This window comes from Salvia hispanica, chromosome 1, assembly GCF_029641045.1.
Source record: "Salvia hispanica isolate PSC_SH4W2 chromosome 1, Shi_PSC_v1, whole genome shotgun sequence".
Lineage (NCBI taxonomy): Eukaryota > Viridiplantae > Streptophyta > Magnoliopsida > Lamiales > Lamiaceae > Salvia > Salvia hispanica.
In genome coordinates, this window is record NC_142692.1 from 11199646 (window position 1) to 11270171 (window position 70526).

At 34.1% G+C, this 70526-nt stretch overlaps 8 protein-coding genes and 1 non-coding gene across 16 annotated transcripts; 5 read left to right on the top strand and 4 right to left on the bottom strand.

Annotated features, from left to right (window-relative positions):
- Positions 1-353: 353 nt before the first annotated feature.
- Positions 354-5991, top strand: LOC125221269 (putative LRR receptor-like serine/threonine-protein kinase At2g16250). 2 transcript variants are annotated; one of them, XM_089057822.1, is made up of 4 exons: positions 356-2892; positions 4006-4134; positions 4591-4619; positions 4982-5991. In XM_089057822.1, exons 1-4 carry the CDS (start codon positions 941-943, stop codon positions 5581-5583), a joined length of 2712 nt encoding a protein of 903 aa, XP_088913948.1. In that variant the 5' UTR covers positions 356-940; the 3' UTR covers positions 5584-5991. The 2 variants fall into 2 exon arrangements, with proteins under 2 accessions (XP_088913949.1, XP_088913948.1); XM_089057823.1 differs by lacking the exons at positions 4591-4619; positions 4982-5991 and having other exon boundaries at positions 354-2892; positions 4006-4138.
- Positions 5992-6366: 375 nt separating this feature from the next.
- Positions 6367-8974, bottom strand: LOC148933236 (AP-3 complex subunit sigma-like). The gene is made up of 7 exons (XM_089057826.1): positions 8824-8974; positions 8710-8752; positions 8500-8561; positions 8290-8386; positions 7391-7461; positions 7166-7257; positions 6367-6739 (listed from the first exon to the last, which is right to left on the bottom strand). The coding sequence occupies exons 1-7, from the start codon at positions 8890-8892 to the stop codon at positions 6685-6687; spliced, it is 489 nt and encodes a 162-aa protein (XP_088913952.1). The 5' UTR covers positions 8893-8974; the 3' UTR covers positions 6367-6684.
- Positions 8975-15763: 6789 nt separating this feature from the next.
- On the top strand, positions 15764-19091 carry LOC125221268 (putative receptor-like serine/threonine-protein kinase At4g34500). Its single transcript, XM_089057825.1, has 7 exons — positions 15764-16397; positions 17469-17573; positions 17666-17788; positions 18070-18240; positions 18321-18450; positions 18525-18734; positions 18834-19091. Exons 1-7 carry the CDS (start codon positions 15916-15918, stop codon positions 18909-18911), a joined length of 1299 nt encoding a protein of 432 aa, XP_088913951.1. The 5' UTR covers positions 15764-15915; the 3' UTR covers positions 18912-19091.
- An 865-nt stretch (positions 19092-19956) lies between these two features.
- On the top strand, positions 19957-20028 carry TRNAE-UUC (transfer RNA glutamic acid (anticodon UUC)). Its single transcript has one exon. It is a non-coding gene; the product is annotated as a tRNA-Glu (tRNA).
- Positions 20029-20345: 317 nt separating this feature from the next.
- LOC125198737 (coatomer subunit gamma-2-like) lies at positions 20346-27978 on the bottom strand. The gene is made up of 18 exons (XM_089057824.1): positions 27720-27978; positions 26739-26836; positions 26596-26646; positions 26238-26351; positions 25939-26139; positions 25762-25863; positions 25015-25122; positions 24688-24921; positions 23574-23824; positions 23290-23461; positions 23016-23171; positions 22883-22933; positions 22165-22302; positions 21825-22028; positions 21603-21734; positions 21346-21519; positions 20945-21184; positions 20346-20780 (listed from the first exon to the last, which is right to left on the bottom strand). Exons 1-18 carry the CDS (start codon positions 27763-27765, stop codon positions 20586-20588), a joined length of 2667 nt encoding a protein of 888 aa, XP_088913950.1. The 5' UTR covers positions 27766-27978; the 3' UTR covers positions 20346-20585.
- Positions 27979-29706: 1728 nt separating this feature from the next.
- On the bottom strand, positions 29707-32225 carry LOC148933238 (proline-rich receptor-like protein kinase PERK4). Its single transcript, XM_089063173.1, has 8 exons — positions 31735-32225; positions 31154-31654; positions 30923-31009; positions 30786-30856; positions 30634-30710; positions 30417-30564; positions 30183-30347; positions 29707-30105 (listed from the first exon to the last, which is right to left on the bottom strand). The coding sequence occupies exons 1-8, from the start codon at positions 32021-32023 to the stop codon at positions 29875-29877; spliced, it is 1569 nt and encodes a 522-aa protein (XP_088919299.1). The 5' UTR covers positions 32024-32225; the 3' UTR covers positions 29707-29874.
- A 4970-nt stretch (positions 32226-37195) lies between these two features.
- On the top strand, positions 37196-40971 carry LOC148933239 (ras-related protein Rab7-like). Its single transcript, XM_089062902.1, has 7 exons — positions 37196-37429; positions 37957-37983; positions 38105-38204; positions 38643-38789; positions 39292-39372; positions 40224-40369; positions 40652-40971. Exons 1-7 carry the CDS (start codon positions 37377-37379, stop codon positions 40716-40718), a joined length of 621 nt encoding a protein of 206 aa, XP_088919028.1. The 5' UTR covers positions 37196-37376; the 3' UTR covers positions 40719-40971.
- Positions 40972-41658: 687 nt separating this feature from the next.
- On the top strand, positions 41659-45405 carry LOC148933240 (UTP--glucose-1-phosphate uridylyltransferase-like). Of its 7 annotated transcripts, none has more exons than XM_089063321.1 (14): positions 41659-42078; positions 42182-42259; positions 42327-42371; positions 42464-42537; positions 43213-43285; positions 43377-43434; positions 43780-43826; positions 43895-43957; positions 44133-44158; positions 44246-44306; positions 44487-44570; positions 44660-44726; positions 44805-44921; positions 45005-45405. In XM_089063321.1, coding segments are annotated over exons 1-7 (384 nt in total). In that variant the 5' UTR covers positions 41659-42024; the 3' UTR covers positions 43782-43826; positions 43895-43957; positions 44133-44158; positions 44246-44306; positions 44487-44570; positions 44660-44726; positions 44805-44921; positions 45005-45405. The 7 variants fall into 7 exon arrangements, with proteins under 7 accessions (XP_088919447.1, XP_088919448.1, XP_088919446.1 ...); XM_089063322.1 differs by having other exon boundaries at positions 44136-44158; XM_089063320.1 differs by having other exon boundaries at positions 43895-44158.
- Positions 45406-45513: 108 nt separating this feature from the next.
- Positions 45514-46868, bottom strand: LOC148933241 (BURP domain-containing protein BNM2C-like). The gene is made up of 2 exons (XM_089063318.1): positions 46639-46868; positions 45514-46555 (listed from the first exon to the last, which is right to left on the bottom strand). The coding sequence occupies exons 1-2, from the start codon at positions 46684-46686 to the stop codon at positions 45770-45772; spliced, it is 834 nt and encodes a 277-aa protein (XP_088919444.1). The 5' UTR covers positions 46687-46868; the 3' UTR covers positions 45514-45769.
- Between the last annotated feature and the right edge of the window lie 23658 nt (positions 46869-70526).

The window sequence follows — 70526 nt, forward strand, 5'->3', positions numbered from 1 at the left end:
ATCATATACACTATAAACAAAATATACACATTGCTCAAAATACATATACTACTATACACACTAATATATGGCAAGTTACACTAATTGTACCAGCTCATGTTGTTGTTCAACCTGTCATATATTTTCAAAAACAAATCTTTGTAATGATTTAGTATATTTCACAAGATTACATTGTCAAAAAACATGTAAGAGGCAGCAGAAATTTTAAAGAAATATTATGTACCCCATAATTATAGAAAGTTTACCGAGTATCACCCTCATTAATCTAAAAATATGAAAAATGAATAATTTGTGAAATTCTACTAGAATTAAGAAATAGACGTAGACATTATATAAGGAGGATTAGGTGTATTGAGCGGGATTTTCGGAGGTCAAACCTTTTACGGGTCACACTAATAACCCACCCGGGTCGACCCGACCCGTTACGCCTGCCGCCGATGAAACTTTCTGAAAAATTTCCGACAGATAAGCACAGCTCTCTTTCCTTTTTTGCTCAGCGCGCTATAATTCATCCTAGAGAGAGAGAGAGAGAGAGAGGAGTTAACCTTGGCATTTGTCTCTACAGCTTTACCGTTTTCCATCATCATCAGCATTCAGTAGCCTCTCTGCATTTCCTTCTCTCTCCACCTAAAATCCATAATTTTTGCTTCTCTCTGTTCGGAAATCTTCCATTTCTCTCCCATCCGTCAAAAGATGCAACGGAGAAGAGGATGAGCGGAGGTGAAGTTTGAAGATAGATTCACTGCTTTTGATTCGGTTTTTCGTGAAGGTGAGCTCCGGATTAAAGTTTATTTGTTACTTCCTCTACATTTTAAAGCAACGTAAAATTGGACGCACACACCGAAAATCCCTAAATTCTGCGTGCTGCCAAAAATCCTAGCGAGTGATACGTGAATGCAAGGCGGGAGGTTTCCTGAATTTCAATGAGGTTGGTGCCGAAATGGTGGAACGGTGGAGCAGGGTAGTTTTAATTTTTGTAGCTTCATTTTGCTTTCTGTTTGTGCATACATTGGAGCAGCAATTGTTGGTGTCAAGGCAAGAGAGATTGGCTCTGATTCAATTGAGATCTTCGTTAGGGTTGAGAGCGAGGTATTGGCCTATTAAATCTGACCCGTGCACTTCATGGGCGGGTATACAATGCACCAATGGAAGGGTTACAGGAATCAATATATCAGGCTTCAGGAGAACTCGGAGGGGTAGTCTAAATCCTCAATTTTCAGTGGATGCACTCCGGAATTTGACCTTGTTATCCTCACTCAACGCCTCAAATTTTGTGTTGGCCGGGCCGATCCCTGACTGGTTCGGGTTGCAGCTGCCTTCACTCCAAGTGCTTGATCTTAGGTCTTGTCTTATCAGTGGTGCTATTCCATTGACTCTTGGCAATTTGAGCAGTGTAATCGAATTGTATTTGTCGGATAACAACATTACAGGTGTGGTTCCGCCTAGTTTAGGCCAGTTGGTTGGGCTTTCCGTGCTTGACCTTTCGCGGAATCTTCTCACTGGCTCCATTCCACCTACATTTGGTGATCTTCGAAATCTCACTTTGCTGGACATGTCAACGAATTTCTTGTCCGGAGCGATCCCTGCTGGCATTGCGACTTTGTCTAGGTTGCAGTTATTGAATCTTTCAGCAAACAGCTTGTCGTCTTCGATACCTGCTCAACTCGGTGATCTTTCTGGTCTAGTTGAGCTTGATCTTGGGTTTAACTCTTTGTCGGGGTCAGTGCCTGCGGATTTGAGAGGGTTGAAAAGTTTGCGACGAATGGTGCTAGGGAACAATTTTCTTTCAGGGTTGCTGCCTGGTGATCTGTTTGCTTCTTTGACTCAGTTGCAGTTTTTGGTATTGACTCATAATGGCTTTAGTGGGGAACTTCCGGATGTGTTGTGGTCAATTCCCTCACTGCAGCTCCTTGATGTGTCCGTGAATAACTTTACTGGTTTGCTGCCCAATGTGAGTTCCACCTCTAAGGCCACTGCTGCCTTATTTAACGTTTCACTGAATTTGTTATACGGAACTCTTACACCTGTAATTGGAATGTTTAATTTCACGGACTTGGCGGGTAACTATTTTGAGGGTCCAGTTCCAATCTATGCACGCGGCAAAACATTTCTTAGTAGGAATTGCCTTCAAAGTGTGGCTGATCAGAGGGTTGCAACAGATTGTGCCTCATTCTATGCTGATAGGAACCTGACATTTGATAATTTTGGAGAGCCTAAGACCACTCAACCTACAGCTTCTCCAGAGTCCAAAAATAAAAGCCACAAGTCAGTTGTCATTTTAGCTTCTGTCTTGGGAAGTGTTGGGCTTCTTGCAATTGTGATATCGATTGTTGTACTTCTGATTGTATGCAAGCGAAAGGGAACGACAACAAATCAAAGGAGTAATGGCGTGGGGCCTGATCCTGCTGGTGGAAGTTCACCACCCCCGGGAGTCTTACTGAACTTTTCAACACTGGGTGATGCATTTACATCCCAACAGATTCTTCAAGCGGCTGGTGAATTCAATGACACAAATCTTATCAAGCATGGACATTCTGGTGATCTCTTTTCTGGGAAACTTGAAGGTGGAATCCCTGTAATTATAAAAAAGATAGATTTGCAGTCATCAGTCAAAAGGGAAACATATACGTCAGAGTTGGAAATTTTCAGCAAGGTTTCCCATCCTAGACTAGTCCCTCTCTTGGGGCATTGTTTGGAGAATGAGAATGAGAAGTTTCTTGTTTACAAACGCATGCCAAATGGGGACCTGTCCAGTTCTTTGTTCAAGAAAAGAAAACCAGATGATGATAGTTTACAATCATTGGACTGGATAACCAGACTTAAAATTGCAATAGGAGCTGCTGAAGGTCTCTCTTACTTGCATCAAGAATGTACTCCGCCACTTGTTCACAGGTAGCTTGTGAATCTCTTTTCTTTCCAATTCAATTAATGCTTAACTGTTTGAGCCAAATATTTTTTTTACTTTTAAATCGTAGTCCTGAAAATGATTTGCATAATTTATATTGCATTTGTCTGTGATTTGTTATATTGATATAACCTATTCGACTACACATATAGAATGTAGGATATGTCATTGTGTTATGCACCCAGATTTCCTATTCATTGTTTTTAGACTAAAACTCAATCTAATGATTGAGTTTCACCAGACTTGAGTCTGAAGAATTATTGTGTCATTGTGTGTTGATTGCATACCATTTAGGTTATCGAAACAAGCTAAACAGTGTAAATATTTACCCCAACTGTCGAGAAGCTTTCTTTAACCTCGTTTGATAGCTAGCAGTTATTGTTTCTCTTTTATTATTCATGCTCATGTCCTAAATGGGAGTCATAAAAAATTTCTTTTAACGTATTCCTTCACTAAGTATTTCATTTTTTCCTTTGATAACGCATTGCAATTTTCTTCATTTCTTCGTTTTTTCATTTTCTATTTGTTGATGCTTGCCATAGATGATCTGATGCTTGTTTTAATTTTTGAGCTAATTCATTCTCAGCATGAGTTGGAGTTTCCTAAGTGCCTAAATGGAATTGAGCAATTGTTAGATAATCCAGCAATTTTATTTTTAGGTATTCATAAATAACATAAGAATGGTTTTCATAACAAATATTGCATTTATTCAGGAAGAGTACTTTTGAGTTTTCCATGCCCATTACACACTATTTAAGTAAGGGCTATTGGAACGTGTTCTATATTTAGCTACTTGGCTAGTTTTGAATTGAAAATTTCCTATGACATTGTAGTCAAAGCATACTTGGTTTTATGATTGTTTTGCAATATATAACTATTGCAGGGTCTTCTCTGATGCATGTTCTTTCTGTGCTGATCTTTACTTGAGTTCAAATCCTTATGGTATCAAGAAATAAGTCATACTGCAAAGAAAAATGGAGAAGAACATCCAAATGAACTCCTTTACAACTTTAAACATATTTTGTTGGTAATTTGTCTACTGTATCTGTTTTGACCCTCTAGTCTCCCAGTAATGACATTGATTTCTTGTATTCCTGAAGGGACGTTCAAGCTAGCAGCATCCTGCTTGATGATAAATATGAAGTACGGTTGGGAAGTTTAAGTGAGGTTTGTGCTCAAGAAGGAGAATTTCATCAAAATAGGATCACAAGATTGCTACGATTCTCCCAGTGAGTATTTCCTATATTGATCCTGATTGCCACTTTATTTATCATTCTGAAGTTTTCATTTTCAAATGAACTTTAAGACCGAAAGTATCGAATCTTTGATTGTACTGAGGACTTGTTCATGAATATAGCTTTTCAAACTTGTGATCATATCTTACATTCATTTGGGATGTTGCATCTGTTTGATGGACTCTGAAATAATAATTAGAATGTTATTCCATCTTAAATGAAGGTTCTCATTATCAACATTTAAAATCTGCTTGGTGCACTCTAATTAGTATTGGTATAAATATAATTGTCTGTGCTGTTAAGCCAATTATACTGCCAATATTCAGCTGAATATGAACACTATTATTTTACCCTATTATTCTGTGGATTATTTTACGGTTTTACCCTATTATTTTTTCTGTAACTTGCAATATTTTGCCAAGATAATGACTGTTCCCTTCTTGTATGCAGGATTTCGAACCAAGCTGCATCAGGTTCAGGTATATTCACTTCGTTTATTTTGAGAGTGTGCTTATTACCTTTGTTTATCTCATTAATTGCCATGAACCCCAGGAACTACGTGCAGTCCCAATACGTTAAACTTGAAATAGTTTGTGGTTATCACCTTTATTTATCTCATTCGAGCATGCTGCTGAGAGCATAATTATAACGTTAACATATGGTACTGACTTCATTTAGCAACCTCTATAAGTATGGATGCAAGCTGTAAATGCTTCATGAAAGTGTTAGTTCAATCCAGTTTGGTTAGTTGGTAGCACTGAATTAGGAAGCTCGAAACTGGGTGGTCTAGATTTCAAATTGTGATAATGATCCAGACATTCTCTTCTATCCCAATGATCAGGTACGCCTAATGCAACGTGTGCCTATGACGTGTACTGCTTCGGGAAGGTATTGCTCGAGCTCGTGACTGGTAAGCTGGGCTTGAGTTCATCCACCAACACGACCACGAAGGAATGGTTGGAAGCAACATTACCGTACATTAGCATATATGACAAGGAACTAGTTACAAACATCGTGGACCCTTCATTGATCATTGATGAGGATCTCCTGGAAGAAGTATGGGCAATGGCAATTGTGGCAAGGTCTTGCCTCAATCCCAAGCCAACAAGGCGTCCCCTGATGCGCTATGTTCTCAAAGCATTGGAAAATCCTCTGAAGGTGGTAAGAGAAGAGCACTCTGCTTCTGCAAGGCTCAGAACCACATCCTCTAGAGGTTCATGGAATGCTGCTGTATTCGGGAGCTGGCGGCAGAGTTCTTCAGACGTGGCAGCTGCACCAGCAGCAGCCAGCGCCATGTCCCATAAAGCTGAAGGCGGCAACAGTTTCAAGCAGTCAGCAACGACAGGGTCTATAGGGAGCGGGCGGATTGGTTCGTCCTCAAACAGACGGCACTCAAAGGAAATTGTCCCGGAACCTTTGGATGTAGAGAGAGGTGGGAATTAGAGAGAAGGCGAGGTGATGGATGATGATTTTCGAAATAAAGATGGGATGTTTTGGTGTGAGATTTGGAGTCCCCTCCCAGACTGCCTTCCGTACATTCTCCTATCTTCGAAGTCGCTCTGGTAATCAATGATGTGTTTGATTCCCGCAAACAGAGTTGCTTACAGGTTTAGGAGACTCTTTTCATTTCTTTTGTTTTATTAATTATCTGGGAGAGGTTTAACAGAGGGTGGGAATTGAATGGAGAGTGATTGTTCGTGGTTTTGTTACTGCATATTTTTTAATGGTTGTCGGAATTGTACATTATTTTATTGGACATGGGGTTCCTGGGGACAAGGAGAAGGACGACATTGTTGTCTGAAATCTGAATTAATATATCAATGGAAATCTCACCTCTTATTCTGTATGAAATGCTGCAAAAATTCTTTTAAATTGAGGAATGGAAAACCAATTTTCTTAACCCAAAATAACAATAATAACCGAGAAAACAGATGATATAAATATGGGAAAAGAAGTGTGTAAAGTACATGTGAAAGATCCGAGGGAAATGAAAATAGAGGTAGAAAAAACAAAAGCAGTTTCCTACACAGATTCAAACCCGAGTAATTTGATTCAGAGTCCAATGCCGTAACCATGGGACCTCTTTGTTTGTATTTAAACATTATTATCTACGAATGTGCAATACCCACTGTATTCAGAGTCTCATTCTTCAGCAGAAAATCTAGACTAGTTCAAGTTTTTGGAAGTTCATCTCTTGAAACCAAAACAAAGATACACGAGAAAACAAACAGCCGGAAAAAAGGACTTTGTTCATATGTAACAAAAAAGAGCTTTCATCATCCCAAACGCACAATGCTTGTACACCAAAAAAACCAAAAGAATGAGCGAGATGGATCCATGAACTATACAAAGGCATGAACTAATGTCATTCAAGAATTATGCCCCATATCATGCAAAATGTTCATTCTAAATGAAGAGGATTTTGTGTCCCACAGGTAGATTTCCAACATCATTCTGACAGCATGATGATTGCCAAAAGAAAGGGAGTGGATAATATTATGTTGACTCTTCAAAATCAAAGAAATTACCAAAGTTCAGTTGCTATCATCTCTGCCAACCAGGAATAGATGGAATCATCGAATTGCCATTCTTTTCCAACCTGCATAAGATAATATGGTTATGCCTTCATCCACACAAACAGACACATGCATCGTTATTAAAGATAATCTGGTTATGTCTTGAGATGATTAAATTTGGAACTCATAAAATCTCTATTTTAGGGATACTTATGGGTGATTATAATTTACAAAGATGGAAGCTCTATTTTAGGGATAAATAACTAAGAGGGAAATATAAGAAAATTAGGTTATTATTGTAAATTATGCTTTCAACTTAAAGAAATTTAAAGATGAAGGAAATAAATAGATGAAAAGAAGCACTCTGTGCTGTTAAGACACAGGTGCTTTTGCGCACCATGTTCTAAGACCCTAAGACTAAGTTGCACCAAGATATGCCTATTGCACCTAAGGACCCATTCAAAACTATTGACGAGCGCACACACACACACACACACACAGAGAGAGACCTTGAGATGGCATCAACTGCACTGGCAACCTCTTCAGAACTTGTCTCAAGTACTTGGCCGCCCAATATGATCTCATCTAAAATTGTATGGACCTGAAGAACAAATCACACTGTAATAAGCAAATTTGCAATGATATCGTGAATTAAGCTTGTTACAGCAGATACATTAAGGAGCCAAAATGACATGCATGAAAGTACTTTGGTATTGCTAGGAAAAGAAAGCTACCTTGTAAAAATTGAACACTATGTCAAGCTCGCATACCTCTCGGAAACACTTGTTCAATGTCTCCACAAATACTGTAATAGTTCAAACAGAAGGCTGGATGTAAGATACGACTAGAACAAAAGACAGCACTATGGACAGGTTTCAACATGAAGAAAACAACAGGTATCCTTATTTTCTATTACTAATTATGCTTATAACATTATAAGGATTTAAAGTGATTCCGAAATGGAACATATAATCAAGCAATAGTAAAATCACTATAAACATAACATGATTAAAAGGCAAGGAATATACAGCATTGTGATAGCAATTAATATGTGGAATTTTAAAAGAAATGGCAAATGCAATTATTCATCAATTTCTATTGGTGGTGAATGCTTAGAACAGATGCAATGATGAATAGGACAGACAATTTGACTGACCACACCATAAGGAAGAGCTAATTTCATATTCTCAGCTACAGAACAAGTGCTACACTATATAGTAACTCAATTAACCCAATAGATTTAGAGTATTCAGAATACTCATCACCTAAAGACTCTCCATAGAGTGCCACCTATCCTCGTTCCTTATTTAAAAATATTTACAAGTAACACAATTACTTTCAACAATAAGGGTGTTTGGTTTATGCCATTGCCATACCTTGTCTTCTTCAATATATTTAGTCATCATAAACATAACACTAGCATAATCTTGAACTAGATATGCAAAACTGTATTTTCGTGTCATGTTCAGATGCTTTACCTTATTTATGCTTGGCCTAAACCCTATAAATTCGTGTCAAGGACTGCCACATTGACAGATAGTCCTATTTATGCAAATTCTGTAAAAATGGCAGCTAGAATCATGTGAATTGAAGATAAAAAATCAGGTCTAACCATAAATTCAACTTGGAATACCTTGCATCAGATCTATCATCGCTAGCTCATTTTCAGATTTGTCAAATATGAAGACAAAGTACAGTGTTGCAAAAGTTTTATAAACAAGCCGTACATCCTGCAAGGTTGAACAACAACGCAGTTTCAGAAAACGAGCCACATACATAATTTTATAACCATCTAATTAAATTTCTGCAACAAGCAATTCAAAATTCCCAAACCAAAAATTACCCGCCCAAAAAGTGGATCCGCTTTAACGAAATTACTGACGTTCTCTGCTCTACTGCACAAAACTGCACGCAGAATCATTGATGGATCAAACGCAACAAGTTGAGTAATGATTTTACACTCGACCATACTTCTCATACCAAATAATCCCCAAAAATTGGAACATTAAATAATCAATTTATAGTATAGTAATTAAAAAGAAACAGAACTGACCTCTGTAAATGCTCCGAACTAGCTCCTGCTGCTTCTCCGGCGGCTAGGCAAGAACAGATCTAATGGTTCAAATAATTATTGGTTGATTCGGGGAGAGGGGGAAATGAAGCAAACCTGAAATTCATAGAATTTGATGAGGCGAGGCTTGCCTTGATCGTTCATTATGATCACTCCTCGTATCATTTTCTTCACCAATTTTGTGCGACTTCACTGCTGTTTTGTGTATGAGCTGGAGGAACGTGTGTAAAGAGTGTTGGTTTACCATATCATCATTATTTTGTATACTTTATTGTGTTTTTGCTCTAAATCTATAAATATAAATATTAATTTATTCTGATTTTTATTTAATTTATTATGAGCTTACTTACAATCAATTAATTTATGCCACTAATTTAACTTTGATTATTTATTTACGTGATTTTGTTATACGGTCACCAAAATAAGATCATACAATAGTCAATATGATACTAGTACACTAAATTAAATAATTTTATTTATTTAATTATATTAAAAAATGAAAGGAAATGTGAAAACAATAAAATGAAATACAACAAATAAAACTTCTTTAATTTACTATAATACGATAGTATTTCGATACTTATAATAAGGTCTTTTTTTAGTTGATATCAGTTGATAGTGTCAACGTAAATAGTCATTAAATTATATCAGCACTGCAATTTTCATTACGCACAAAATCAGAATAAATCAATTATTTAATAATTTAATAGACAAATTTTAAAATTAATATGTAAAACCAATATTTTAAATCATATTCCCTCCGTCCCAGATAATTCGACCCAGTATTTCATTTCGGGCCGCCCCACGTAATTTCTCTCACTTTTACCATTTTTGGTAGTGGACCTCATATTCCACTAACTCATTCCTACTCACATTTTATTATAAAACTAATATTTTAAAAGTAGGACCCATATCCCACCAACTTTTTTAACTCACTTTCTATTACATTTCTTAAAACCCGTACCGGGTCAAAGTGTCCCGAATTATTTGGGACGGAGGGAGTAGTAGTATACTAATTTAGTTTTCTTTTAACTTTTACTCCATCGAATTAAAAGTTTCATGCTCCATAGTAGTATAATAGTGCTATCTAAGCATATCAGAATGGCTCGTGAGAGGGCTAATCAAAAGACACTGTGATGTATTTGAACTAAATTACCAAAGTTTTAAACCATTCTAAACTCTCAATTCTAGATCTTGTTTTGATCTCGAGGGAGCCTATTCAACTCAAATCATTGTATACTCAAAACTTTGGATATCAGTTGAGTCTGGTTTGTTAGATTAATGCAATAATGACCTGAAATAACCGATAATTTAAATATTTATACTTGATTTTCATGGAGTAATAAATTTGACATACATAAAGTCCATGGGTGATGGGCCGAGAGCCCACATACAAAGAATAAATAATGAATTTCCTGGGCTTTATAATTGTAGCGGTAAATTCAAAAAACCAAATCATATAAAATGGAGCGGACGTGATCCACGAGAAAGGAAACCCGCCTGACGCGGACCCGTCCACTATTAAAGTAGTAGTAACATTAATTTCATAAATCGAATATCATGGGTTTCACCAAAACCATGTCAATCTACACTCTACATATTTAACCCAAATCTGCTGATTTTATTTTATTTCTTTGCGATAATACTAATTTTCTCTCTCAAAAGATTGTTAAACACTTTCCAAATTTCCCTGACTTTTTTTTTCATAGTAGTGCTACGTAATACTATACAAATAACTTTGCTGCGGATATTAGGCCATGTCGCATTGGGAAAGTATTATCGTAGTTATCTCTTTCGTCCCAAACCAATACTCTTACGAGTAGTAAATAATTTTTAAGTTTAATGTAAAATTTATTAAACTATTGGTCCTTTTTTATCCTCATTTACAACAACCGCGTTGACATGGAGTAAAACATGTTCGTACAATTTACTTGGAAACAATAACAATAAAATGACAGCTTGCAGCTGTGTTTTGCATTTATGATTCAGTTATTTCAAATAGTAAGTAGAACAAACAGATTTGAATTTACCAGTCGTATTTATGAGATCACATGCGCCAATTTAAGTACCACAACATGGTCCTCTCATAGTTTTCACTCATGAGCTTTCACGTTTTTTACCGAATAAAACTTGACAGAATAAAATAATAAATCTGATAAAATTTAGTTTGTCCTATAAATTTAAAAAATCATGAAATTTAATACCTCACAAATAATAAAATATTTAGATCGTCAATGTATAATACACGGTTGATGAGATTTCGAATATATAAAAGATTCGGATGGCGGAAATATAAATCTAAATTTAAACTATCACATTATATATGGAGTATATGATTTCATTCAAATCTAAACATATGGGACAATTGCAAATATTGTTTAATTTTATGGTTTTTTTAATTAATTTTAAAATTGTGATATTGACTAGAATTTGACTTAATTTAATATGTCAATTTACTTTTTTAAATCATTGAAACTAAGGCCGTTATTTTCTATGTCGGTTAGATAAATTGTAGATTTGTTCATTTATATGTAAACTAGCATAAAATAGATAAAATGAATTATAAAATATAGTGTGACAAAAGTAGGTTTATTGCAACCAAACAGGTTGTAGCGTCGTAGTTGACAGCGTAGAGCTATGGTGACCTGCTGGGAGACTTTCGGCCTTAATTCATAAACCTGATTGAACAAGATTAGTCGGATTCCGCCAATAGGCGGGCTCAGTACACCTGTGGTCAAACAAAAAGAATTAGATTTATTGTAGAACTTATTGTAATGTTGGCGGAAAATATTTCACCTATTTGCATTTCTTTTAGGGTTATTATCCAAAATATATACTACCAACTTTTGATCAGTTCAAATTTTTATCATGAAATTTAAATGTGGTGAAAATATCACATTCTATTTCTTCACCATATTTTAAGTTTGTGATAAAAACCTAAATTAACCAAAAGTCAGGTGTATTTTTTAAATGGCCCTTTTGTTTCTTTTAATGTGACCAACTCAATAATAATAATAATTGGTGGTAATAGTAGATTAGTAGTGGTGGTTCTGTAATGGTGTAGTGGTAGTGGTGCAGTAATCATAGCCCACTAGTCCATCACACCAAAAAACAAACATCATCAATCAATTTTGGAAGTTAATAGTAGTAGTATCATCTATCACTCTGTTCCAATTTTTCAGATAAGAGCCTTAATACTTTCTATTCACTTGTATAACTGCATTTTAAATTTATTCATAAATTATTTTATTGATCACAAATGCATATACTTATTCATAAATTATTTTATTGATCACAAATGCATATACTTATTCATTTAAACCGCCATATTTGTAAATTGAAAATAAATAAATAAAATTTGTTAACATTCAAATAAGATTTGCAAATTACTACTCCTCATACTACATTTTAAATATTGAAAATTTGCCTATTTTAAATGAGTGAATGACTTAATATTTGTCTACAACCGTGGCCGCCCCTTGCCCCCTAAAACCTACGTTGCGTACCCTCAGCTGCAACCTACCGTGTGCTTCACCGAACGCCTCTTATTAGCCAATGTCACGGCCGCCCCTAGCAACACAGACACATTATCGGCTCCCAAAAGCACGCTGCGTTAGTTGTTGGCTTGTTGCGTTTGCTAATAATCTCGTAAGATTTTATAAAAGAATAAGAAAAAAATTGGATTTTCTAGCTTGATTACATAGACGATAATCGCACACATTTGACATTTTAAATCAAAGTAGCAATTGGTATATGCCTTGCTAAACTTTCTTACCTGGGTTTAGTCTCATTCGGACATGATACATCATAATTCATACATGCATGATGCATTGGGTAAAACTCTTTTTGTGCTTCATCTATAAAATATTGACGGGATTCGAATTTTGGACAAATTTTATGTTATTTTACCATGTATATATATACTTGATTAAGTTTATTTAGACTTGTTTAATTAAATAAAAACTTAGGGTGATTGAATTATTGGTGTTGTTAAGTAAGTTTGTCAAACTTGGTAGTAGTATATTTTTCACTCTTTTTGCCGAACTTATATGAATTTGAAACCTTGTGATTACAAGAGTAAACTTACCTTCTTATATGAATTTGAAACCTTGTGATTTCTCATGAGTAAACTTACCTTTTTTTAAGGGAATCAATGTTACATTTTTGTTATTGGTATTGACTAATGAGTCTACACTCTACATTGATATTATTTGAAAAGTGAAGGATGAAATTGAAGGAAAGTTTTATTACTCCTTTTGAAAGTATACTAATATAATTAAGATTCTAAGTCATAATTGTGTCACGACACATTTGTGGAATTGATGATATGAACACTAATTACTGCGCCGATCAAGATCGTGTAGTTCATATAAGCACATTAATATATGTGGTGGTTCATTAAATTTCAAACCTATTTATCATTAAATGATTGTTCCCGAGTAATATAAATAAAATATCAACCTTGAAAATCAAAATAAATACTATATCTTATTTGATAAATACACATCCACTAATTAATTAATGAATCATTCCTCTTGTCCGGCCATTTCATTAAACTATTAACTACTCCGACAGTCATGTGAGTAATTTCTATAAAGAAAAATTATTTCTAGTGAATTTAACATAGTAACATTGTCACTCATAATTTGTTGGTGATAGATAAGTTAATGGGGATCATGAAATTGACGTGTGCATGGATGTAAGTTGAAAACAATAGAGCGTCTACTAGATTATTTATATATAAATTTTCCACACATTGTTGCGTGTTTTGGGTTATATAGTATTACAGCTTGTGCATTCCGTCGTCTTTCTCCTTTTATTTTGTTTGTTTCGATATGATAAACGACCATATCTTTTTTTCATTAATTGCCTCTCTGTTTTGCTCTACTGGAAATCTTATTATATTAAATCTTTTCACCAAGTCTGGTCTGCATATATTTGAAAGATATGGGTTTCATGTACGGCATTAAATATTTTCATCAATTCCTACGATCGCTCGAAAATAAAAATACCCAAGACTATACACAGCTTCTGCGCATAAATCATAATTATGAGTCAACATTCAGCTTCTGCGCACAAATCATTTTTCCTTTCTTTTCAATCTCAATTAGCTTTTACGTGCATGTATAGAGTCCATCTCTTAGATTATACTACTTCCATTATTTGGCACGGAGATTAAGAAAAATTGTGTTATATGAGTTAAGTAAAGAGAGAATAAAGTGGAAAATGAAAAAGATAGAGAGATGAAGAGAGAGAAAAGTAACAGAGAGTAAAATAGGTGTGGAAAAATGTATTGACTTTTACTAAAAAGGGAAATGATTCTATTACTATGGAACGTACCAAAATGGGAAAATGGCTCTATTACTATGGAACGGAGGGAGTACACAACTCAGGAGATACATTTACAAAAATATACACTACCATAGAGTATGTCGTTAGAGTAAGAGATCCAGTATTTATAGTAATTGTCAAATTATTTCACCTCAAATGATGAAACTCGGCTGAATTGGTAAGACGTTTTTCATCCGACCGATAATTGAGATATTCGAGTCACCATATGAATAAATTGAAAACTTATTGATATAAAAGAGAAAAAATAATTCACCTTAAATGTAGGCTGCATGTTACGCATGTCCCACGTCGTGATTGTTTTTGTTTATCACATAAAATGTTTGTTTGTTGGGTATGATAATCGGAAACAATCAAACGAAAAAGTGCATACATGCTTATCAGTTTATGTTTATATAGGGAGATGTTTAAATAAAATTATACTCCTACACTTTAATTCTGTAAGCGGGTGGATTGGTACTACTCCTACTAGTTATGTACATTCCTACATTTTATTAAATTATTTTTGTATGTAACATTAACAAATTTTGATTTTCACATGGATATCGTTGCCATTAAATTAAATTTATTCGATACATGTGATTTTTGTTTTATTTCAGAAAGAAAACTGTGATCTTTATTAAGGGTAGTGCTCCTGCTTTCACTTCACACGAATATATTAATGAGATCTAATACTCCGGAAGACTTATTTATCAATATTATTATTTCTTTAATATGACAAAAGACCGATAGGCTCGGAAAGAATATGTATTACTAATAAAATTATGAAGTTTTCCTTCCGTCCTCCATTACTTGTTACTAAGTTTCTTTTTTTATCAGTTCACCAATACTTATCACACTTATTTTTATTACTTTTGGTAATGAATCTCACATTCTAGTAACTCGTTCCACGCTCATTTTTTTATTATAAAACTAACGTAAAAGTAATATTTACACTCCGCTAACTTTTTCCATCCATATTTCTTTACATTTTATATAACCCGAACCAAGTCAACTTGTGGTGATTCCTAGTTTAATAAAAATCGATTTACAGGTAGCATTATAAAATTCGATGACAAAATAATAAATCATCTCATAAGCTATGCGGATTATTTCATAAACATGAAAATGATGTTTCTTTTATTGCCTAGGTATGGAAATAAAAACATATCTCTACTTCACGTGCAGCATAGGCTCCACGTCCACAGGTGCAAATTGTAGGGTCAAATTTACATAGGTGCAGTGCAAATAATGTAGGTTATGTATAGTACTTATAATAATTTATTTGCTACATAAGCCAAAAACTTGTGGTGACGTGGTACATACACATATTACAAGATGACAAATATGAAATCATTGTTAAATGATTTCCTCTTCAGTGTTCATAATCATCTCATTAATCAATGAGAAATAAATAATTTTGAAGGTTTTAACTCCGATGAAAAGCACCATCTACTTATAATATAACAAATTATGTTATTAATAATAATAAATGAAACGTTCAAACATAGATAGAAGACGGGGGATACTCTACCAAAACAGAATTAGTCAATTCGACTCAAAACTCCGTTTATTACAAATCGTGTTGGGTTTCTAGTTTGAAGTTTGAACAAGAACAGAGGGCAGAACGGTCAAATGTCCGTTTCGAAATATTGACTTTCCCCAAATTGCCCCTATCTTTCTCTGTAATTCTCGGCACTCACACTTTTAGTTGGTATCCGTTGTATGGCATCAGCAAGCTAACAAATACTCTAACAATGGCTTCCACTTTTTCCATTCCCTACTCAATGCCTCCAACCCCATCTCTCTAGTTTTCATACATGCCCTTGGCACACTTATCGATCTGTCTCGCCGGAGAAAATGGAGGATTCCGGTAGCTCTGCCGCCGGCGGTTTTTTCACTCAAAAAACCCCAATTCTGGGACAGAAGCTGTTCATCATCATCATCGCCACCATCGTGCTCGTGCTCGCTGCTTTCGCTCTGATTCTCCTGTTCCTCCGCAGCCGGAGCTCGAGGCAACGCCGCATTGGCGTGAATCATAGCTCCGGACTTGTGCCGCTGGTTTTCAGTGAGAGGGAGGCGGATCAGACACAGCCAAAGAGTGAGATGAAGAAGGTGTTTGTGATTGGGGGTTTGGATGCGGAGTCGGAGAGCACGATGCAGAGCGAGTCCTCGTCGACCGACGGTTTGGGGAGCTCTGGGTTTAGCATGAGAGAGCTGCAAATTGCGACGAATCAGTTTTCGAGTCAGAATGTGATTGGAGAAGGTGGTTATGGAATTGTTTATCGTGGGGTATTACAGGATGGTTCTGTGGTTGCTGTCAAAAATCTTCTAAACAACAAGTATGTAGTACCTCATTATGTGAATCGAGCTTTGATTAGGGGGTTTAAAGCAATATAAGAATTAGGGTTTATCTGTATGGATTCAACGTGCATATTTAATTTTGATTAAGGTCTTGTCTAAGATTGCTTGTTAGGAATTGTGATTTTAAATTGTTGATTTTGTTTTGAATGAACTTGTTGTGAGTGTGAGTGTGAGTGTGACATTGTGGAATTCGTTGATGGAATCAGAAGTTCGATCTAAATTGCTTCGAGGTGAATAATTTTGTCTTTTCGGACTAGGGAAGAGAAAACAATGTAATCGGCAGATTTCATTTATTTGGTTCTTCTTTATCTTCTCTCTTGTATAGGGAAGCTTTAGACTAATCCTTCTGTTCCCTTTAAATAATTCCATTCAAGTCTTTCATATCATTATGCTGCTTTATCTTATCTTGATTAACTTTCCCTTTTTTGCTTTCTCAGTTTAGATACCATTGCTTGTATTTTCGATCCCTTTTCTTTTGGTCTCTTTTTTTGTGATAATTGGTTGAGTGCTGTAGAGAAATCAAGTAGATTATGTTTGAGATTTTGGGGGCACAGAGGATTGTAATACAAATGGGTATCATCATCTTTAATCACTTTTAGCCCCATAGTCGAACTTTGCCTGGGAATGTTAGGTGTTTTAAGACTCATGACACCAAAATTTATGTAGACATCATATTTTCTTATTGGTTGCAGAGGTCTAATTCACCCCTGTTTGCAGCATGACTAAGTACATTGTGTCCTAATCATACAATTTTAGTTACGGTATATTATGGGTGCAGATTGACAGCCACAAGCCCATGATTCAAATATGTGGCATATTATGAGGAACTACATCTTTTTCCTATTTGTTTGAGCTATGATGAAGATTCTCGTAATCTCTTTAATTGATGATTGATCTGAACTAAGGGATGCACAATATGATATTGGATCAAAGTTGCCACCTTAATCTTCATTCTAACTTTGAATACAAGACAGATATTCTTTCATTGGTCTTCATGAAGCATGCTACAACAACCAACTCTTAACACTCTTTGGTCCTTTTCTCAACAGGGGTCAGGCGGAGAAGGAGTTTAAGGTGGAGGTTGAAGCTATTGGCAAAGTAAAACACAAGAACCTTGTGAGTCTCTTAGGTTATTGTGCTGAAGGAACTCAAAGGTACCCCATCTCCTTATCATTTGATTTTATTTCAGTTAATATAGAATTATTTTGATTCTTCACTTATTTCTGCTCATTTTTGGTTCAATCAGGTTGTTGGTCTATGAGTACATTGACAATGGCAATTTGGAGCAGTGGTTACATGGCGATGTGGGGCCAGTTAGTCCGTTGACATGGGATATTCGCATGAAAATTGCCATTGGGACAGCCAGGGGGTGAGGCATCATCCCAATTTTATACCAATATATGGATGGATATTCTTCACATGATTGATTGACTGGTGTTCTGTTTCTCATTTCATGCATCCTCCTATTTCCTTTGTCCATTTCTTTTGGGGTTGTGGCTTGTTTTTTCATGTGCACATCTACATGAAGGATGATTGTGACAAGAATATGATGATCTATGCCCTGACAATTCTTTGGAGCATCTCATGAGATGCAGATGCTCTGTTTTTTCTTTATGCACTTATTCTTTAATTTTCTGAATGTTATTGCAGACTAGCATACTTACATGAAGGATTAGAACCCAAAGTTGTCCATCGTGATGTGAAATCCAGTAACATACTTCTAGACAGGAAATGGAACCCGAAAGTGTCAGACTTTGGACTTGCCAAGTTATTGGGACCTGAGAAAAGCCACGTGACTACACGAGTGATGGGAACATTCGGGTTTGTTCTATTCTGACCTTAGTCTTTTCATTCTCCGATTTGAAAGAGGAAGAGGTGTAATTTTTGTTTACTTATCGCAGATATGTCTCCCCTGACTATGCAAGTACTGGTATGCTCAATGAGGGGAACGACGTATACAGCTTTGGAGTTTTACTCATGGAAATAATAACTGGAAGGAGCCCAGTAGACTATTCCAAACCACCAGGAGAGGTGAAGAAACACCATCTTTGAACTCGTTTTACTTTTTAAAAAAGCAGTAACTAAGTTCAAGTCTCATATTTCAGATGAACTTGGTGGATTGGTTTAAAGGGATGGTAACAAGTCGGCGTGATAAAGAGATAACAGACCCACTGATGGATGTTCCTCCACCCCCGAGAGCTCTCAAGAGAATATTAATACTTTGCCTCCGATGTATAGACTTGAATGCCAACAAACGTCCTAAGATGGGTCAGATTGTTCACATGCTTGAGGCCGATGAATTTCCTTTTCGCGTGGTAAGTAAGCTTCTATAGCTCATTAATGACAACATACATACACCAAAGTTGTTCCATTCTGTTTCTGGAACTTGATGCTAAACTGTTGTTTTCATGCAGGAACCTCGTCCAATTCGTGATACGGAAACTCTGCAGGCCCGAGTATCGATCAGCAATAGAGCTCAATTAGCCAACTAGGCAGAAGTGATAAATGATGATGAAGGAAGGCTAAGGTGAAGATGATTATTTTTGTCCATGTCTTACTGTGTATACATATTAAAGGGAAGACAATGACTGAGCTGCTTTGTAGAACGCCATTTTATTCTTTCTTCACCTGGCGCGTACCATTTAAATGAGGTGTAAATATTATTCCTAGTATGTTTTGCTTCATAGGCTCCCTTCTCAGCGCCGTGCGGGACGGCGGTCGGGAGGGGCGCTATTGGGACCGCTGAGCTGAGGAGGCCGAGAGCACGGGCGTATCTGAACGACAGTCGTCGTTTTTTTTTCCAACTTTATACATACGGTGAATCACAATATCCCCCGTGCGAAACGTAGTTCCCCAGCGGGAGTTAAGGGAGAAACGCCGGCGGCTGGGGCATAGCTTTTCCACTATGGTGGACACCCTAACAACAAGAATCAAACAAAACTGAAAAAAAGGATATTCAATACACTGTCACAACTCACAACATAACAGAATTTTCCATATTATGGAAAGAGCACAACTAATTCTTCTATATTTGGCCATTATGCTTGTTGAATTTTTATTATTATTTTTTTCTTGTTAGGCTCGGCATATTTAATTTGATTGATTGCTGTAATTCATTGTACTGTTTTATTGGTTAATTGTTTCTCTGATGGCAGTTCATATATTTAAAATCACCCAAATAAGCTTGGCTTCAATAGGGATCATACCTGCCTCGTCGTCTACCGGCATGTTTTACTTTCGGACCATGTGTTCAAATTACGTCAAACTCACTAGAATTATTTGATTGTTGTATTAGTTAACATAATTAATTAGCCTTAGTATTGATAAATAATCAAATTTAATTGGTAATCTTAGTTAGCAATCATAATACGTTAATTTCCAATTTCGGCAACTTTGAAGGGTAAAATGGAAATTGAGCAAATTTTGGGCATCTGTCACCGAACATACGACGTTATACATAGATCCATTTTCTGAATCGATTATTGTTTTGTTGTTACATTATAACAACAAAATACTCCATTAATATGCATCAACAATTCCGTTGTCGTCCAGCGGTTAGGATATCTGGCTTTCACCCAGGAGACCCGGGTTCGATTCCCGGCAACGGAAATTTTTTTCATATTATACATAGAATTAGTCTTTTTTCCTTTATTAATTTCATTGTCAGCAAATATTGTTTTGTGATGATTAAACTCAAGTGGTTTTTGACTTGTCTCTGGGTTATTTTTGCCTTTTCAGTTTTAACCTCTACAAGGTGAAGATTAGAAAACTTGGTAAAACAAATTTACAAACGTGACATAAAAGAACGGAGATGCAGGAAAAAAAATATGTTTCAAAACATAACAATTGCCCATAATTTGGCCTTGATGTATTGCAGATGCAGTACGATTATACTTATCAGCTTACAGGAAGGAAACAAGAATAGGTTACCAGAAATATGAGCATTTATATTGACTTGTAACACCAATTGCAATCCAATGTTCCAATGGAATTTGATATGAAATTAACAAATAAATTCCCAGGAAAGCCATATTCTCAGCCAGCGTAGTACACAATTGGCCTCCCTCTTTTAAACTATAATAATTGCACTCCGCACAACAAAATCTCTATCAAAAATAGTATCCTCCGCCAAGAAATACAAAACATAGAATGTCGTCGCGCTATGACTATCCACTAGCAACTATTTCATGAATGGCTTCACTCACATTCACATCGTCGGATCTCACAGCTAATTTCATCGCCACCTCTTTCGTCGCATCCATTCCAAACGACAAACGGACAAGCACCTTTACATTGCCTATGTACACACCAGATAATAAACATGTATGCGATCTTGAGTTGCTTGGGACCGTCTCACTGCCCTGCAAAAACCAAAATAAATAACATTATTGACAGCCGTGAAGACATGGCAAAAAGCAACTCTCTTTCTTCATCTTTAAGAACTTGTGCACTTTTACATGCATACTTCCAACTTCAATGGCTAACTCTAATTATCCGTAGCAATATAGGGCTGTGAGGAACGCACCTCACAAGGCTGCATGCCAAGAAGACTGATGACTGCATTAACAGCCTCGACAAGGCTTTCCCTGGGCCCAAGGCCATATTCATCTATGCGCTCCGTATCAGGGTCCATGCTTTCCCATGCATTCCTAAAGTTAGAGACTCCCACTTTTAGAATGTAATCAGCGGCTACAACCTCAAAATCTTCTAGCTGGTATTCATCTTCCACACCATCATCTTCAGCCTCTCCAGTAGAGGTATCAACCTAACAAGTTTATGAAGGCAATGATCACATAAACGGCAAGAGTACCACATCTTATGCATCCAAAGAAAAATATTCATATATATGACAGAATATAGATTTTTCTGATTCTAAGCTATACAATCATGCATTTTGCATCTTCAAAAGAAATGTAAGGAGTATACCTCTTTAACAGTGAACCTCAACGTGTTAGAAAATTTTCCAACCGCGGGGACACCTTCAGCTTTCTCAAATGCCACAAATGTTTGGGCTGGTGTATCATAAGGAAGTGATTTCAAAGGTTTGACTCCTACTTCAGAGAATTCCTCCGCTTCAGAAGCATCCACAATAACAGTCACCTAGCCACAGGATCAGAACGACTAAGTAATCGAAACACAATAAATGTAATGGGGTAAAAAACTTGCAACGATATGATGCATACATTTTCAAGCAGCTGCTCTGGTATTGTATTTGTGCAATTGTACTGAAACACCACATGTTGGTCAAATATGTGCTTGACGACATTAACTGCATACTCGGTTTCTGCTTCTGTAAGCTCCACTGGCACTGACGACTGATCACAAACATTGAAAATGAAAACTCATTGGATACTGAACACAATAACAGTTATTGGAATGAATCAGGTCCAATAGTATCCACAAACCTTGAAAAGCTTTCCATAATTTGCAAATTCAGGAATAGAGGAGAGAAGCCTTTCATAAGCATCGGATGCAGAAGTGGGTGCAGGAGGTAGACCACCCAAAGCAGTTGGCTTCTTTCCTGGGGCTTTCTTCTCGACAAGGGGCAGAGACTTTACCTCCCTGGGTACAGAATTGATATCAAAAGGCTCTTCTGTAGGATTCTGTTCCTGTTGCGAAACAAAATTGAGAAGATGAACTCTTGAAAGAGAGAGACAAAAATCTAGCTTGATATCAAGTGCAAACTCTAATACAACACAACCCTCAAGCAAGCACTGATAAGTAGTATAATACATTTATACTTACATAGTTTCTCAAAGTAGTCTCAATATTTGTTAGTGGTATATCAAGTGATCCAAACAAAAATTCCTTTACATCTTTGTCAGTTTCAGTAACTGAACCATCACCAAGACTGTTCAAATAAAGAGTAGCTCTATCTCGGACCTGCACAAAAAATCACATATATTAATCACAAAGAGAAGCCATAGTATTCAAATATGCATCCAAACAATACACATGTGCAGCATCTGAGTATGACATGGAAAGATATACAGAGTTGGGCTTTCAATTATTATAAGTTTCAATCTTTTTCGAGATGACTAGAAAAAAAGATCTTAGGATCTTCACATAGCATGATAGTGATTTCAAATTCCAAGAAAACACAAGAAGTATTAAATTTAACACCATATTTTAAAAGAATTTCTTTACATTTGAATATAGGAGATTGGAACAAGCAATTGGGAGACACGTTACATCTACTTAAGTAAGCTGAAAAATCATATTTTCAGCATGGGTGATCTACTCATGGTTTCAATGAAATCACTGCTTTGTGCCTTCTCATGCAGCCATGCAGGGCTTTCAACATTACAAGACCAGACAATCCTCAATCACATCAGTTCTATAGGTGTTTAAACTTTCATTTATGCCACTTGATAAATGATTATTAGGAAACTAATTGAAAAATTTATTAAAATCATTAACAATCAGTGCATATTTCACTAGAGCATAAGTGCATAACACTGACCTCATCATCATTGTCGAACAGGCAACGCCTCAATAAGATAAATATGCGAGGCTGCAGCAAAGATGGTAGCGATTCTGGTTAGTAATGTCCATTGTTAAACATAATTTCCGCAGATACACAGGTACATTGTTACCTTCAGGGAATCAACCAGGGCACCAAATTTTGCCAGTGTGCTGACGGCGCTGGCTCGCACAGTAGCATTCTCGAGTATAACTCGATTGTAAATATAGCGGATATATTTGCTAGGATCCGAGGTCTTGGGTCCCTCATTTCCAATAAAGTGAAGTATCTGGGAAAAACAACAAAGCAACTAAACTAAGACAAAAATTAAAAACTAAATCCGCTAGCAACAATGGAGAGTGCTCTAGAAGAAACTAGGAAGGAATTCTAGATAGATAGAAAGAAACCTGGGTAGAAAGATATGTGAATTCGCAATCCTCAATGAATTCACATAAGTGCAGGAGTCCACCTTCTTTCGCATCTGGAATGTCTCTAATTAAAATAACAATTGAATCAACAATTGCCTTCTTGTACTCAAACCCACCCTCTTCTCTCAATATATTGCTTAAGAAATTCATCCTACAAGAAGCCACATTATTAGACATTCATATCTAGATATGAAGAACAAAGCACAATCATATTATTGGAACACAAGGCTCCTAATATTTAGTTTTAGGCACACTTCACTTACAAAGATCTGTACTTCAGCGGGAACTTCAGACACAATGACCTTATAGCTTCTACCACAACAATCTTAAATTCATCAGCAATATCAGACATGAAATTTGTTATCTGTTTCATCAACCGATCAACACTAGATTCATTGCCAGTTTTCAGCAGTGTGGTAATGGCAAGAGTAGCTATGCTTCTATTCTGGTCGGAAATCAAGCTTTCCATGTCTATGTTACAGTTTGTGACAGCCATCGGATGTGTCATAGCCACCTGCACACAGTTTAAATTTGAACTTCACTAAACAGTAAGTGCTAGGTTTATGTATATTGCTATAAAAGAGGATGCTCAACAGTATTATAGGAAAAAAGAACTATGGGATTTAAATTTTATCATTCTACAAGCAAGAAGTACTGCCCTAACATTGAAGATAAGATACAAGAGTAGATTAATCTTGGGCATGGACTTACATGATGCATCTTCTTTCACAAAAAGAAAACAATATCGCCATGTTAAAACATGAATATTACATATTATGAGTAAAATAATAATAACAACAATAACAACAACAACAACAACAATAATAAATTAATAATAATAATAATAATAATAATAATAATAATAATTGACCATATAAAACACTGTTCTTAGAAAGGACACAATATAGCTAGCAAACCTAAGGATGGAGAGCCTTTTGAGTCAAGCTTCAATTAGTTTTAACAGAGTTTGATAAAAATATAAATACATAGAAATTTCCAAGCTAGGACGATTCATTCTTCAACAGTAATGTGTGGGAACTTTTGTCAAACCCAAACCCATTCTCTGCTTGAGCAAGTTCTACAAAGTTCATAATCCATTTGAACATAAAAGACCACCATTCTAAATTTTTTTATTACACTAATAATACACAAAATAAGAGAAATAATTAAACATAATTTAGATGAATCTCCTACTATAGAACCAGTACACTCGATGCCTCAGCAATGTTACACCAGGCTATCCATTCTAAATGAAACTAATGAAATGAAATATCTTTTCTTATGTGAGACCAGTGACACCTCAATCACACAAATGTAGTTACTATTATGGTCGATAGTTTAGTTTCCCACGTCTAATTACCATTAGAAAGCACCAACCTTGTTTAATGTCCGCACAGCAGCAAACCTTAGCACAGGCTTTGAAGAACTTAAGAAAAGTTGTAATACAGTTATTGCAGGAGTCAACTCCCTGGTTGTGACATTGCTCAGCTCAGTGATTGCTTTGGCTGCTTCAAAGATAACCATTTCAGCTTTATGGCGAAGACAGCTCTCAAGATAGTCATAAAATGGGCGGTCTCCAGTCTGAGAATTAACACCAGTCTCTCGGATAACCTATGTAGCACAATGAACCAATGCACAGTCAATACTTTGAACAAAATCAAAATATAAGTGTTGTTCGCAACTCTATGCCGGTAAGAGCAACACCTGACTGGTGTAGCGGATCAAGAGGCACTGGGCCAAAGGAGAGCGAACAGTTCCCTTTGTCAAGCTTGTAACCAACTTGCTAACAGCCAACCGATCATTTTGTCGTATCTGCAAGTTCAAAAGTATGTTTTATTGATCAGGATCAAAGAGGCCAAGTCCCTTCTAGGAGAAGAAATACGTACAAAACAGTAAAACTAAGCCAACTTGTACTTGTACACGGTCAATGAAATTTCAAACTCGATAGTTTGCAAACAGGATATTGTGCAGAAACATTGAGCAAGTCAATTTCCATTTTTGAAGTAGACCAACTTGAAGAAGCTAATTAGGAACAGAACTAATAATCATGGCGTATCCAGAGCAAGAAGTAGATAGTTTAATAACACAACCAAGAGAAGCACAGTTTATTTAATTTGATGAGAACCTTTCAGCGTGCCTAGACTTCTTTCGTGTTATTAAATAGTAGAAGATAGCCTCTTATACTTCCCAGATATGTCCAGAGAGTAAGCTGGCGACGTATTAAATGATCAGAACTGAAGGATTCAACACACAATTTACTTGAGATCAGGTCCCTAGAAGAAGACCCTTTTATAAACTGAAAGTTCTTAATTGAACTCCCAGTTATTAGAAATCTAACTTGCATATGCATTTTCCACATACTTAAGATATACAGAGATAGAATCAAAGTTAGTAGTGAAGAAAAGTACATAAATCCCGTTATCATGTACTATTGGGCATTAAACTTCTTACCTGGTGTAGCAGAGCAAGAGCATGAAATTGTACAAGTGCGGCGCGCGATTGAACAGCTTCTTGAACTTCATTACTCCATCTCTTGACTATCTCCGGAGTAGTCTGTGACTATATTCATAAGTACACTAACCATGGAAAGTAAGTAATAGGTGAAAATCTCACAGTTCTGATAAATACCTGCAGCAAATGAATACCACTCACAAGGGCGGCACTCGCAACCACTGGATTTTTATCCACAATAGCCTGCTTTAAGTATCTCTCAATTTGTGTCAAGAGTGTTCCATCAGTGATTCGGCAAAGGACGCGGATTGCATTTGCTCGGTACATATCAGTGCGGCTATTCATGTCTTTCATTAAGGAGCTTGTGACAATAATAACCTTTGACGCCAGAAAAAATGTTTAGTCTGGCAACTTCAAAGCATGGAACTATATTTGGAAGAGATGTAATGTCAAAATGTAACATATCCTCAAAGTACCTCATCAGCAGAGGGAGAAAGATCCTTTATGATTAGATATACCATCCTTCTCAAACCATTATCTCTAGACTGAAACAGTTTTGTGACAGCAAAAAATACTTCTGTGGCCTCGACCTATAAATTATATAAAAGAAGCTGAAGAACAGTTTAATATAACAAAAAATCACTCAAATAAATGTTACTGAAGTGCCAAACTACTTGAAAAACCATTTATTAATCCTCCTTTAATATGATCTGATTACTATGTACATTTGAGTTAAAAGGTGTGCCAGGAGGACAGATGTCTATGTATATGCAGTGTGTGTGTGCAAGAGAGAGAGTGAGAGATAAAGAATCTGTAACAGCTGCAGAGCTCGACCTTTGTGAACGAGTCACCCTGATTAAGAAGATACAAAAGCTTTGTGATGACCTACCAAGGAGAAAATCAAGCCTCCAGATTAGAAAATTAGAAAAGAAAAACAAAATGGAAAACTTTGAATTAAAATAGCAAAAAATGATTACCTGAGAGCATCGCCTAGCATCTAACTGAGGGTCATTAAAAACCCTAGCTTCCTGTAATACTGCAGCCTTTTCAATCCCCAAAAATGGCGAGTAATCAGCTGCAATACACATTAATGTATTAGTTACTTAAGATCCAAAAGAATGATATATCCACCCCACTACAGGGATACACCCACTTTTATTTCCAAAAAGTAGGAAACGAGATCCATTCACTACAACTATCAAACCCATAGCCATACCTACTCTCATTTTCTTTAAACTACTATGCACCCTCTCAGTATAGATGAACATTGAATGGATCATACTCATGAGACGAGATCATCCCAATCTAACACATAAGCCTATTAATCAGTATCCAGTACACTAAGATGTTGCAAATTACTTGTTTCTTTTGAAGACAGTAGTGGAAGATTTTACTTTGCGATTTACGATACCCCAGTCTCCAAATGGAAGCAGGGCACATGAAATCATAAGAAACAACATGGAATACCCCAGCCTCTGTTTGATCCACATCATCAGAAACCATAGTACGCTGTTTAATTGTATACTATTAATTCTATGATTCAGAGAACGCAGATGAAGCAGCAGATCTAAAGCTTAATTAAGTTCTGCAAAAACGATATGCAAATCAAAGCTGCAATAATTCACTATTAGACTTAAATCCATTCATACAAAATCAAAACATCTTCATATAGTTATAACAGTAACGAATAAAATAAAGTACTACACTATTTGCAAATTTATAAAATAATCAGGCCCCATGGTGTGGTGGATCAAGTGTATAACATTCTCTACAATTTAAATTAATCACAAACCATACACTCCTGTAATCAAAATTCAATCAGATCTTAGATCTGAATCGAATTGAAAATTACCTAAAAGAAACCCGATATGTAAACAGTAAAATAAATGGGGCGTTTTTAATTGAGCTCGAATCAGAACAAAAGCAAGTAATCGGGGAATAGAGTTCCAGGAATGCACCTTCATCATCGCGATCATCGTCTTTCTTGACAAGCGGTTGAGCCATTGTGGAGAGATCTGCGTGGATTCAACTGGAAATAAACTAATAAGGTTAAATGTTGCCTGTGCCTGAATACAAGTGTACAAAGAGGATGATTAGCGAATATCCGAACGCAGTTTCAATGAGTTTGTGTGGAATGGAGTGTAGATCTCTCTCTCTCTCTTCTCTGAATTCCAAGATGCAGCTTGAAGAACAACCGAAGATTTACTTGAGTGATGATGTTGTTATTAAGGTTAGTGAGAGGTCAATGGTTCCAAGGGGTACATTCGGTACTCCGTGCTTCAAGTGCACATCATTTTTATTTTTATTTTGCGTTATTCCAATTAATATTCAATAAATAATTGATAAAATGAAATAGTAAAAAGCTTGAAAATTAGTCCATCAACAATTTTAGACACATATTTCTTTGAGTATTAAGACGATGGTACTAAATACTCTTTCATCACTTTGAAACAAAAAATTCGAGATCCACACAAATTTTAATACTCGCTCTGTTCCTTAAATTTTATTACCCTTTGACCGAACACGGATTTTAAGAAATGTTATGGAAAGTGGAGTTTAAAAAGTTAGTGGAAAGTGAGTCATACTTTTATATATTAGTTTTATAATAAAATGTGAGTTGGAATGAGTTAGTGAAATATGAGATCCATTACCAAAAATGGTAAAAAGTGAAATGTCACAAATTTTGTGGAATGAACCAAAATGGAAAAATATGACAAAATTTAAAGAAGAGGAGTGGTATAAAACAATAAAATAGAGTCTAAGTTAAAAGAAAAAATTATTAAAATATTATTAGAAGATAATTAACTATATCACATTATAGAGAAAAACTTTACCAAACTCAAAAATTAAATAGTTTTCAAAGACGGATCAAAATGACAAAAGTGAAAATTTTCTTTAAAATGTCGAGTATTTGAGAAGGAATGTTTGTTAGTCATTTATTTCCTCGTATAGCGTATTTATTAATCATTGTTCATTTTTCGTCGAGAATCCTGCAATTTGGTATGGATCATTATAACTTTGTCTTCAACGTTACGAATTGATCTAGTTCAACCAAAAAAGTTATATAATCGCTGAATTTTACTATTAACTCAGTTTTTTTATATACTTTTTTCAATTGAATTGGTTCTTTAACATTATAATTTTAGTTGAACTAGTCATCAATATTACTCCTTCCGTCTGCCAATAGTACTAGCAAACGAATGGAGTATAAACAAATTATTTTTCTAAAATAAATTATAGGAATATTTACTAGTTACTCCACTCCTCCACGAGATAAAAGTTACTCCTATATCCATGAAATAATGTCCTATTTTACTTTGCTATTCAATCTTATTTTTTCCTATTTTAGATAAGTGAAACAACACCTAATAAAAATCATTGAACTCATATTTTATTATAGAACTAGTATGACTATATAAAAATGAAATATACATTGAACTGCCTTTTAATATCAACTTTCTTTCATCCAGTAATATCTACTTTCTTTTCTAGTATCAGAGTCAATGTGACACATGTTAAAATTGTGGATGAATCAAGTATATAACAAATTAAGTTCGGAAAAAAAAAAGTTGATGTGGCATTTCTAAAGTACATGCATTGAAGATAAATAAGAACATGGGTTTCTAATATGCATTAACACAAGTATATAATGTTGTTTTGACAACTTATTAACTTACTACATTAATTTAAAATTTAAAATGACAATCAATTTATAGTTAATACTACTAGGATTCTGATATATATGTAGGCATAATTGTTAGTGCGGAAACCGTCGAACTAAAATATACGGAGTAGTTCATTTTAATGATCATTTTGTGTATTACCACAAAAAAAATTTCTAGGGACTGATTCCCTCGTAATCTATGCATTTTAAGGGTCAAATTACCCATACATTTAATCACCCAACTTGCACATATCATTCACTAAAAGTTAGTTGACAACTGATTACTAATGAATCTCCTCCATATACCAAGCCAACAATAAAAATCAACAAATAATTAAACCATGCATGCATTCTATGGATAAAAGGAACAATGGTGTGAAAAGCATTAGAAAGTAGGAGTATTGTTTTCGGTAGCTTTTATTGGCATGGGAAATGAATTTACAAAGGAATCAGGAGCCGTAGCGGAATCCCGGGCTTGGCCGTCTCTGTTCATTGGGGCTAGACTGAGAATAGTCGGTTAAGTCGCTACCGGCGGTGAAGTTTTGATTAGAAAGTCCCGGGCTCATCCTTTGATATCTTTGCAAGTCGTACTCGGAGCTGCTCGCCGACAACGATCCCTGCGCTTTCATCACTTCGTGCAAATCGTCTAATGACACGTCGCCTTCCAGAGCCCGGACAACCTATCACGTAAAATATACACTAACTCTCAAATTGTTTTCTTCAACTTAAAAAATTGACAAGCTAGTCTTATTTATACCTGGCTCATTTTAGGACGTTTTCTTGCAGATTGTCTGATGCAGGCGGCGGCAGCGGTTACCATACGAAGCATTTCTCCATGCTCATACTGGTTTTCTAGCCGTGGATCCACCAGCTCTTGGTAGCTTGCTCCTTCTCCCACCACATTCAACAAAATTGGCCTAGCCTGCACCATCCATATACTTCACCATTCTAGATGTTTAAAAGAAAAGAAAAACATAACTAGATTTGATACCCAATCAACTAGAGTATCATCATCATCATCTCTAGTGATGTCGACTGGGCGTCGTCCAGTTATAAGTTCTAGAAGCACGATCCCGAACGAGTACACATCGGATCTGTCTGTGAGCTTCCCGCTCGAAGCATATTCAGGCGCCAAGTAGCTGCAACACCAATTAATTAAATGATTTGTTGTTACTTTAAAATTTCATTGCGCGGAAATTAGTTAGTACCCAAACGTTCCCATTATACGAGTTGAAATATGGGTACTGTTCTCCGACGAAAGCTTGGCTAATCCAAAATCAGCCACCTGCATCATATGTTTATTAATTTCAAAAGATGCAGTAGAAAAACAGTACTTAGCAGTATATATACATATATATACCTTGGCTTCAAAATTGTTATCAAGCAAAATATTTGCAGCTTTAATATCTCTATGGATAATCTTAGGATGACCTGCAGGTGGGTTTGCATATGATAAAATGAAACTAGAGAATACGCGTAGAAACAATTAGAACGTACAATCTTCGTGAAGGTAAGCAAAGCCTTTAGCAGAACCCAAAGCAATTTTAAGCCTGGTCGAAAATTCGATAGTTGGGCGCTCAGAACCTGTAGTAGGAAATAGGTGACAGAAATGAGTCACTCTCCACCTTAAAAGGCGTTATAAGAGGAGGGTTATCCGAGTTTAGGGTTTAGGGAGGAGTCAGTATCACCAATTTATCGATATTGGAGAAAGAAGGGTTATGTAGTTACCGTGAAGGTGATCCTCAAGAGTGGAGTTGGGGACGAACTCATAAACCAACATCCGCTGCGATCCGGAGATGCAGTAGCCAACCAAGGATACCAAATGGCGGTGATGGACACGGCTTATGATATCCACCTCAGCTTGGAACTCCCGCTCCCCCTGCCCGCTGTTCAGCTTCAAGCTCTTCACGGCCACCTCCTTCCCGTTGGGGAGCACCCCCTTGTGCACGTACCCGAACCCCCCCTGCCCCAGCAGGTTGTTTTGCGCAAACCCACCCGTTGCAGCCGCTAGATCGTTGTACGAGAAGGTGCTCTGGTTGTACCCGCTCCACATCACCGACGGGTGCGGTGGGGGCAGCGTGAAGCTCATCATCGGCGGAGGAGGGGGTGCGGCCGCCATCCATTGCTCCGTGTTCGTGTTCGTCGCCCCCCCGGGGTATCTCTTGCTCCCGTCCATGCCGCTGTTCTGCCAGTTTCTATTCCCATGCATACTGTTATAGTAGTTTCCGCCTGTATAATTAAGTAATCTCAATTATGAGTATAAAGTAAATCGATTAATTACAATTAACAAGTGGAGTAAGTGATAATACCTGAAGTATGATGCTTATCTTGATAATAATTTCTACGGTGATCATCGCGATCATTGCGTTTCTTCTTTCTACAACTACGACACATGCAGAAGATGACTAAGAAAACGACGAACAATCCTACCCCTACCGCCGTCCCTATAATGGCGGTCTCGCGATGTTTAGCACTCGGCTTCTTCCACGCAAATGAGGCCGTTTGCGATAGAGATCCGCTCCACCCTTCATCTAATTCGTTAGGCGAAAGAAGCTGTGGCGGCGGCGGCGCTCTTCTTCCGTCCTGTAGAATACGCATCCCGTCTAATCACCTTTTTATCAAAGAGTTAATAGTCTTTTGTCAAACATGATACTATTAAGTGGTGGAGTGGAATTAATATATGGAATTGGAAGTGAGAATTCGGATGAGTAAAGCACACAATCTCCGACAACTACTGAGATTTGAAGAGAGAAAGAAAGAGTGAAAGGAAGAAAATGTGTAGTATAGCCAAGGATGAGTCTCTAAAGATGCTGGTTTCTACCAAGAAAACTAGTAAACTATGACCCTCTTCCATAAGTCTCCTACAAACAATGGAAATCAACTGTCGTTTTCTATATTTAGGTGTTTTTGTTTCATGATCCGAATAATATGACGTCTAAAGTATTTTTATTTCGTTTCCAAATTATTCAGTACCTATTATGTGCATTATTATTATTATCACGCATTTGAAACATATATATATATATATATATATATATATATAATATGGGACTCAAATATAGCAGCAAATTGAGGATCTCATGTTGTTTGTATACTTACTTCTATAATCTAATCCGAAATAAGGAATTTTATCTTGAGAAAATATGAAATTCCTTTTTTTTCTCTTTCCAATAATGTAATTAAGATTTCTCCATCAACTATTACGTACATATATATTTAGTTTACCAAATTTATTAAACATGTTACTACCATTAATTAGTGATTAGACCATTACACAACCTCATTTTTAGAGTATTCACACTAACCAGGACTAACCAATAGTCTAGCACTAAAACTAACCAAAAACACCTTCTTCCACATCACTAGGACTAACCACTGTCTGCCACATCATCATGACTAACCACAGCCCAGTAATAGCCTAGCGCCCTAACCAATAAAACAAATTCACAAATTCAGAATTAAAAAATTCGGCACGAATACGGACAGCAAAGTGTAATAATAATTTCATTACATAAAAAAAAATTAACATAGTAGTACAATTTTAAAAAATCTAGTAAAATTAAAAAAAAAAACAAAAAACAAATGGTGCGAATGAAATGAAGTGCAACGAGCCGTATATATAGAGTTAAAATAAATAATAAATTAAAAAAATGCGTTAGCCGATTGCTCACCGATCGATGCCACACAATAGCGGATGAACGATCAGCGAGCAATCGGCTAACGCCGTTTCGCCGCGCCCGACCGTTCGTCCGCATAGCGCTAGCCGACTCCAATAGCTGACGAACGCGACGCCCGAGCCGCTAGCCGATCGCTAGGGTGTGCGTTCGTCCGCTACTGTGGATGCTCTTATCTATCGTGACCACTGACCACTCATGATATTTCTATTAATCCGTTCTCTTGCACGTTTATCATTGCCTGATAGCCGAGGAATCAATGTCGACGACGACAAAGCGTCTGATAACTGAGTTCGTAGAATGTAGGTTTCCCTTGCCAAATATAGTAAAAGAGAAATGAGATATATATACAACCACAATAATCTCACAACTTATAGATGTATAGTCATATGATAATGAGTCATGCCAGTCTAACAACACCTGAAAGACGACGTCGTGAAAATGGAAAATAATACAGTAGTAAGTAGTAGTAGTATATAGGTCATATTTGGTTGGCGGGAAAGTAAAGTTGTCAAGGAAAATGATTCCTGGGAAAATGAATCACGGGAATATGATTTCTAGTAACTTTACTTTCTTGTGTTTAGAAAATATCAAGATTTTAAATTTATATTTAATTTAAACACCAAACTAAAAATATACTTATTATTTTTTTATTTATATAAAAAAAATAATATTGTAAGATTTTTAATAAATTATTAATTATAGATAATAATAATTATTATATTTATTATTATGATGGATAGTTTAAAAATGGATTATCCATCATAATATATAATAATATAATTATAATTATAGTTACATAGAGTATTATAGTACTCATTTATTATAATAATAAATAAAATAATTATTATATTATAATGATAGTATTTACGGATATTATAATTGAATTAATTTTATAAATTAAAATTGGACTATGACTTTATTGATTAATTGTTACTCCCTCCGTCCCACTTTAGCAGTTCCATTGACTTTTTTGCACTCGTTTTGTAAAAATGATAATAAATAGTTAAAGTGGAGAAATAATAAAGTAAAAAAGAAAATAATGTAGATAAGACTCTTCTCTACATTATTCTCTTTTTTACTTTATTATTTTTTCACTTTAACTATTTATTATCATTTTTATAAAACGAGTGCAGAAAAGTCAATGGGACTGCTAAAGCGGGACGGAGGGAGTAATTTATAAAATAAAATAGTTATTATTTATTATAAGATTTATATTTTAATTATTTAATAAATTATTATTACTATTATGAATTATTATAAAATATAGTTATAATTATGATAATATTAATTATATTAATTTATTATAGTGAAATTAAGTATGATTTATAATTTTAAATTATTTTAAAGTAATTATAATAATAATAATAATAATTTATTTATTTATTTATTATTATTACTATTACTATTATTATGTTATTATTATTATTATTATTATTATTATCATTATTAGTAATAAAACTATACTATATTGCTTAAATATGTAAAATCCTAAAATTGGGAAAAAGAATACCTAAGAAAAGTTAGGATTCAGAATCTTGGAAAGTTGTACTAACTTTCCTTGTTCTCGGATTCAGATTATTTTTCCAGTTTGATTAAAAATCGAAACAAACACGAGAATTTAAAATTTAAGTAATCAGATTACTTTCCCAGATAGAATCCTGACAACCAAACACGGTCATAGTACTAACAAATATGTTTGGAAGAGTATGTAAGAGCGAAGAGACGAAGATTAGATTATTAACTTAGACCTAGATTATTGTTTTTCTAATGCTTATTAATATATCAAATTTTGTCAAGTAATTTTCATAATCTTAATTGAACGTGCACGACGATAATTTTTTTCAACACTTTAGGAACTTGTGAAGTGAGACAATCAATAATGTATTAAAAAAAAATTGTTTAAAATGCGATAAATAATTATAGTGACTTGGAACTTTTGTTTTACCTTTAATATGATTTCTTAACAACAATATTCTTTACTTTTTTATTAAGAAACTTCATTATAAAAAAATAGATTATTTTTTAATATTACTATTTGGATTTGGGATGACTTCCACTATGTAAATTAGAAAATTTTTAGATTTATACATGTACAACTAATTATTTAAAATTTTCATGTTGTGTTATTTTCACTGAGAACTACTTCCTTCGTCCCATTAAAGTCTCATTTGAGTTCGGCACAGATTTAAAGAAATATAAAGGAAAGTTGGTGAACAAAGGTAGTGGAATGTGAGTCCTATTTTTATGTACTTCCTCTGTCCCAAAGTAGTTGAGTTGTATTTTTTTTTTATCCCAATGTAGTTGAGTCATTTTATTTTTTGGTAAACAATATATTCTCACCTTACTTTCTCTTCATCTCTCTCACTTTATTCTATATCTTACTTTCATCTTTCCAATTTAACTTTTAACAAATCAATTTCTTAAATCTTGTGCCCAAAAGAAATACCTCAAATACCTTAGGACGGAAGGAGTATTAACTTTATAATAAAATGTGAGTGGAAAAAAGTTAATGAAATGTAGGTATTGACGGACCTACAGAGGGTCACGAGTGTCCCATGTAACCCCAACTTTTGTAATTTTGCCTATATATATTAGGTTCAAAATAAATAAATGTACATTTGTTAGAACAAGTGATTCATGCTTCAGTCTTTCGTCCGAGTGATGAATTCTACCCTTATGAAGGCATAATTCATGCACACTTTTTTATTCGGTGTAGAGAGAGCACACATTTACACATTTTCTTACACAGGAGTATTAACTTTATAATAAAATGTGAATGAAAAAAAGTTAATGAAATGTAGGTATTGACGGACCTACATAGGGTCACGAGTGTCCCATGTAACCGCAACTTTTGTAATTTTGCCTATATATATTAGGTTCAAAATAAATAAATGTACATTTGTTAGAACAAGTGGTTCATACTTCAGTCTTTCGTCCGAGTGATGAATTCTACCCTTATGAAGGCATAATTCATGCACACTTTTTTATTCGGTGTAGAGAGCACACATTTACACATTTTCTTACTCCCTGTGTAGAGAGGTGAAATAAGAGCTGTTTTATTTTTTTACAAATAGACACACTTTGCATATAATACTCCCTCCGTCTCCTAATAATTGTCCATTTTGATTCCGACACTGATTTTAAGAAATGTAAAAAAAAGTGGGTAGAAAAAGTTAGTGAAATATGAGTCTCACTTGTATAAATTAGTTTTGTAATAAAATGTGATTGAAATAAGTTAGTGGAAGGTGAAGTCTAACTTATCATTTATGGATAAAAAGTGAAAGTGGACAATTAATATGGATGGACGAAAATGGTAAAAATGTACAATTAATGGGAACGGAACACTTTTATTTTTTCAAACAAACAAGCAATTAGTTCTAATAGTACACCCTTTGCATTAGTTATTCGCCTAATAGTTATTATATTTATTACTAGTATTATTCAATATAAATCATTTAAAAAAAATTGGTTATTATGAAAAACAATATATGCATAGTAGTTAATGTTATAAGGATCCATAACAATGGCGACCCTACTTTCAAAGACAATGATCATATGTATCTCTAGTTTTTGTCATCTCCATTGCAACAATGTCTACGCTACTTACCACTCATGCAACAACTACTTGCGATAAGGTAAATATAAAAAAGTATTTTACAATTGTTACTAGTAATTTGGATCCCTCATAGTCGAAATCCTGCGTCCGCCACTGAATGCAAGTCTATTATCATTTATGAAATATTCCAACTGGAACTCTTAAAAGTGAGACACTAATAAATGGTAATTCGAGACTTCTGAAGTGGAACGAAGGAGGAGTGTATTTTTTGACTTACTAAGCAAAGTACTACATCATTTATTTTAAATATAAAAAATATTCATTAGAAAATAAAACATAAAAGTGGAGTATTATATTAGAGGAGAATAATTAAAAAAAAAAGGAAAAATAGCATTAATAGAGAATTAATAAACTTAGGATTTAATTTGGAACGCGTTTGGCACATAGAAGTATTAATTTAATCTTCATAAGTATTTTATTATTTTATTTCACACTAATTTGTCTCAACTATTAAATGGAAAAAATATATGAGGACAGAAATTGCAAGCTGTGTTGGGTAGTGAGAGAAACAATTGAACTATAGAGAGAGAAAGAGCCGTCTCTGGTCAAGTCGAATCAGTACTCGGATTCGATTTGGAACGACTGTCTGGCATCACGTAGACGCCTTTTGTCGTAGAAAAGTTAGATCGGGTCAATCTCACAGCTCGAACCTGAAACCATGCCGTCTCGTAGAAGAGCTCTCCTCAAGGTCATCATCCTCGGGGATAGCGGGTAAGTTTTTTTGTTTTTTTTTTTTACTAAACTCGATTATTTATGTGTGAATTGTTGTTGTGTGTATGGTTGGTGTTAGAGATATCTCGCCGTTTCATATTTGGTTGGTTTATCTAATACTTCTGCAGGCGAAATTGATGAAATATGATGTTTGATTGATTCAATTCGGATTGATCCGGATTCAAACGCATGAGTTAGGATCTCTAACTCTATAGAGATAAACGGAGAAGTGAAATTGATGAGAATTGTAATTTGTTGCATGTTTTTCCTGTTAAAACTATACAAAGTCTGGCACTTTATTCAGATGCAATCAATAAGAGAGAGATGAAATAATTTGCAATTAAATAAACCCACCCGCGTAGGTTATAATCATACCTGATACCTGTATATATCTGAGTGTGCTTACACATTTGAGCAAGGAAACACAAATTTCAAGTTCCTTATACATGTCCATAACATATACTACTAGTTAATAGTTTTGCTCCACTCTTATGTTTGTTAATGTATTTGGTCTTTGTTTTTTTCAGGGTGGGCAAAACCTCATTGATGAATCAGTATCCTCAATCCTACTAATTTATTTTATAATTGCTGATGCAAAACGTAATTCACTGTTTCTGTTACGAATACCTTGTTCAGGTTATTTACGTGATGTGTTTCTTAACCCGTTAATTAAAGATATGTAAACAAGAAGTTTAGCAACCAATACAAGGCGACAATTGGGGCAGATTTCTTGACAAAGGAAGTGCAGTTTGAGGATCGGCTCTTCACTTTACAGGTAAGAATGGGAGCTGCTTGTTTCATTATTCTACAATTATAGCATGTGATTGAACTCGCCTGAACAAGGAAACGCAAAATTTTAAAATCCTTATACATACATGTCCATAACACAAATAGTTTTGCTCCCACTCTTATATAGTTGGTTCTGACTCAGTCTGATAAACACTTTTCTAAAATGGATGAGCCTCAGATTCATGTAAATAATTAATAAGTAAGAGAGCATATTTCTTCATAATTAAATTTCGTTGCCTTTAAATTTGGATTGTGAAAAAACAACCATAACTTACTAAAGCCACTTGAGAATCACGGCATAGTTTGGACATTGGATATGTTCAAATTACTTACTTATATTTGTAAATTGTTTGTTTTGATACTATCTTTGGTCTTCCTCATTATCATCCCTCTCATGCACTATGCTTGGCCTTTGTATAATTAGATATGGGATACAGCTGGACAAGAAAGGTTTCAAAGTCTCGGGGTTGCTTTCTACCGTGGTGCTGATTGTTGTGTGCTTGTCTATGATGTGAATGTCATGAAATCATTTGACAATCTCAATAATTGGAGGGAAGAGTTCTTGATTCAGGTACTTGCACTTATTATTTTCTTCTGAGAATGTGCCCTCCTTCAGTTCACTTTTTTTCTCTTCAATTCAATATAAGCTAAAGTTAACTGATAAGTTTAAATGATATATATATTGGAGCATGAAATTAGTTAGGCGACCCTCAAGCATATGATGGTTTAAATTAATAAGGGTCTCCTTTTCTGCATCAAGGAAAATATAATGCTTCAAAGGGGAAAATATAATGTAGATTAAATTTTGCAGGCTTTATTTCACCTTTTTAATTTGTTCTTCATGTTGGGGGACACTAGTGAGAAGGTGTTCTAAGTTACATCAGCTTGAACATCTTCATGACATATTGCCATATATGTTACTCAAGAATTCTTAGAATAGTTAGAGTAGTTCAGTTGTATTGAAAGCCCTGAGTTTGATGTTTCTAATAAAGATAAGACTTTCATACTAATGCAAATTGCATAGCTTATGGAAACAATGGAAATGTACTAATGAAACTGAAGTTATTCTGCAGGCTAGTCCAACTGATCCTGAAAATTTTCCATTTGTGGTGATTGGCAACAAGACTGATGTGGATGGTGGAAATAGTAGAGTGGTAAACTCCTCTCCCTCCACTCTCTTTCTATACATATTGAGGTTGAGAGTTTGATCCAAGCTAAGAATTTTTCACTATTATTAAAGGGCACTTGGTGTTGTAGTCTGAACTGTATTAGAGATTTTTGTGACATTGCCCTAGTATCCAAGTCATTTAAGTAATAGGAAAAAATTCACCGTGCCAAAGGCATTCATCTTATGCGTGGTGGAATATTGTGGACCTATCATGATATCTAATATGCGGTTGGTAAGACAACATACAACCCAATATAGATCTACATTGACATCAATTCATTGCTTTCACTTTCCTTGTTTGTTTTTTCTCTCGCCCATGAAAAATCTTCAGTAGGCTGTCCTACCTATAATTATGTTTATAAGTTCTGGTCCCACCAAGAAAAGGCAAAACTTATATGGTCAATGTGGATAGTAAAACAAAATTGTTTGGCTGCCTTAATTAATATATAAGGGAAGGAAGCTCAATCGCCCCAATCTCCTTGTTGATGGATACTGCTGCTGATAGTCCCGTCCATACCTTTCCCCTCTGTCAGCGCCCCATTCTCCTCCAAGGCCGGAGGCCCTAACCCTGCCCATCCAAGTCGGTGGATCCTCTCCCCCCCCAGTGCGGTGTTCATCCCATCTTCCATCTTCTGTGCTGCTACTTGTTTTTAATTTTTTGGAAGTAAACAGTGTTCATTTGCATTCCATTCCCTGTTTACTCAGTGCTTGTACCATGATAAATACTTGCAACCTTTTTGTTTGGGCACGGAGGTGATATGATGTACTGTTTTCAATATATAAGCTGTGAACTTATCTTTGATATTGATAAACATTGTTTTGCCTGCTTTGCCACAGGTATCTGAGAAAAAGGCTCGGGCTTGGTGTGCCTCTAAAGGAAATATTCCTTACTTTGAGACTTCTGCCAAGGAAGGCACCAATGTTGAAGAAGCTTTTCAGGTTATTGCAAAGAATGCCTTGACGACTGGAGAAGAGGAAGAAATGTGAGTACAAAATCCCATATTATTATCTCATCAATTTGCATTCATATGTCCACACCATCTTGATTATACTTCTTCAGTTTCTCGTAATGCTGTCATAATGTTTTACAGCTTTATAACATAGTTGTGCATTTGTATCATTCTGAAAAATAAATTCTCTTAAGAAATGACATTTGTGTTTAGATTTGAAAGGGCACATAATATCATGTTTATACATTTTGCACTGATCTCATAATTCTTGAACGACATATTTTCTTGTTGCTAATATTCTTGATGATGGTGAAGATACCTGCCGGACACAATTGATGTTGGAAGCAGCGCCCAACAAAGGTCAGCTGGATGCGAATGTTGATCGAGTAATATGATTAAGAAGTTCCCAGGATGCACCAAGAAGTCATCATTCTTATGTTTTTTTGTGTTGCACTAAGTCCATACGTGTATACTAGTGTTTGTTTTGTGGATTGAATTCGTTTTCTTATTTGTTGAGCTTGGTTGCTTGGGTTAACCTTCAATGTGTACTGTACTGCTCTGATTTGGCTTAGCTGGATAGAAATTTTCAGTGAATTGACTGTAGTTTCTGTTAAGTTATACCCTTTCATCTTTAACATTCTTTATCAATTTCTCTCCTTGTCGAATACTTCAATTTTTTCCGCAGGAAAAGAAAATGGTGTTGATGGTAACATACGTGCACGTCTCTTCTGTCTATGATGCTGTGCCATTGCCCACCATCCCATTGGTTCATAAATATTCTACTATCACGATGAATAAATGATTTATTTAATTGAGACAAATAGTTACTCTACCAGTCAGAAAATTGACTTTTGTACAGTACGTATATAATATATGGAGTACAACAAAAACAATAAATAAATATTTAATTTAATATTTTCCAACAATTCTACATTTATATATGCATAGATAGGTTTGATTTTTCATTTAATTTATTTTAAATATTGTAAGTAGATTATTAAGTAATTTAAAGTATTTTAATGGTTATGTGGAACAAAAATAATACTCCATCCGTTTTGCGGTAGTTGAGTCATTTCATTTTCTGCACTCGCTTTGTAAGTAGAGAAAAAATAAAGAAAAAGTTTGAAAGGAAAAAAATATTTGACCAAAGTTTTGAGAGTTCACCACAGTTGATGAGCTATGTTCTAAATTGTTGAGCAACTGTGTCAGACCATTTGATAAGTACTAGAAGTTGATAGGTATGATATCACAAAGAAAATTACCTTTAATATAGTTCCAAAATGATACCGTTCTCCAGTTCATTTAAAGCATAAAACCTAGTTATGTGATTTTTTCTGAAGTCTGTAACTTGTCTTAACCATTCATGTATCAATAAGATGAATGAGGAATTAATAGATATTCTCCTTCCGTCCCTTATAAGGGTATAAGTGTTCCTATAACTTTGCGGCACAGGTTTTAATAAATGTGGAACACTTATAAGGGATGGAGGTGATAACTTATAACAGAACATTTGGACGTTAAGTTTTGTTGTTTCGTTGATTTATGTCCAACTGTGAGAGTGTGGTTCTTGTTTGTATGATTGATCAAGTCTAGTGGGAATTTGATTATATTTGACCCAAGTCTCAAGTTACACTGGTCCCAGATCTCTATGGTAGTTTTACATCAATTTTTGTTGATGCAGGTCTACTATGGAAATTGTTGATGGTTTGACTTGCCTTGATTTGATAATCAACCAAATTGAGGTAAGTTTCCTGTCAGTTCCTTGTTTCTCTTTTTTGAAGCTTATGACGGCTCCACGCAGGAGCTGCAGTTGTTTGATTTTTAGTTATCTGATAATATCTGTAGGCTCTAAATGCAAAATATGGAACCAATATTCCACTATATGTGGTGAATACAGTTGATGCACATAGGAAAGTATTAGAGGTAACTTCTATATTCATCTGGAGCTGAACTGTGGTGGGAACTGATGTTGGTGTTTAACTGATGGCAGTTCCTGAAAAAGCACCCGAATAAGAACATCCATACTCTACAAGAGGTTTGACATTTTGATCCTTTTGTTGTTTATGCCTGATTCATTTAGTCGGAAAACTTTATCCATTTAGTTTTTGATATATGTATGTTTTACAGAGCATCACTGACCTACAAGAGGCAAGCAAGTTTGCACCTCGTTCAGCTAAAGGCCAAGATAGCAAGGATGAAATGTATGTGGATTGGGGGAACTTTTGAACATTGCCAATTTCTAATTTGTATGATAGGGAGGAATCATATGCATACATATTCATTTAAAATGTGGTTGTTTTTCCACAACTAAACGACAAGCTGGATCCTTGATCAATATCAAAGTTATGCGTAAAAACTAATAACTCTGGATGATGGATATGAATTATTAGGTGAACTGTGGCTTTGTTCTGTTCTTACTCTTCAGTTATTAAGTAGCCTAGGCCTAGCATATGGGGGGCTTTCAGCACCTCATGGTGTTGGTTAAAAGGGATGTTCACATTTTAAAAGTTATATAAGGGAAGATCGTTTGGAGTGTGAATTTTCTTCCCCATATAGCTTATAAAGCTTACAATTTCACTTTTCTTCCGGATCAAATGGTGGCTTACGTTTGTACCCTCCTCCTTTCTCTTCTCCTTCTTTTGTTAACATTAAGCTTATTATATTTCAAGTATGAAGTGTAAAGAATTTGTCATGGCCATGGATTCCTCATACCTCAGCGAATATCTTTCTAGTTTTTCCCTCAGGAATACTAATTTAAGGCTAGTCCAATCTTGCACAGCATGTATTAGCTTCCTTCACGTTACATACATTGTCTTGCCTATGACATTTAATGTACATATCACATATGAAGTTTGCTTTTCTTTTCACTTGTGAAGGAATTCATTCAATATTGCTCAGGCCATCCTCCCGTTGGTAAATAGTGGAAGATTGGATGTACTATCATCACAGGTTTGTTTTCACCCCTTTCTGGGTGTCTTGTTAACAGAAAAATATTCTCTTATTTTAATACAGGCTCTGATGACATTGAATTTGCGAACAGGGTAAAGAGTATATACTGCTGTTGGGCTCAGATAATCTTGGTTGTGTCATTGACCCCTGTATCCTTTTGTTATGGATCGCGATAATTGTCACTCTGAAATTTATTGCTCTCATCAAGTTTTCCCAACATCTGAATCTAAGGACTCCATCATATTCTAACAATATATACTCCCTCCGTCCCACAATAGGAGTCACTGCACGAGTTTTAAGAAATGTAAAGAATAGTGGGTTGGGAAAGTTAGTGGAATATTAGACCCGCTTTTTTATAATAAAATGTGAGTGAAGTGAGTTAGTGGAATGTGGGACCTATGAGACTCATATTGGTTAAATGAAGTGTGACTCTTATTGTGGGACGGAGGGAGTATGGATTTACTACAATTGAGCTCCTTAATGCATGGTGGCAGAAATCTTGAATTATCTGGGTCAGAATGATATTGAGCTTTGCCTAGAGGTATTCTCGACAACTCACCTAACTTTCTGCCAAACTTTGGTTGGTAACTCTTTCTAATATGGGTGCAGGTGACCCCTAAATCCTCTGTAAGGGAAGAGATCCACCATTCACATGATGAAGCCAAAACTCCGGTTGCTTTTCTTTTGCGTTTATTATGCATTTCGGAAGTCCACATTAATGCTAAAGTCCTAGTTTTTAGCATAACAATACTATAGTGGGAACTGCGAACTAGGTAACTGTGTGTTGTTGGTTCTGCTCATAATTTGATAGTTGTATTTTTATAATTTTTCTTGTGGGACGCCAAAGAAGGATTGGAGATTTACTGAGACAATGTAAGTTATTGATCTTGAAAACTTGTTTATTCCATTTTTCATATGAAGAAGCTATATTTTTAATCCACATTATTTCCAAATTTTTAGGTGGATGAGCATTCAATCTATGGAAAAACTTGTGGCTAAAGATAGTCTAACCATTTCCAAGGTACCAAATGTTTGATTTTAAACGTGCCATCAGGATCACAGATGGACCTGATTCATACCCTTTTGTGGATCAAGCATTTTCTCTGGCTGTACTTCTCAAGCAGTTTTGTTCTTTAGAAAAAGGCCTATTTCATGTTTTATAGTTTTGATCGAATTCCTATGTACCTCCTTTATCTTACAGATTTTCGATCAGCATTTTGCAACGAGTGTTCCCAATGCAAGATATCTTCCCGTTGAAGCAACATCAGACTTATTTTTGCTACAGGTTGATAATACGTCCAACCCAACTATCATTTGCAATTTGATAGTTTTGATGTTATATGTATTACCATTCAGTCGGATCTGTATACCTAGTATTGTAGGACTTGACAGCTTGAAGGTGACCGGTGATGTTTGGTTTGGAACTGGCATAACTCCTAAGGTAACACAGATTCTACTTGACAGATTTATAATGGGACTTTTCCGAACAGACCTTTTTTAAGCTCCTTTTTTGGTCCAGTCATGTTGGCTATTTTCCCATGCCATTCCTGTGTTCATTAGGGGGAAGTCAATATAGATCCATGCCGGACCTGGTGCGAGGATAGTTATCTCTGACACCGCTGTTCTGGAAAATAGGGTAAGAGATGTGAATCTCAGCTCGTTCCCTCACCATTATGCTTGCTATAACTTTATTGATTGAATGTGATTCCTCCGTAACAGACTATAACTAGCCAAGAAGAGATTGGAGAAGCATCATCATAAGTTGATCGACAAGAAAATCGAGATTGTTTTTGCTGGAGTTACAGGAACATTCGTTTTACTCTTGACAGTTATCCCTGTTAGCAGGGGAATGGAAACTAGCTCCAATAACTAGAGTTGATTCACTCTTCCAGCTACCTAAAACAATTCTCAGATAACATATTGCATCTTCTCTTATTTGTCTTTTGAATTAGTACAAATTAAGAATGATTTGATTTATTTCAACTGTTTATTTTTATTTTTTTGATGTAGTTTGGTTTTAGTCTCCAATGAATGAGTCTTTTACAGTAATACAAAGCAAAGTGGGGTTTTTTGTTCTGTTTTTATATGTGCCTAAACCAATGGAACGTTTAAACAAGAAATGGGCCTAAACCAAAGGAACCTTTATTCCCTGGCCCTTTCTCTATGTCATTTGAATTGAAATATGGTGAAGTCTTCATCAATGAAGACTTTTAATGAGCCAACTTGAATCACATATCAACAGACAATACATACTTGGCAGTTGCATCACTACGGCGGAAATAGGATTTTACATCTCTGTGATCTAGGATTATACCTGTATTACTATTGCATCTACACATCCATAATGCATGATATATGCACAAGGAGCGATGAACATAATTTCTAAAACACACTCGTACAAACCTTACAATCCTTCAATGGTCCTAGACCAGACTGATATTATTGTAACCATACAATACTTATGTAACACCTGATGCTCCTATCCTAGGTAGCTGGAAGCCAAACAAGGTTGTCCGAGGGGAAGAAATGGCACACGGGGGAAGCACCAGGGACGCTTCCAAGAGCACGGAAGGCGTTATGACTAGGATCCCATTGTGAGGTATCCATGTGGCACATAGCAGCTGCCTCCACTCTCCCGCCGTCCTCCCCTTCCACCACAACCTTGTACACCTTGTTATCGCTTTCTTGGCCGTGACAGTAGAAAACTGCGTACGGATAAGGCAGCGTGTGGCAGCCAACAATCTTGGGAGCTGATATCTCCACCGGAGCTTCAGATATAGTGTAGTTCTGAAGTGGTGATATTGAGTCAGAGAGGTAAGTGGTGGTGAGGACTCTGAATTTGGAGCTCGGACCGAAGATCTTGTGAAGGGAGTCGAACATGGACTCAAGAGATGTGGCGCAGAATTTGGCCTCGCCTTTGATTGGAGGGAACTCGCAGTGGTGGAGCGTGTCTGTCATGGCGTTGGCCTGTTTGGATCCCTCGGAGAAGGAGAGGAGGCGGAGGATGTAAGGGAGTTGAGAGGAGGAGAAAGGGATGGCGTCGGATTCGTGTTTGGAGAGGAGATGGGGAGAGGTGGAAGGGTCTCTTGTGGGGAAGTAGATCTCCATTTTGTTGCCAGCTTTGAGGTCCTTGTAGTGGAAGAACACCTTCAGTTCGGGTTCTATGTCATCATGCCTTTTCAGTCCGGAATCTTGGGTTCTTGATCGAAGATGGTTGTTCCAATGGCTGCCATGGTGCAGATGCAGGTGCCCTTGTGTTGCTTGGAGACACTGAAAATGACATCACAGCTCAGGTGAGATTTTTGACACAAACATTGCTACTATATATTGGATTGATTGTCGATATGTTTTACCTGAAGAACAAATACTGAATACACAAGCAAGATTGAAGGAGGAGTCATGTTGATCTTCTTTTCTTCAAACTCTCTGCTTCTCAAATCGAAAATTTCTTTATATGATAGGCATGATTTTTGTTCACCAACTTGTAAGAGTGCTCATATATGCCTAGATAAATTTTTTTGATCAAAAAACATTTTAATAGCCCCCACCACCTTCCAACCCCTCATAATAGTATCGACAAATGCGTAATTAATTCTTAAAAAAATTGTTTGCCTTTTTGAATGAAGTAGGATGGACTATGGAGTATTAATTTTATAAAAATTGAGAGTAAAATGAGTTTGTAAAATATGAGATTCACTTAATATTAATACTAAGAATGAAATGTAACATTTATTGGAGACTATCAAAAAAAAAAAAATGATATATTTAGTGGAAATCAGAAGAATAAAATATAAAACATACTGTTGGATATGGAAAGTTGGAAACAAATATAGATTTGATAATTTCCACTTCAACGGTGGCCTTCAAGTCAGTGGGTGAGTATTCTAACTCAAAAAGATGAAAAACTATTTAGAAGAAAAGTTTCTAAATTATTCGATATACTACCTCTGTTTATAACAAATAGTCTTGTTTTTTTTTACCATCCACCAAAAATAATTTCTTTTTATTGGTGACAATTTCTTTGTTTTTAAAGATGGCCTATTTTCATTTTACTTTATTAATTTTGTACATTATAATATAGTTATACTCCATATTAGTAAAACTATTTTTATGGACGAGTGTAATGGAGTATTAAAATACAAGTTGAATATATTACTAATTTACTATTATGATATGTATGGAGTAAGCGGATATTTGTTGGACTACTAGTTTTTGTCCCTTTCCCGGGTAGGAGAAACCAATAGTTCTTCGTAAAACAGAAGAGGCGTTTTCTTCTTTATTATCCTCCTTTAATTAAATTTGAAGATTCAGCCTCTGATGACAAGTGCCAGATACATTTTGTGGCTAACATTTTTCTATTGCACATGTCATGGAGCAAGTTTTCAATCACATACTCTTGTACTTTTGTTAAATGGTACTCCCTCCGTTCCATAGTAGTAGAGTCATTTCATTTTACGCACTCATTTTGAAAAAATAATTATAAATAATTAAAATGGAGAAAAAGTAAAGTAAGAGAGAGAATATTGTAGATAAGACTCTTTTCTACATTATTCTCTCTTTTACTTTACTCCCTTTTCATTTTAATTATTTATTATTATTTTTTCAAAACAAGTGCAGAAAATGAAATGACTCTACTACTATTGAACGGAGGGAGTAATATCTCATCGAGATACTTGTTTTTTTGTTCTGAATTGCTAAGTAGGCGAGGTTTTTTCCAAGGCATGCAAATTAATAAAAGTTATACTTAGTCTAAAATTATTGAACGTCACTACTACTCCATTTATAATTCGTAAGATATGTAACAAGCTAAGTTACTTGGAGATATTTTTTGTAATTGGACAAAATAAGATCATATATGCAGCTTAGATAATGAATATATATTGTGCATTAGACAAAATAAGATCATATAATATACAGTAATAATCAATCAGATCATGTATAAACGTTTAATTCTCAAAGGATACTTAAGGACAATTCATTCTTAATTGAGAACATATACGAATTAGAGATGTTTAAATAAAACTTTTTCTAACCCGAGGGGTGTGTTCAAAAGTCACGAGACTCGTCCATCCTTAATAAAACATTTTCTTCTATAGTGATTAAATCTGAATCAATATTAAATCTTTATAGTAGTATAATTTTAAGAGTATATATGAATCAAATTGTTCATAATTGCTGCATGCGTTGGATATTGGTTTGTGGAGTTGACATTATTTAAAAAGAGGGGTAGATAAGAACAATGTACGTGTTAGAAATGCTATTTGTACTCTTTTCTAACCACCCACTATTTTATCCCCATACCACCATTGTCAACTCAACTTTCTCCATCCCCACATTAATTCACATGCACCATCATTGCCTCTGTATGCAATAGTGAGCTAGCTTATTCTGCACTGTAGATTTTAATTAGGATAGTCCAAATTTTACTACTAATAAAGTTAGGTGGAGTTTGTTGAAATTCAAGATTATGATGTAATAAATTTAGATATATAATGGCAAAGAGACAACATGTTTTGATGAGTTTGTCCTAAAGTATTTGATGGATCGAGATATTTCAAACTAATGTATAGTATATGAGGGGATGTAAAATAAGTTCTAAATTTTGTATTCCCTCTTGTTCCATAATAATAGAGTCATTTTGCCATTTTGGTACATTCCATAATAATAGAGTCATTTTCCTTTTTAGTAAAAGTCAACACATTTTTCCATATCTACTTTACTCTCTCTTACTTTTTTCTCTCTTCGTCTCTCTATCTTTTTTATTTTCCACTTTATTTTCTCTTTATTTAACTCACCTAACACAATTTTTCTTAATTTTCATGCCGAAAAGAAATGCCTCCGTTACTATGAAACGGAGGGAGTAGGAAATATGTAATAGGACCAATTCAGATTATTTTCAGCATGGATATCAACCACAATGTGTGGATTCGTATCTAATCTAAAATCTAGTGGAGTGATCTCATGATTGCATTCTGCTACATATATAGGTTTTCACTCCACCTTCATTATCTGCAAGTTTTTCAAAGTTGTCTTTATTTATAAATTGAAATTATAAGTGTTGACTTTGGGAGAAGGTTCTAGGAGAAAGAATAGTACTAGTAACTATATAAATAAATTATGCAGCTTTCGTTTTTCTATTTTACTTAAATCTTATCTTCTGACTGTATATGTTGCCTAGTGCATAATTATTAGTAGTATTATATACTCCTAATACACTCTCTTAATATTTTGACTACAGTACTATTTTTGATTCTACGCGCTTCCAATAGTTGACTTCTTTTCAAATCATTTTCCAACTCATTAAACAAAACACCAAAACCCTCATTTATTTTTTATATTAGTTAGTTGCAGTTTTAAATGGATAGATTTGCAATACCAATTTATAATTTCATCAAATTTGGGTGGCGCAGGGGGGCGACTACTTTACATCTAGATACGTTGCATATTATATTAAAAATGACAACCGGTCCATAAAATAAAGACACAAGACATCCCTAAAAAAAAGAACGACAAAAGCTAGTTCTAACTGTAAACTGGCCAAGTTCAGTTGACTATTGTGTTATTTATATATTCTATCTCACATAAAGACAATAGTTTCTTTAATTCTATGGGCTAATAATAGTCACAAAAGACTTTTGAAAACTCCAAGGTTAGGATATTTAAATGCTTCATTTACGAAATTTATTATTGGTGAAGTGAACCTGGTATAAAAACTGAGTTAAATTGGGTAGAGTACGTAGGAAAAAGAAAGAGAATATGTTGATAAAATAAGAGCATGGAAGATAAAAAGTGAATAATAAATTGGAAATAACTTTTCATTTTTATGAGACCAATTTGGATCACGGACGAAAATAGAAATATAGAACTATTTTTTCTGGACATTTGAATTGAAAATTTTAAATTGTCAAAGGAAACTTGATATTTTGACAAAAATCTTAATCATAAAATGACTAATTAATTAGTCAGTAAGATTGGGAACAAATTGCAGGTGGCAGGTAAGAAATTGTGTAGGAGTACTATATTAATATTAATGCATATTCAAACAATAGCTACCACTACCTATTTTTTGTCAATTGTTAATCAAAGATTCAAAATTCCATAACGTGGAGTGTTGACTTTCTGATTATAATATCCTTTAATTTGTCCGAATCTTTATTGCAGTTAATTAGTTTGTCTATAAATAGGAAGTCAGAGGTTGTACAGTTGACAGCAGCAAAGAAGATGGAAAAGAGCAAAGCATTCTCAGCTTCATTCCTTGTCTGTCTTCTCATGGTAATCAATTAATCATGTTTAGCCCAACATCTCAAGCTAGTTTCATATTTTGTTGAATAATTAATTACTACTAGTTAACAAAATATGACGTGTTGGGTGCAGTTTGCTTATGTGTGTGATGCAAGGAAAGAGCCAGGAGAGGTGTGGAAGGCTGTGATGGATGAAGAGACTATGCCTAACGCAATCAAAGATCTTATGGATTTGGGCTCGAATCGTTTCGTTAGGGATTTTGATGTAAAGCCTAATGTTATAATATATCACAGCCGTGAGCATGCTCATACTGAAATCGAAGGTAATTAGGTGTCCATCGTATGTAATAAATCAAATTTGTAGCGTATGAAAGGGTTTGAGTGTGGTAGTGGTTACTCAATTTGTTTTAATCCCCTATGCTTTGATAGTTTGAATATGTTGCTTTTTTTTCTGTAGAATAAGAATTTGTTTGCTTTAATTATCTGTATATACACAGTTATATTAGATGCTTGCAAGGAGGACTGGATAGAATTGATATTTTATGGTGAAATATAACAGATATACATAACTTCAACGTGGTTATATTTTGTGATCAAAGAAATTCCATCTTATATTTTCAAGAGAAATGATTTACCTGGAACTAAATTTGATGAAGAAAGGTTACAAGTACCGTTTGAATTATATTCTAACTTTTTTTTTTTTTTTTTTTTTTGCAAATTTTATTGCTCGAAATTCAGACATCAACAGCCTTAAATTTAAATATTCTCAGCACTGAAAATCTAGATTTGCATTTTGCAACAGATATACTATTAAGATTCAAGAAATGAGTTATTGTTTCGTAATACTATATAGAATTGGTTTTTGAGAGATTTCATTCTATGCTAAGTAAATATCAATTTCACTTGTCATCAACAACCTTTTCTTCAAGAATTAGTATTTAAGCAGACGAGTACTTTCGCAGTATGTTCATTTTTTCTGTCTGGTAGAATCAATCTATCCTTGTGCACACTGCATTCTAATTCTGGTTAATATACCTAAATTTTTTAATAAACTCTACTGGAAAAATAATGAAATTTAATCCAATTTTCTTCAAGTTTTTAATAAAAGACAATTCGCGATTGGACTTTCAGTTACTTGTAAAATGCGTGAAAGGGAACCACAGCTTGGATAAGAACGAAAGCGGGAAAAGATCAAACCGAACAAGTAAAAATTCATAATATTGAATTCTTAATTTATTATATTATCCGTGTCATATTATATAAATAAAGTATAGCTGTTGTTATTTTCGTTGGTCACTTGTGGCATCAGCTTCATATAAATCTCTTTCTTATTTATGGATAATTTACGCATCGCGCTTCTATATATAGACTCATTTGATTTTAGTTTATTCATGTGGATAATTTATCTCTCGAAGAGAGAGAATGATAAAAAAAAACCCGAAGGGCATGTTTGGTTGTCAGGAAAGTAAATGAAAGGAAAGTTGTCTGGGAAAGTGATTTCCAGGAAAGTGATTCCTAGTAATATGATTCCCAATAATTTTACTTTCCAGTATTTGGAAAACGTCAAGATTTTGAATTTTATATTAACTTTAAATACTAAACTAAAAACTACAACAATTAATCAATATATATATATATATATATATATATATATATATATATATATATATATATATATATATATATATATATATATATAGGGTCTTGTTAGGTTGAGATTATTTAGCTAAATTGAGAAATGAGATGCAATATGGGCCACTAATCCACAAGCTAAACAAAATGTCAACAAATACAACATTATGTCAACAAGGGGGTAAAATTGTAATTTCATAAATAGAAAAAGCATGAAACATCCAAACTGATTTCAAACTCTAAAATCTCTCGTCAAAAATCTCTCTCGCTGATCTTCATCCACTTCGAATCCTTTAAAATCTGCAACAACTCGGTGATTTTCAAAATTCAAACCAAAAACATTGAAAATCTCGCTGATCTAAATGACGAACGAAGAGGAAAATCGGAAAGAATCGATTGAAAAATCGATTGAAGCTGAGGAACAGCAGTCAAAATCGGCGACGCATGAAGCTACTTCTTCAGGTTAAGAAATTGATTCATATTTTAAGTATATTGCTTTGATTTTGGTGTTTTAATAAACATCTCGATTTCGTTTTTTATGAATTCGATACTTGCTGAATTTTTTTGTTGATTTGCGATTGTAGAATCAGAAAAAATGCCAACGAAAATTGCTGCTGTAAAAAAAGGAAGAGAAGAATCTTCATCTTCCAGTTAAGGATTTGTTTAAATTTTTAAGATTATTGACATTTTATATACTAGCTATTGACATAGCTATAATAATATACTGTTCACAGTAATGAAAGTAGTGTATGCTTGTTTGAATAGGTATTGACATAATAATATTGACATATTGTATGCTTGTTATAGTGGTTGTAGAAAACTTACAAATGTATGGCTGTAGTAGTATGTCAACAACTATTGACATAGGGTATGCTTGTTTCAATGGCTGTTAGGATGGCTGTTAGTAGTATGTCAACAACTATTGACATAGGGTATGCTTGTTTCAATGGCTGTTAGGATGGCTGTTAGTAGTATGTCAACAACTATTGACATAGGGTATGCTTGTTTCAATGGCTGTTAGGATGGCTGTTAGTAGTATGTCAACAACTATTTACATAGGGTATGCTTGTTTCAATGGCTGTTAGGATGGCTGTTAGTAGTATGTCAACAACTATTGACATAGGGTATGCTTGTTTCAATGGCTGTTAGGATGGCTGTAGAAAACATATGTATGGTTGTAGTAGTATGTCAATAGCTATTGACATATTCTAAGCTTGTTTAAATAATAGTTGACATAGTCATATTTATATAAACAGAGTATAATTGCCATAAACTTTATAAGATAATCAACAGGTTATGTCAACTTTAATTGTTGACATAATAGTAATAATATAATTGTTCTAACTATATATGGAAAATACCTTTTAATGATAGAGCATACTTAATGCCTGAAATTCTGTTAATTGTGATTGGTATATCTAATGAAATAATTTTAGTAATATACACACACTTGATGTCAACAGAGTACACTTGTTATTGTCATGATACTTTGTATAATTGATATAGATTTATTATGTTTGATTTTAAAACAGAAAACAGAAGAACATCCAAGCGAAAAAGGAGTACCTCAGTATCTCAGAAAGAGTTAATTATTGTTAAGAAAAAGCAAAAGAAAAGTGTAGAAGATGGAAAACAGATTGTTATTGCTGAAAATCTATCTCAAAGGCTTCTAGTGAAAAGGAAGCCAATGTATTTTGTTGATGCAATAAGTAGACTGAATGAGGAACAGATTAATTCTATGAAGGAGTTGGGTTTCGAGAGTGTCCTACATTTCAAGATTAATTACATTCCTAGCAGATTAGCATTAGTATTATTAAAATTTTTTGAAGAGAATAAGTGCAAGATAAATCTTAACAATGGTAAACAAATTCATATCACTGAAGAGGATGTGGAGCTTGTATATGGGTTCCCAAGAGGTGACATTACTTATTCTAGAGATAAGTGTAAAAGTAATGCAGCTTTCATGAGGAAGATAGCAAAGAAATGTGGTACGAAAAAAGAAAGTGTGAACCATAACGATGTTTTAAAAGTTATGTTGAATGATCTTCAAGGAGGAAGGCGGTTTAAGACAATGTTTTTGTTATTGCTAGAATCAACATTAATTGAGCAATCAACATGTGGAATGGTAAAATCTAAGATCGGAGAGATAATTGATGATCTGGATAACGTGAGAATGTAAATTGGTGTTCGTATGTAATATCTGTTCTCAAATTTGCAAAACAAAATTGGTCAATCACAGAGAAGAATGCATTTGCTGGACCTCTTCCCTTCCTTATGGTATGTTTTACATTTTGCATTGTTGATTATTAACATAATTACATTATGTTGTGTGTGTTGTTGATATAGCTCGTACTATAATTAACATAAGTTGTATTAGTTATTTTAAGTGGCTTTTGTATTTAGTTGACACGACACAATAGTAATTGACATGCATTTTTTAACATATGCAGCTCTGCTACTTAGACAGAGTTATACAAGACAAGCGTCCTGTTCCTCGGACATTTCCATTAATGAAAGGATGGAATAGTGAGCATCTTCAGGCTAGAGAAGATAGAGAGATTAGTGCAGGAGTTTTTGGTTTAGGAAATATAAAGAAGAGATACATTCGAAATGAAGAGCAGCAGCAAGAGAATGAAGAACAAAGAGTTGATATAGATGACAGTGGAGTGGGGTCTTCTTCTCAGAACATACTCCCATCAGATATGGTGAAAAATGTTTTAAAATACATCAATCAGATAAATGATGGAAGGACCAATCTTGTTAGAGTCCTCAAAGAAGCTTCTTCACAGATCAAGAATAATGATTTATTTGGATTTGTTTGTGACATTGCTAGAAGCGCAATTGGAAGCCAGAAATCTCCGGTTGTATCTGAGAGAGACACTTTTCTGCATTTGTCCCACTCATTTCATATAGAAGACAATGTTGCTGTTGATAACTGGAAAGCGATATTTGACTCAATACGGAATGCTGAAAAAGAAAACGAAACACTTGAAGATTTGAATGAATTTCCAACTTTCAGATTGGGAGATTTCTTCGATAAAGTAAGCACATAATCAACCTATATTTAAATTAATACATAATTTTATAGATACATTGTTGAAATAATTTTTGAACAGGCTGTAGAAGAAAGAAATAGAGAAAATTTACCTACATCACCAGTTGATAATCCTGAAGAGGTCAGACAAACTGTTGAAGGAGATGAACAAAGCAAGGAGAACATGATGTATGATGGTGATAATGAATCAAACTCTCCTATCTTGACAGCCGTATTAGGATCTCCACACACAGCATACCCATCTCTCCAACAACAAGAAGCCAATACTTCAGAGCATTTCAACAAGCAAGCATCAGTTTTAGCATCTGAGAACAGAGGAAGTGAGATGGAAATTCAAGTACAAGTTCAAGCTGATAGGTCATCACCAAATACTGAATATGGTGGACATGTCAATACTCAAGAATCAATTATGGAATCTGAGAACAGTGAAACTAAGTTGGAAATGCAAGAAGAAGTTGAAGCTGATAGGGCATCACCAACAACTAAATCTCCTGGACAAGTCAATAATCAATCATCACTTATAGAATTTGAAAACAGGAGTAGTGAGTTGGAAATTCAAGCAGAAGATGAAGCTGATAGGACATCACCAACAAATGAATCTCCTGCACATGTCAATATTGAAGCATCAATTATAGGATTTGAGAATAGGAAAAGTGAGTTTGAAATTCAAGCAGAAGATGAAGCTGATATAGACTTAAGAACACAAAATGCCTTGCATCTATTATCAAAAGCATGTATTGACTTTGAAATCAGCAACAATGAAGAAGCAATCAAGGCAACAAATGTTATTGTTGATATCATAAATGAACAGGTACAGTTTATAATAATTGTATTAAACTATTGAATATTTTTATATGATTTTATATTAGTTATTGACATTGTGGATATCATAGTTGACATAGATTAAAATATAATTGACATTTTATAGCATGGAGTTTCAGGAAGACAGGGAGGATGCAGCTGCATGCTCAATTGTTGAGTATATGATGAGAGAGGGTATTGAAACACTGGATGACACTCCTCCTGAATCCAACATACAAATACAAGAACATAAAGGGAAAGATAAGATGCGTGAGGAAAAAGAAAAAACTCCTGAAAACACGGAAAGAAGAATGATTGTTTACAAGGTAAAAAAATGAATGAATTATTGTTTACATTGCTTGTAATAGTTGTTAAAATGTAATTGACACAGTTATTGACATGATATGTAGTGTAGTTGACATAATCATATTAGTTGTTGAAACAGTTAGTGTAATATAGTTGACATGATTTGTAATTGCAACTAATATTAAATTCAATGACAACAGCATCTGAACCCTGTTCCGATCTCTGAGATTCCACTGGCTGAAGCTAGAGAGAAACGGACTCGTGCTGAAATACGTCCTAGCCCAGTGCTACGCTCACCATTTGAAATACGAGCTGTACATATGAAAACAACCCTGAACCCAGACGAAAGAGATATGTACTACTATATAGTAGAAACTGAAGGAACAAAAGAGTATGCATAATTTAATTCTTTGAATAATCTCTACAATCCTTTTATATTTACATACAGTTGACATAATTTATGAATGATATTTAAATGTTCTCTGCACGCTTTCATTTCAGTGATTTATGTGTCTACACTAATGGCTTTGTTTGGGCAAGCAAATGAGTGTTTTCATCTCTGAAACCCCATTCAGAAATCAGTACAGGTGTAATTGATGTATGGGCAGCACACCTGAACTACAAGGAAAGAGAAAGGGCAAAATCATCACCTCCGCGCCTGTTTCTGACAACATCCCCATGCGTGAGTAATCTAAATTTCTGTGTCAACTATTTGGATGACAAATTTCACTAACAAAAAAATGTTAAATGCAGTATTTGAATATAACAAATCGGCAGCCTCATTGGGATCCATTACAATCCCAGAATAACTTTGTGTCGCGAATTGAACAGGAGATTAGAACAATAGAAGATTTCGACTGGAGAAAGATTGATTTGGTAACAAATTTATTTTTGTTCAAAGATCTCACAGTTTCACCTACATAGTTTTCTACAGGAGTTGTCAAATTCTTTTCTCTAATTTTATCTAACATACAATACAGGTATTCTTCCCTGTTTTTAAAAGTGGCTATTACTATCTTGTGGTATTCTGGATGAGGATGAACAAAATTGAGATAATTGATAGTGCCAAACCACCTAGAGACAAGAATCCCTTGGAAAAGTATAGCTTTGATGTTGCAATACTCGTATGCTTTTTTAAATATAGCTAACATTATGTTTATATTTTTGTTGACATAATTTATGTATCTTGCTAAAATGCTTTGTATGCAAATTTTAATTTAGTTGTTTATATATTTGCAGAAAGATATGTTTGAGGCATACTTTGTAGAGAATAACATGACAGATCTATCACAGAATATAAAGAAGTCTCCTTACAAGGTTATTCCTTTAGATTGGGCCACAAGCAACAATAAAGAAGACAGTGGTGTTTATACGATGAGACATATGGAGACATACTTTGGCAGGAAGGGAAGGGATTGGGATATTGGCTTTACTCCACGCGGCTTGAAAATTCTACAGGTACTCAGAGGAAGATATTGCGAAGCAATGCTTACATCAGAGAGCAACAAGAAGTGTATGGATATGATATGCCATGCTAACATCTGGATGAATGCAAACAGGCAAAGATTATCTGCGTTACAGAACAAGTACAAGGAATGGTTTAGCCGTAGAACCAATAAGTAAACAGCTGTTTTATTTTGATTTGAACAAAGACTCGTTTGAATATTTGATATTATCATGTTTTTTAGATGGATGTGTAAAACAATTATTATATATCGATTTGAACTACGCAGCCTATAATAATATATCAACTATGAAATGAGTAAAGCAACTTGAATTTTATGTCAACAACTTGAATTTTATGTCAACAGCTCAAAAACAATTGTTTTAACTAAAAAAAATGTACAGCTATTTTTCTTCATTTTTTAATTTTAAATATGTATTGGCATCATTATCATAAAAAACATGTTAATAGTTTCCATATAAAAACTAAATAAATGTGAACAGTTTTTCAATAGGCTTCATATAAAATTTTAGATAACTCAATATTTTGAAGATATTGATGAATTATGGTCATACAATACATTTCAGTATAAAGCAAATTAAACGTGAAAAATAAAAAAGAAAATATAAATAAACTCTATGTAATGCCAATAACTAAATAATTGTCATGTCAACTGCCTTTTTTTCAAATATTAACAATGTCAACTGCCTTTTTTTCTAATAAAACGGATGAAAAGAAACCATGTACTCTACGAACTATTCCGCTAAGGCATAAAAAAGCAGAATAATAAATATTTCTCTAACACCTACTCTCTCACACATAGATTACCGCTCAAAGAAATTTCTGCTTCTCTCTAGTATTCAAACCCTTCGTTTAACAGATTTCATCTCTTGTCTAGGTTTCTAAATCGATTTAGAGTATTAGGAATGTCAACAGAAGAAAGAAACACAAGTGATTCAGTGTCTTCGACCGTTGCTGGTAAAACGATATCAGAAATGGAGGTTAACAGCAAATCAACAGATATTACTGAAACGACTCATTCAGGTTAAACATTTCTTTGGTTTATTAATTGAATGACTTCGATTTCACTTTTGAAAAACACAGTATGATTATTCAAAAGATTTTATTTTTAGGTTTCATTATTTAATTATCTGATGAGTTCGAGTTTTGCTTTTTTAAAACAGCAGCAGAATATTTCTGAGGTTAAGTAGTATGTATTTAAATTTTTATGATTATTGACATTAAAAGATGTCTGTAGACATAGTAGTATTGACATTTTATAAAATAAATATTAACATAATGTATGCTTGTTTGAATTGCTGTTGACATAGTCATATGGTTCCATAAAATAGATATGAAAAACAAACGTGAATTCATATGTGAAGGGTCAGAGGATTACAAAGTATATCAATAGGGTATGATGGCAATTGTCATATGTATGATTGTAGTTGCTATAAATTTTGAAATGATAATACTGTATTGTTGACATTTTTATGAAATAGTGATATTGGCATTTTATACAATAATTATTGACATAATGTGAGCTTGTTTGAATGGTTGCCAAGATAGTTATATGGTTAACATTATATTACTGTATTTTTAACATTTTTATTGTACTTGCTTTTAAACCAGAAAAAAAGAACACAACAAAAAGAAAAAGAAGTACATCAATTGATGGGGATGAGTTGACTAGATCTGAGATTAGAAGTAAAAGAAAAAATGACAAGAGACCATTAATTGCTTCTGAGATTAGAAGTAAAAAACAGAATGAAATGTATACAGAGAATAAGGAACAGAAAAAGAAAAGTAATTTCTTTTCTAAAAGGCTTCTAGTCAAAAGGAAGACGTGGTATTTTATTGAAACACTGAGAAAATTGAATGAGGCCCAGATTAATGCTGTCAAGGACATGGATTTTGGGAATGTTTTTCATTTCAAAATCGATTACATTCCTACCTATTTGGCTTTTGAATTGATGAAATGTTTTGATGAAAAAGAGTGCAAGATAAAGCTAAATAATAGCAGGAGTGTTAGTATAACAGAGGACGATGTGGAGCTGGTATACGGATTTCCGAGAGGTAGGATAAATTACTCCAAAGATAACTGTAAAAGTAATGCGTCTTTCATGAGAGATATAGCCAAACATTGTGAAATAAAAGAAGGAGGAAATGTTAGCCATAAAGCTGTGGAAGAGCTTATGTTAGAAGATAGTGAAGGAGGGCCATGGTTCAAAAGATTGTTCTTGTTACTTTTAGAATCAGGATTGATTGAGCCATCAACATGTGGAACAATAAAGTCTAAGATTGGGGAAATAGTTGACGATCTGGACAATATTGGAAATGTCAATTGGTGTTCGTATACGTTGTCTGTTCTGAAGTTTGCAAAGGAAAATTGGTCAAGGAAAAAGATGAAAGCTTTTGCAGGACCACTTCCTCTGCTCATGGTATGTTTTACGTTTCACATTAAAGTATTAATAGTGAATATAATGCTGACATAATGTTTTATAAGTAGTTGATATAGCTTATAATTGTTATTGATATGTATTTTATATGCAGCTCTGCTATATGGATAGAGTTTTACAAGCCAAACGTTCAGTTCCTCGCACATTCCCATTAATGAAAGGCCCAAGCACACATCTCCAGGCTAGGGAAGATAAGGAGATAGATGTGGGAATATTTGGTAATGGACTTAAATTCAGAAGATATGTCCGTAATCTGGAGCAGGAGCAGGAGCCTCAACAACAGATTCCACACGTAGTTGACAGTGGGGTTGGGTCTTCCCAAAACGTTGTCCCAAAATATATGATGCAGAATGTAATGAAATACATTCAACTCATAAATTATGGGAAGACAAATCTAGTAAAAACCCTTGAAGAAGTTCCTACACAAGTCCAAACTAATCATCTATTTGGATTAGTATGTGATATTGCTAGATCTGCAATTGGAAGTCCAACAACTTCTGTTCAATCTGTGGAAGACAAGTGTGTAAAATTGGCAGAGTCATTTCTTCAAGACAAAAATGAGGCATTTGACAACTGTAAAACAATCTGTGAAGCACTAGTTACTGTTGAAAAGAAAAAGGAAGAACTTGAAGATTTGACTAAATTTCCAACTTTCAAATGGAGAGATTGCTATAACAAAGTAAGCACATTATTTTGTTTACATACCTTTTCTCTAAGTTGAAATTAATTTAATATTAATTATAAATAACCTTTTCAATAGACTGTTGAAGAAGAAGTATGTGAAAAACAACAAAGTGAAGGACAAGAAGAACAAGAAGGATCAAAAGAGGACAACATATGTAGCACCAATAATGAATCAACGTCTCCTATATCACCTCCTGTACTAGAGTCTGATAACAAGGAGAGTGAGAAAGAAAACCAGAAAGATCTTGAACAGGTACAATTTACAATTACTATCTTAAACTATAAAGATATTCTGCATTTTATAGAAAAAAATATAATTAACATAACATAATGTGTTTCAATTGAAATAACAGGAAGATAAGAAGAACCAAGATGACACACATGGTGAACCGGACAGAGAAAATCCACTGTATAAAGAAAATAATATTGTTGAGGTAACTAAAACTAAGATTAAACTGTATATAATTTTTATAAAATAAGTGAAGTGTTGTTGACATGAGTTGATAGTGTAGTTGATATAAGATATAATAATTATTGACATGAGTTGATAGTGTAGTTGATATAAGATATAATAATTATTGACATGACTTCTACGTGTAGTTGACATGGACCATTTTGTTTACATATATTTCTCAAAGTTAAAATTAATTTAATATTAATTATAAATGACTATTTGAATAGACTGCTAATGAAGAAGTACATGAAGAACAAGATAATGAAGAACAAGAAGAAGGAGAAGCATCAAAAGAGAAAACAACATGTGGTGTCAATAATGAATCAGTGTCTCCTATGTCAACACTTGTTCTAGAATCTGGTAATAAGAGGAGAGAGATAGAAAATCAGAAAGATCTTGTACAGGTAAAATTTACAATAATTATCTTAAACTCTAAATATATTCTGCATATTATAGATAAAAATATAATTGACATAACGTAATATATTTCAGTTAAAATGGATAAAGAAAATAATATTGTTGAGGTAAGTATAACTAAAATCCATTATATTATTTTCATAAAATGAAAGAAATGTTGTTGACATGACTTGATAGTGTAGTTCATATGATTTATAATAATTATTGACATGGCTTTTACTTGTAGTTGACATAACTTATAAGTGTTGTTGACATAGCCTCTATGAGTAGTTAACATATTATGTACTGTAGTTGACAAGAGAAAGAAACAGAATCCATATCTCTACATTGTCATTTTCTGATCCTAAAGGGAAGAGCCAAATCTCGTCTTTTGTTATTTAGAATTAATTATAAATTACTAATTTAATAGGCTGTTGAAGAAAAAGAAGAAGAAGGAACAAAAGAAGACATAGTAGGTGATAACAATAGTGAATCAGCCTCTACTATTTCACCTCCAGCTGCAAGTTCAATGGATGACGCACATGTTGAAATGAACAAAGCAAAGCAACAGGAGAAAGGAAAAGAGAAAGAAGAGAATATTGTTAAAGTGAAGTAACTGAAACTAAAATTAGATATTGTATTGTTTTTATAAAATGGCTTGAAAGTGTGGTTGACAGTTGGTTATAATTGTTATTGACATTATTTGTATGTGTAGTTGACATGTCTTATAATTGTTGTTGATGTGAATTTTATTTGCTGTTAATATGTATCTGTGTGTAGCAGAGATGGTATGTACTGTAATTTATATAACTCGTATGTGCCGTTGACATAATATGCACCATACTTGACATAATTATAATAGTTGTTGACATGATTTTTAATTGAAACTAACATGAATTTTATTTGAACTGACAGAAGAATGTTGTTCCATGCTCTGAGATTCCACTGACAGAATGTAGTGTGAAAGAGTCTGATGATAAAATGCATTCCGTCCCATTCCTAGGCTCTCCAGTTGACATCAGAGCTGTAGATACAAAAACATATCTGGAATCTTATGAAAGAACTGTGTACTACTACATACTAGAAACAGAAGGAACAGATGAGTATGCATTATTTAATTATTTCATTGAGCTAAAATTTTTTTTAGTTTTCTATGAAGTAAACATAATTTATAAATATTGTTTATATGTCATTTGTATAACTTCATTTCAGAAATGCATGCATTTATGAAGATGATTTTACTTGGGCGACCAAGGAATTGTTTTTATCACTGAAGCCCCATGTTGAAATTAATGTGGGTGTAATAAATGCTTGGGCTTCACACCTGAACAACAGAGAAAATGAAAGGCCAACAACATCACTTTCACGCTTTTTTATGAGTACATCTCCATGTGTAAGTAATCTTAAATTATATGTAAACTATTTGAGTCAGATGTCTCCCTAACCAAATATGTTAATTGCAGAATTTCAATGTAACAAATCGGCAGGAAAATTGGGATGCTTTGACAGCAAAGACAAATTTTATTTCTCAGATAAATAATGAGGCTGAAAGAAGACCAAATTTCAACCGGAGAAAAATTGATTTGGTAATAACATCTAAAAATGATATCTATGTTATAATATGAACAAGTATTCTATGTATATAATTATATATTTCATGTCATACAGGTCTTCTTCCCAGTTTGTGCAGATAATCATTACTACCTTGTAGTATATTGGATGAAGAAAAACATCATTGACATCATAGATAATATAAAGCCAGTTAAAGATACAGATCCGTTGAAGAATTATGACATTGATATTGGCTTACTGGTATGCTTTTATATATGTTATAGACATATTCTCTACATTGTGTTGAAATGCTTTATACATGTAGTTTAAATTAATTATTTATATATTTTGCAGAAAGCTATGTTTGAAGGATACTTCATAGAGAAGAAATTGCTAGATCTTTCAGAAAATATAAACAAGTCTTCATTCAACTTTGTGAATTTAGAATGGGCAACAACCACAAACATAAAGGATTGTGGTGTCTATTTGATGAGGCACATGGAGACCTATGTTGGGAAAAAGGGCAGTGATTGGGATATCGGCTTCTCTGCGCGTAGTCTGAAGATTATCCAAATACTCAGGGGAAGATATTGCTGCACGATGATTGCATCAATTTATAATAACCAGAGATCAACAATGTTACAACTAGCTCGTGATTGGATGGAAGCAAACATGGACAAATTGCATAAGCTAGACAACAAATACAAGAAGTTGTTTAGTTGTAGAAAGAGGAAGTGATCAAAAACAGATTTTAATGTATGATGTTAACTTATTTTCTGGATTGGTTTTAAAATAATTATTATGCACTCTGACTTTTGTTGACATGGCTAGTATTTGTAGTTAACATGACTTAAAGTTGTTATCAAGATGTTTTCTATGTATTATTCACATGGATAAGTAAAACAGTTATCACAATATATTATTTTTATAAAATGAGTGAAGTGTTGTTGACATGACTTTATAGTGTAGTTGATATGAGTTATAATAATTATTGATATGGCTTCTACGTGTAGTTGACATAAGTTATAAGTGTAGTTGACATGGCCTCTATGAGTAGTTGACATAATTTATAAGTGTAGTTGACATGGCCTCTATGAGTAGTTGACATATTATGTACCGTAGTTGACATTACTTTTATGACAACAAATGAACCGTAGTTGACATGGCAAGAATTTGTAGTTGACATAAATTTTATGTCCATTAAAAAAGAAAAGCCAACAACTTCAACATTTGAACAACATTGAAAAAAAACCTATGCAATCTTTAATAATATGTCAACTATGAAATCAATACAACAACTTATATAGAAATGTCAACAACTTGAATTGAATGTCAATAGCTCAAAAACAATTCTTGTAACTAAAAAATATTTACACCTATTTTTCTTAATTTTTAAATTTTAAATATGTACTGGTAAGATTATCATAAAAAACATGTTAATAGTTTCAATATAAAAATTCAACATTTTGTCCATACCTTAATTATCAAATCTCAATAACTTATAGGAAAAATTTGAACATCTTATCAATAGGCTTCATATAAAATTTCAGAAAACTCAATATTTGGAATAAATTTATAAATTATGGTAATATAACACATGTCAATATAAAGCAAATTAAATGTCAAAAACAAAAAAGAAAATATAAATCATGTAAACTGCCTTTTTTTAATTCAAAAGTTAACGATGCCATTGTCTTATTTTCTAATAAACTGCCGGAAAAAAATTTAATTTATAGTAATAAATGCCAACAAGAGAAAGATGAGCTACACTCTATTCTATCTTCTTCTCTCTCAAAAATACATTACCGCTCAGAAAATTTCGACTACTATCTCATATACAAACCCTACATCTACTCGACTTCATCTCTTTTCTAGATTTCTAAATCGATTAAGAGTACTAGGAATGTCAACCGGACAAAAAAACACAAGTGATTCAACTGGATCGTCGGGGTTTCCTGTAGAAACGACATCAGAAACGGAGGTCAACACCAAATCAACAAATAGTACTGAAACGACTCATTCAGGTTAAAGATTTCTTTCGTTTATTAATTGTATGACTTCAATTTCAGTTTTTTAAAACAAAGTTTTATTATCTAAAAGATTTTATTTTTAGGTTTCATTATTTTAATAATCTGATGAGTTCGACTTTTGCTTTTTGAAACACCAGAAGAATAATTTTGAGGTTAAGTATTATGTATTTAAATTTTTATGATTATTGACATTAGAAGATGTCTGTTGACATAGTAGTATTGGCATTTTATAAAATGAATCTTAACATAATGTATATCTCTTCAAATAGATATGTTCTGTAGAAACAAACGTGAATTTATATGTGAAGTGTCAATAATTATTGTATGATTGTAGTTGCTACAAATTTTGAAATGATAATACTGTATTGTTGATATTTTATACAATAATTATTGACATAATGTGAGCTTGTTTAAATGGCTGTGAAGATAGTTATGTGGTTGGTATAAACTAGATTTGTTGTATTTATAAAGAATTGTTTATGTTAAACAACATATGACTGCACTTGTCATATATAGGGTTGTAGTTTCTATTAATTTTGATATTATATTACTGTATTGTTGACATCATTATTTTAATTGCTTTTAAAACCAGAAAAAAAGAACACAACAAAAAGAAAAAGAAGTACATCAATTGATGAGGATGAGTTGATTACATCATAGATTAGAAGTAAAAGAAAAAATGACAAGAGAAAATTAATTGCTTTTGAGACTAGAAGCAAAAAACAGAAAGAAATGTATACAGAAGCTAAGGAACAGAAAAAGAAAAGTAATTTCTTTTCTAAAAGGCTTCTAGTCAAAAGGAAGACGTGGTATTTTATTGAAACACTGAGAAAATTGAATGAGGCCCAGATTAATGCTGTCAAGGATATGGGTTTTGGGAATGTTTTTCATTTCAACATCGATTACATTCCTACCTATTTGGCATTTGAATTGGTTAAATGTTTTGATGAAAAAGAGTGCAAGATAAAGCTAAATAATAGCAGGAGTGTTAGTATAACAGAGGACGGTGTGGAGCTGGTGTATGGATTTCCGAGAGGTAGGATAAATTACTCCAGAGATAACTGTAAAAGTAATGCATCTTTCATGAGAAAGATAGCCAAACATTGTGAAATAAAAGAAGGAGGAAATGTTAGCCATAAAGCTGTGGAAGATCTTATGTTAGAAGATAGTGAAGGAGGGCCATGGTTCAAAAGATTGTTCTTGTTACCATTAGAATCAGGATTGATTGAGCCATCAACATGTGGAACAATAAAGTCTAAGATTGGGGAAATAGTTGACGATCTGGACAATATTCGAAATGTCAACTGGTGTTCATATACATTGTCTGTTCTGAAGTTTGCAAAGGAAAATTGGTCAAAGAAAAAGATGAAAGATTTTGCAGGACCACTTCCTTTGCTCATGGTATGTTTTATGTTTCACATTAAAAATTATTAATAGTGAATATAATGTAAACATATATCAACATATGTCGTGACATATGTCACTGATTTAGCATTTGTTGATATATTTTTCTCTTAATTGACACTGGATTACTCACACAGTTTACAAAGTAAGCACATAATGTTGTATATGTAGCTGATATAGCTTATAATTGTATGTATTTTATATGCAGCTCTGTTACATGGATAGAGTTTTACAAGCCAAACGTTCAGTTCCTCGCACATTCCCATTAATGAAAGGCTGGACAAGCACACATCTCCAGGCTAGGGAAGATCAGGAGATAGATGTGGGAATATTTGGTAATGGAGTAATGTTCAGAAGATATATCCATGAACAGGAGCAGGAGCCGGAGCAGGAGCCTCAACAACAGATTCCCCATGTAGTTGACAGTGAGGTTGGGTCTTCCCAAAGTGTTGTCCCAAAAGATATCATGCAGAATGTAATGAAATACATTCAAATGATGAACTATGGGAAGACCAATCTAGTAAAAACCCTTGAAGAAGTTCCTACACATGTCAAAACTAATCATCTATTTGGATTAGTATGTGATATTGCTAGATCTGCAATTGGAAGCCCAACAACTTCTGTTCAATCTGTGGAAGACAAGTTTGTAAAATTGGCAAAGTCATTTGTTCAAGAAAAAGATGAGGCATTCGACAACTGTAAAACGATATGTGAATCACTAGTTGCTGTCGAAAAGAAAAAGGAAGCACTTGAAGATTTGACAGAATTTCCAACTTTCAAATGGAGAGATTGCTATAACAAAGTAAGTACATTATTTTGTTTACATATATTTTCTCTAAGTTGAAATTAATTTAATATTAATTATAAATTACTATTTCAATAGACTACTGAAGAAGTACATGAAGAACAACAAAGTGAAGAACAAGAAAATGAAGAACGACAAGGATCAAAAGAGTACAACACATGTGGCGTCAACAATGAATCAGCGTCTCCTATATCACCACCTGTAATAGAATCTGATAACAAAGGGAGTGAGACAGAAAATCAGAAAGATCTTAAACAGGTACAATTTACAATAACTATATTAAACTATAAAGATATTCTGCATATTGTAGGAAAAAATATAATTGACATAACGTAATATGTTTTAATTGAAACAATAGGAAGATAAGGAGAATCAAGATGGCACAAACGTTGAAACAGAGAGAGAAATTCCACTGGATAAAGAAGATAATACTGCTGAGGTAACTAAAACTAAAATTAAACAGTATGTTATTTTTATAAAATGAGTGAAGTGTTGTTGACATGACTTGATAGTGTAGTTGATATGAGTTAAAATAATTATTGATATGGCTTCTACATGTAGTTGACATAACTTATAAGTGTAGTTGACATGGCCTCTATGAGTAGTTGACATATTATGTACCGTAGTTGACATAACTTATAAGTGTAGTTAACATGGCCTTTATTAGAAGTTGACATATTATGTACCGTAGTTGACATTATTTTTATGACAAGATATGAACCGTAGTTGACATGGCAAGAATTTATAGTTGACATGAATTTTATGTTCACCGAAAACAGAATATTGCTTCATTATCTGAGAGTGCACTTCCAGAAGATAAAAACAGATCAGAACTCAACAAAGCAGAAGTAAATGATGTTGATATACTGCCATACCTTGAAGTTCATGAAAGAGATCTCTACTACTACATAGTAGAAACTGGAAGAATAGCTAAGTATGTAAAATTTAGTTTTCTAAACAGTTGACAAGATTTATGATTGTTGTTCATATATAATTTTTATAACTTCATTTCAGGAATACATGTGTATATGATGATGATTTTACTTGGGCATCCAAGGAATTGTTCAACTCACTGAAGCCGCATGAAGAAATTAAATCTGGTGTTATTGACTCATGGGCTTCACATTTGAACAACATTGAAAAAGAAAAGCCAACAACTTCACCTGCACGCTTTTTCATGACAACATCTCCAACAGTGAGTAATCTAAAAATTTATATAAAATATTTGAATTACAAATCTTCTTAACCAAATATGTTAATTGCAGAATTTCAATGTTACAAATCGGCCAGAAAGTTGGAATACTATGATTGCTACGAACAAATTCATTGATGAAATAGAGAATGAGATTCAAAAAAGACTGGAATTTGATTGGAGAAACATTGATTTGGTAATTAGATCTAACAATTAAATTTTTGAGAAAATATTAGGATGTGTTCTTTGAATGTAATTTTATCTTCAATGTCATATAGGTCTTCTTTCCAATCTGGGAACACCGACGTTACTACCTGGTAGTATTTTGGCTGAAAGAAAGTAAGATTGAGATCATAGACAACAAAAAAGTTAATGACATGGAAGCATTAGAGGAGTATGGACATGAAATTGGTTTACTGGTATGATTTTTTTTTATATTATTGAAACAGTCTCTACATTCTGTTGATATAATTTATGCACAATGTTAAAATGTATTTTATTTGTAGTTTTATTTATTTATTAATATATTTGCAGAAAGATATGTTGGAGGCATACTACAAAAAGAAGAACTTGTTAGACATATTCGAAAATATTAACAAGTCTTACATCGATATTCTTTCCTTGAAGTGGGCCAGAAGCAGTAACATAAAGGACTGTGGTGTCTATTTAATGAGACACATGGAAACTTATGTTGGAAAAAAAGATAGTGAATGGAATGTTGGCTTCTCTGCACATAACATAAAGATACTCCAGGTACTGCGTGGAAGATATTGCTACAACTTGATTGTATCAAGTTACAACAACCAGAGAGTGCCCATTTTAGAAGTAGCTAATGCATGGATGGAAGAAAACAAGCACAGATTGAATAGTTTAAACAACAAATACAAAAAGTGGTTTGTTAATAGAAAGTAGTGAAACAAAATTTGGGATGTATTTAACATTTAATGTTATTAGCTTACTTGTTTTTGGATGGATTTAAAAACAGCTACTACTGTGATTTTAACTTTTGAACTTATGAAAATGTCTATTTTCTGTTAATTTTGTTATGATTCACATGACTTATTATTATTGTTGATATGGCTTATAATTCTTATTGACATGACTCATAATTGTTGGTGACATAATTCTATAGATACTTAAGATAGTAAATAATATAGTTGACACAGCTTTTAACGTGTAATTGACATAACATTTATGTATCTTTGACACTATATGCACCATAGTTGATATAATTGTTATTAACATGACTTATAATTGGTGTTGACATGGCTTATAATTATTATTGATACAGTTCTGTGCATAGTTGACATGATTTATATTTGTTGTTAAAATGATTCTGTGCGTAATTGACATAGTATTTAACGTAATTGAAATGGGTCTATACGTAGTTGACATGACTGACATGATTCAATTTGTAGTTAAAATACTATGTAATATACTTATATGTGCAGTTGACACGGCTCTAACGTGTAGTTGACATGAATTTTATGGACTGTTGAAACGATATGCACAAAAGTTAATATAATTGTAAAACTAATATAGTTGACATGGATTGTACATGTAGTTGAAATGGCTTAAAACATAGTTGACATGAATAGTATATGTCGTTAACACGAAGTTCACCATAGTTGACATAATTATATTAGTTGTTGATATGGCTAGTACGTATAGTTAACATGGTTTATAACATAATTAACATAACTTGTACGTGTAGTTGACAAGATATGTACCGTAGTTGACATGACTGGTATGTACCCTTGACACGATGTGAACCATAATTGACATAA

Bases quoted from the DNA above. Each gene is read 5' to 3' on its own strand.
- LOC125221268 (XM_089057825.1), top strand. From the start codon at position 15,916: ATGGAGGATTCCGGTAGCTCTGCCGCCGGCGGTTTTTTCACTCAAAAA. The intron at 18,241-18,320 runs GTTTGTTCTATT...TACTTATCGCAG, and splicing joins CGAGTGATGGGAACATTCGG to ATATGTCTCCCCTGACTATG. The intron at 18,735-18,833 runs GTAAGTAAGCTT...GTTTTCATGCAG, and splicing joins ATGAATTTCCTTTTCGCGTG to GAACCTCGTCCAATTCGTGA.
- LOC148933236 (XM_089057826.1), bottom strand. From the start codon at position 8,892: ATGATACGAGGAGTGATCATAATGAACGATCAAGGCAAGCCTCGCCTC. The intron at 8,562-8,709 runs GTCAGTTCTGTT...TTCTGCGTGCAG, and splicing joins AGTTCGGAGCATTTACAGAG to TTTTGTGCAGTAGAGCAGAG. The intron at 7,462-8,289 runs GTATTCCAAGTT...GAACTATTACAG, and splicing joins GATGATAGATCTGATGCAAG to TATTTGTGGAGACATTGAAC.
- LOC148933238 (XM_089063173.1), bottom strand. From the start codon at position 32,023: ATGCGTATTCTACAGGACGGAAGAAGAGCGCCGCCGCCGCCACAGCTT. The intron at 30,711-30,785 runs GTATATATATGT...CATATGATGCAG, and splicing joins ATAACAATTTTGAAGCCAAG to GTGGCTGATTTTGGATTAGC. The intron at 30,565-30,633 runs GTACTAACTAAT...TTGGTGTTGCAG, and splicing joins CGTATAATGGGAACGTTTGG to CTACTTGGCGCCTGAATATG.
- LOC148933239 (XM_089062902.1), top strand. From the start codon at position 37,377: ATGCCGTCTCGTAGAAGAGCTCTCCTCAAGGTCATCATCCTCGGGGAT. The intron at 37,984-38,104 runs GTATCCTCAATC...CGTTAATTAAAG, and splicing joins AAAACCTCATTGATGAATCA to ATATGTAAACAAGAAGTTTA. The intron at 38,790-39,291 runs GTACTTGCACTT...GTTATTCTGCAG, and splicing joins GGGAAGAGTTCTTGATTCAG to GCTAGTCCAACTGATCCTGA.
- LOC125198737 (XM_089057824.1), bottom strand. From the start codon at position 27,765: ATGGCTCAACCGCTTGTCAAGAAAGACGATGATCGCGATGATGAAG. The intron at 22,934-23,015 runs GTAACAATGTAC...TCTTTGCTGCAG, and splicing joins CCCTGGTTGATTCCCTGAAG to CCTCGCATATTTATCTTATT. The intron at 20,781-20,944 runs GTGCGTTCCTCA...TGGTTTTTGCAG, and splicing joins TTGGCATGCAGCCTTGTGAG to GGCAGTGAGACGGTCCCAAG.
- LOC148933241 (XM_089063318.1), bottom strand. From the start codon at position 46,686: ATGACTCCTCCTTCAATCTTGCTTGTGTATTCAGTATTTGTTCTTCAG. The intron at 46,556-46,638 runs GTAAAACATATC...TGTCATTTTCAG, and splicing joins ATTCAGTATTTGTTCTTCAG to TGTCTCCAAGCAACACAAGG.
- LOC148933240 (XM_089063319.1), top strand. From the start codon at position 42,025: ATGGAAATTGTTGATGGTTTGACTTGCCTTGATTTGATAATCAACCAA. The intron at 42,260-42,326 runs GTAACTTCTATA...AACTGATGGCAG, and splicing joins CACATAGGAAAGTATTAGAG to TTCCTGAAAAAGCACCCGAA. The intron at 43,286-43,376 runs GTTTGTTTTCAC...ATTTGCGAACAG, and splicing joins TGGATGTACTATCATCACAG to GGTAAAGAGTATATACTGCT.
- LOC125221269 (XM_089057822.1), top strand. From the start codon at position 941: ATGGTGGAACGGTGGAGCAGGGTAGTTTTAATTTTTGTAGCTTCATTT. The intron at 4,135-4,590 runs GTGAGTATTTCC...TCTTGTATGCAG, and splicing joins AGATTGCTACGATTCTCCCA to GATTTCGAACCAAGCTGCAT. The intron at 4,620-4,981 runs GTATATTCACTT...CCCAATGATCAG, and splicing joins CCAAGCTGCATCAGGTTCAG to GTACGCCTAATGCAACGTGT.